Here is a 72089-nt window from a genome sequence, read left to right on the forward strand (position 1 = left end):
ACGTCAGGTTTTGATGTTGAATCAATGTTGAAACCTGACATTGAAACAATGTCAGATTCTGATATTGAAACACTGTTGAGCTATGGTGTTGATTTTCCACCTCTTTCGCACAGTTGCTTTTTATTAAAACAACAGTTAAATCATGACTGGAAATCTACCTTTCTTTATAGGTATTTTAACCAATACTAAACTACTGCATGTTTCCATCAATACTTAAACCACCTAAACACATAATTGTACTTATTCCTCAAATTGGACAACCTTTATAAAAAAAAACCCCAAATGTCTCACAATGTATCATGTCAATATTAATATCCTAAAATAAGAAAGCATTGCATGTGATGTAACAGAGAAAAAAAAGGTCAATAGGCATGTTTTGTTTGCTAAATACTTTATTAAAAGACAGTTTCCTATTTACATTTATATGTTTCACAGAAGTTTGTAATTTTTTACTCTGGGATGGGGATGCATGATGTGCGTCCTGCACCACCCAAACGATCTGGGGCGTATCGGAGCCATTTCTGCACTGCTTGCGCAAAGACAAACTCGGACATAGAGTTTGCCCCTAACTGCTGCATCAGGCCATCTAGGACAAAAATACACACACACACACACACACACACACACACACACACACACACACACACACACACACACACACACACACACACACACACAAACAAAAAAAGTGAATTAGAGCACATGAATAAGCTCTTGTTAACTGTCTTCAGCGGGGAGAAAGTATGTAAACTCCTGGGCTGATAAACATGAAAGTCACCAGGCGTAAATCTGCAAACTGCCGCATTTGATTCCCAAAGAGCTATGAGCGGAAAAAGTGATAAGTCTTAGCATGGTGTGCCGTGTATCCTTTAAAACAAAATAAACATGGGGTCCTCGGGCTGTACAAACTACAACCCGAGGACTAAACAAGCCAAAGACCAAAGACTCCATCTCCAGATTAACCGGACATGAAAGTCTTGTTATTAAGAAAGACAAAGTAATATAGCAAAAAAAACAGTAAAACTTACCAAATATGCATTTGCAGAGCGCTGTATCTTTAAATGCCATTTTTTGCTTTGTCTGGTCCTTGGTTTTTTCCCTGCCCAGTTTAGTACCGAGGCCAGCTCGTTTGTAATGGCATAAGCCATTACACGGCGGACTCGCACCTCCAGTGTGGTCCTTCCAATCAAGGCAAAGCGTCTCACCTATAGACACATTTTAAGAGATGGAATTAGCATGTCTCATGTCTTAAATGTGTATGCAAGTGCTTGTGTGTTTAATCAACAAGCCGTTGTTATGTATTTAAATCACATCTGACAGCTATTACACTTTATAGTTACAAAGTGTACATAACCTTTATATACTTACCATTGCCTTATTTGCCTCTTGTGATTGAAGAGCTGGCTCTGCATTGTTTAGCTCCTCAATGTTGTGCAAGGGCAAATCCAGAGGCAGTACCCCAGCATCTACCGATTCATTGCAGCCGGTATTGCGGATGGCTCTGACCTCCTCACGGAGTTCGTTAACAGCTCTCGTCAGGTCTGACAGAAAAAGATAATTTTTTTTAAGTATTTAAGAATACAGACAACTTGTCAAAAGTTTCCTTGTGTCACACACAGATATGTACAAAGACACTAGACAGTATTTTATTACCTGGTATTTTCACTCGAGGGGCCTGGGGAAACCATTTTTTTGTGGGCTGCTCATCCTCTGAGTCACTATATGTGTACAGGGGATTTGGTCTAAAGAAAAAAAGTTGAAAACGGTCATAAGTAATTACAAATGTGCTTTTGGAATATTTTTTCCTAAAGTTACAGTTTAATTTATAACAACACACACAGGAAACGGAGATGTGCAAGAAGGTACAGTATACAAGGGATTTTTGAAGTGCACAAGTGTACACGGCTTTGCATTTATAAAAAAGTTTACAAGCTTCCACTTTTTGGACTATATTATGTGGTGATATTGCAGATAAACAGGAAACAGATAATTACAATATATTTCATAGTCACTACAAAACTTGATCTATTGATTGAACTAAATAATAAATAATAGCTTAAAATGTATATAGGCAACAATTACAAGCAAACCCGTATATGTAAGCATTTAAACACTGAAGATAATAACATTAACAGTATTTTGTCTAAGTCTGCCATTGTAGGAATTCATGGCACCGAGACAAAAACTTGGCGCACAGTGTGGCGTCAAAATAGGCGCACACCTTTGACGCTGTGTTTTCTCCGTCTTCCTCGTCCACACGTAAATGCTAAACGCAGTTTACGTGTGGACAAGATACACATACACACAACTGAACTGAACCTTTCAACTGTCTTTGGGCTGTCGGTGCCTTTTAGAGTGTTTTTTAATTACCTGATAATTTGCTGACTTCTTTTTTGGGCTGTAAGCTACACATCAGTGTTCCAATTTTGGTTTGTGTTATTTTAGTCTGCTACTTGGCACTTATTAGCAGGTATTAGTGTCTGTGTGATCCAGTTATACGGTCTTTGGATGCCGCTTATTAACCAAGTGTTAATAAGTTAGCACTCCATCTTCATTTCTAAAATTGTCACATCCGTCTCCTAAGGACAACAGAATGCATCATGTCAGAGGGGCTGCTTCCATCTGTAGTTGGCACATTGGTTTTATTGTTTGTTGGCTGTTTTCATTTTTCTTTTTACGTAATCTTTGGGAACGCTGACACTTTTCTCGAGACACCTCACCTCATGTTGCTATTGATTATAAAGTGGCAGGTTGCAGTAGGAGGATTATGACTTTATTTATTGGTTAACAGAAATATATAACATAGAATACGCTGTATCAGTACGACCATTAATAGTAGTAAAACTTTAACGCCTTAAACTTACTGCATCTACATCCATGCTGTTCGTGATGAACACTATATTGCTACTGTACTGTTGAGTCAGGCTGATAACTTTTCGTCTCTTAGCTCTGAAACAAAAAAGCTGCTGTTTGAAGTTTTGCTGCTCGTGGAAAAGCAGCAGCAAGCACCCTCAGGCCTCCTGCTTCAACTCTTAATTTGATTCCTTTTTTTTTTTTTTTCTTTTCTTTTTTTAAATGACATCAGAAACAGCAGTATGCGACATTACGTGATGGCAGAGCTTCAGTTCATCCTTTGTCATTTTTTTTTTTTTTTTTTTAATAAATAGGACAGGGGGAATGAATGAGAGAAAGAGGGGGAGAGAAAGAAAGAAAACCAAAGGGGAGAAGAGACGGTGAGAAGGGGGGGGAAGAGAGAGAAAAAAAAAACGAAAAAAAAAAAAACTCCTGGGTCACCTGTATGGAGAAAAAAAAACAAACAAAAAAAACAAACAGAGGAGACAGCAAACAACAAAGAGCAGCCTCGGGGCTTGGGTCCTGGTTGGTGTGTTGCCGGGGTTGTGGGCGGGTGGGTGCATGGGGGCCCGGCCCTGGAGCAGGGTGCCGCCGGTGCGTCGAGCCGCCTGGGGGGCTCTTCAACTGGTGGGGGGGATGGTCACATCTTGCAGGAGCTTTCTTCTCTTCAGGAACTCTCTGCAGGAGGGGGAGATACAGGAGAGGTGGAGGAAGATCTCAGCCTGGGCGTTTACCGTCTTATGTAGTCTGGAAGATGAGTGGATGGTGGGGTGGGTGCAGTTTTCTCTGTGGTGGGGTTGGGTGGACTGTCCAGGGCTCTGTGGAGCCGGGGGGCGCTACTGCACTGGGCCCCGGTCTGATGGGCCTGGGCCCCCTTTCCCTGGCGGGTCGCGAAGGGTGGGAGTGCCTACTGGGGTCAGCGGGGGAGCTGGCCCCAGGGAGGGGTTACCTACCCCTCCCTTCCTTCCCTCCCCATCTCCAGCTGCCTCCCTCTTCCCGCTCCTCCACAACCACCCACACATGCAGGGCCTTGGAGTAGGGGTATGTCACCAGGGTGCAGAGGAGGCTACCCCCCCCTCTGTCCCCTTCTGGCTGCCTCTGCCTCAATTTTATCCCACAACTTAGACATTCACATTATTCACACTCTCATTATACATACATATAGGATCTTGGGGGTGGGCTCAATCGCGGAGTCCAAATTACCATCAGGGTGTATACCTCACCCCTGACGTCGTTGCCCACCTCTCAATTTTAAATACACTTAGTCATTGAGGGCTAGCAGGAGGGACTATGCGCTTACCTGCTGCTCCTTGGCAGGTAGCTCCATGCCCTCCTGGGTTTTAATTGCACCTTAGAACACATATGCATCAACACTACAATGAGCGGGTGGAGGGAGGTTTGGAGTCTTCTCCCACCCCCATTCTCTGCGGCCTGCTGGAGCGGGAGGGCTAGTAGGAGGAGTTGGCCGTCCGACTGCGGTCTGGGGTGTGGGGCCTCCCTGCTGCTGCGGAGTCGGGGTGGTCTGCCTCTCCCCACCGCAGGGAAAAGGGTAACACCACCTGGGTCTGGGTGCAATTCCCCCCTCCAGGGGCAAGGGTACCTAGACCCGGTTTGTAGAGTACGCTTGGGGAGTGTGATCGTGTGTACAACGTCTCTTTATGTCTGTCTCCACGTTGGTTGAGTGTGGAGTGAGTGCATATGAGAGCATGAGGGTGGGAATGGATGTTTGTGTCTGTGTGTGCCTGTATGTCTGTGTCTATATGTCAGGTTGGGTATCAGACGCCACCTCTCTGGGGACACCTCAGGCCCTCCAAGGTTTGGAGGCCTATCTCCCCCCACCACCACTTCCCCTGCCAATGGCGTCCGGGTACACACCGGCTCACTCCTTGGCGGCCGCTTGTCGGGGCCTGGGGCCTGGGGCTCGCTCGGGCCCCTTTGGAGGTGGGGTGCCCCCGGCCTCTCGGCCTGGGGCTCGGTCACTCAGGCACAGCTGGGGGCCGGCGGAGCTCACGGGCGCGTCACTGCAACTCCCCCTGGCTTCTGCTCCGCGGCTGCTGAGTGAGCCCTCATCTGGGACTCTCCTCAGCTCTTACTGGGACAGTGGCGCGGCTGCCCCTCTGTTGGTCTTCCATGGTCTCTTGTGTTCTGGGGGCCTCTGGATGTCTGGAGTTTTGATCTCCTCCATACCCGCTTCACACCCTGGAGGACGGGGCTGTGGCCCCCCCACACTCCCTAGCAGATCATTACATGGAGAAACCTTTGGAATGCAAGCATGCTGATCCACACAGGTATGCACACAGGTGTACACATGGGTATTCACAGACGCGGACTAAAGCTTTCTTGGCTGCTGCCTCAAAGCACACTGTGCGCTGTCTATCTTGCGTGCGGAACAATATCGTTTATTATTTAGTAACTATTGATATCTATGACTAGCTAGTTTATTGTGATGGTGCTTTGTTTTCTCTATTATTATGTTGCTCTTTGTTGTTTGCTGTCTCTTAATTTGATTCCTGCCTCTGCCTGCTCCCTTCATCATTTGGAGCCTCGTGGTTTTTTTTTTTTTGTGTACACTATGACATTTTTGTTCCTTTTCCTTCATCCTAACTCACGCTTCTTATGTTCCATGTAGCTTTAATTGCATGTGAGTCAGCTTGGCTCCTTCAGTGATTCACTGCATTACAGCTCTTTCTCATCCACGATGCAGCTCTGAGAAGTGTCAGCACCACATCACTGTATTTTCTGCACAATTGCTTGACTTAAAATATGCACAAAATTGCATGTGCGCGCACACACACACACACACACACACACACACACACACACACACACACACACACACACACACACACACACCGTGGAGGAGCATTTGTGTTATTGAGTGTCCAGAATTTTAATAATGTGTCTGCCAATCAGAATAAATTTCTTTGACTACATTACACTGACACTGATTTACTTGAGGCGATCTTATTCATTTTTATCTACCAAGCAATCACAGCGTATAGCCCTATTTAGATATATATGGAGAAAATCATTTGTCAGCTAAATGTAATCAAAAAGACATAGGTCTGTTTCCCACTATTCATCATTTCACAGCGCTGTACTTTTATCCTCCGAGCTGCACTTCAAAGTCCCATCAGGCCTGCAGACAGCAAGGATGAAGAGTGAATATGGATGTATAGGACTTCAAAAGATTTGCACCCCATTCACAAAACCTTCGTTATTTATTTATTTATTTACACAAAATAGTCAGAGTTCAGGCGTTTTTACTAGCCAAACTCACAATACTGCATGAATTAACATTTCCCCTTGACTTTTAAGTACAGGCTTGGTGATGCAGTCCTTGACATACTGAAAAAGAACATCTTATGTGACATTTCTTTGAAGATGATTTTAATTTCTGCAACACAAATAAGCAGGTGGGTAGACAGATCTCTCAGCTTCCCCCTGCATCTACAATGACGTTGAATGTTTTCTTTGGGGAATTATTACATTGGTGCTTCTCCAACTTTTTCCATGTTACAGACTAAAAAAACAAAATAATTTTTTGTGACAATCTGCAAAATTTTCATTTTGCAGTACCTTATAAACTGTATAAACTGAACTTAAATTGAAGGTTTCGATGGAAGTTAGAGTTGCCTATGTTGCACTAGCCGATATAAGAAAACTTCTCTGTTTGGATCGAGCTTTAATTAGATTATTCTACCACTTTAAGATGAGAAATACAATATATAACCAGTCGTCCTTTAGCAGGGGTCCTGCTACACCGTGGGTTTAATTAAACCATGTTTTAATCTGTACTATCAGCTATTGAACTGCAATTCAATGCCAACACCTCCAAGTAAAATTGTGCTTACGATTTATTTGGTTGTTTACATTTCTTCCTCATCTTTGTGTGTCTCTCGCTGTACTTCATTCTCATATCTTTTATCTCTCTTCCCTGCTGTCTCCTCTGTTGTTCATTCTTCTACAGTAAAAGGTAATGAATTACATGAGGCACACCACATAGATCCACTGAAAGCCAATAATGAGGGCAGTGACCCTCAGGCTGCTCCTGTAGTCTGCTCCAGTACAGGGGTTAATGGGAGTAATCTCACCTTGATTAATCATACTAACAGTAATTGGCTATTGGTAGCTTTCTAAGTGGCCTTAGGCATTTTCCCTTCTTCCTGTATTTTCCTCAAACTGTCTGTGAAATAAACTGTCTAAAGTCTGCTGTCCTGATCCAAGTATCATGCCAGGATTTGCAGACTTTAAGTGCCTAATATGAACATTTATCTGCAACTGTTCAATCAGATATTACTGCTTGTATATGAAAAAGCTGTAAAAATTCTTAGGATGAGTTTTTTTTGTTTTTGTTTTTTAATCTAGTGTGTGTTGGTCGTGGGGCTATAATGAAATGTGCACTGGAGCGTAGAGGTTACAGACCTCAAGACAGAAGTAACTCTTTTTGTGGCCCATAAGAGTCTCACTGCAAGTCATTTTCGTCAGTTTCATCATGTGGCCAATGTTTATGTAAATTCAAAACACTACATGACTGGTTCCAGAAATGAGCTACAATTCATTTTCCCGCCTGTTGTTACCCTCGTGGCACGTGTTATGTTTTATTTTGCTCAATTAATCTTCTGGCCTTTGACGGCTTGGTGACGCAGCGGTAATGGAGACATAAATTTCTCCTGAAGGCTTTGGTCCTTTTAACGGAAACAGATAGGCTGCAGAGATCGATAAAAACGCTGAGCATTCATTTTAACAGGGAAGAGAATGTGTGCATGTTAGACCTGGGTGTTGAGCAGAGGAGGGCATAAATAATTGACTAAACTGAATTGCCTTACAGGTTGCATACTTAGTGTTAGTGAAGATTTCTATTCTCTTTACTTTACACTTCCAAACTGCACCATCCCACACTGCAACAAGTGTACCTGTGTGTAGTCACAATGACGATTGTTGAAGGGTCTCTTAATAAGGAGCAGGGTAGAAATACAGCAACCAGCTTTTGGATGCCGTCACTTTTCTCCAGTGGAACTCACAAATAACATCTGCAGTAATTTATATACTGCTGTCAGACTGATGTGTTAAGATCAGGGGCTGAACTTGCTTGAAAACACAGCTAGTTATTTACAGTGTCAGTCAGACAATAAATCCAACATTTACGAAATGCTTCCACTTCTAATCCTCCTTTTCTTCTTTTTGGTTTCCTCATCATTAGCATTTATATTAATAAATTGAAGCGCTAATCAAAAACGTCTATAAAGTCATATGATTTAGTCTTCACTGAAATAATTACACAGAAATCACACCTGTAAGTTTGTGGAGTTTCATCTGTATTTAACATAAAACAGATGTGCACCATCACAAGTTTTGGTTGTTAAGGATGTAACTGTGCAGACTAGTTGGATCAGCACTTAATTCACAACCAGTGTGAAAGTGTGTAGGGGCTGGACTGGAACTCAGTCTTTCTTTGCTTTTTCTTCTTCTCCCTCTATCTCACTTCCCTTACCTTTGATTTTGTTGTCACTCTACGGCTCTTGTTTGTTTGTTCTTTCTTTATCACTCCCGGTCATCCCGATTACACCGAATCGCTCCTCATTTAACAAGAGAACTGCCTTTTTCTCACACTCTGACCTTTATTAGTTTCAGTCTTCAGCTCTGCTTTTGTTTTCTTTCAGGAGTCAGTTTTTTTTTCCATTTGTGTTCTGTAACTGTAATTTACTTTAGAAAAAACATTTAATTTTAAAGGTCTGTAATTTCAATGCTTTCTTTATTCCCTTTATTCTAATTAGATGCATGTTTTGACGGTAAGCCTTTTTTTCTGAACATCCTAATTAGGACAAGTATTTTAATTTTCAGATTTAGAAAATTTATATTTTTAAGCAGACATGATATCGTGAAAATACTGAGATTTGGATATATGAGTAATGGATGTGTGTTTTTTGTTTTGTTTTGATTTTGCAGACAGTGCAGCACAGCCCTACAGTGTGTAGGGAACAGCTGGGAACACCATACGTGCACAGCTGTTTGCGTATAAACCTCCTTTCAGTATTGCAGGTGTGTGTGATCTTGCACTATAGAGGCCATGCCAGGTGTCTTAATCAACTGTAAGTTTTTGTTACTTACAACCATTTCGTCGGACTTGGAAATCACATTACATATTTGACATATTTGAAGCCTTGTCTCTCAAGCTTCTGTAAAATTCTCCCCCAAAGTCCAGAACTCTCCTTTCTCCAGCTTGACAACAGCATCCACAGATTACATGATCAGTTTCTGTTACTGTCATGTTGCCCTGCAAAAAAACAAACCAAAACAACAAAAACCCTGGTGCAGTCAGATCCCTGGAAAACCACCACCTCACACTTTCTTATAATCAGCCTCTGACAATACACTGAAATGAAAAAAATGAAATATCTCTTATTTCTATAGATAGTGTTTACATTAAAACAAGCATAGAGCATGTTCTTCTGCATTCAAATCAAACAGGGTTCAAGGATGTGCCTCCTCAGCTGCAGCACGTTTTAAATGGATTAATATTTCTACCATCTGGAAAAAATAGGACTTGCAAGTTCATTGCATTAGATTTACATTAGCAAATGCATATAATTGGATTCGTCAGTGTGTGGAGAATGTTATCTGTAGCTCTATAATTTGGCTGTACTGCAAAGGGCTGAACTCAGCAGATGGATGGATGCTGGCTCTTGGCACCTTCTCACCGCCTGTGTGTGTGAGCAGCTGAGTACGCCTCATTTATGGGTGTAAAGATGAACATGGCTTTCTCCACAATCCCAAATCCACTTTGCGGTGTGACCAGGAGATATTTTATTTTGTATTCTTATGATCACAGTTATAATCAGAAGTATCAATCATTAATCATTTACCATTGTTGAACCAGTTGACAGAATAATCTTTGAACCACATCTATGTTAACATTAATCTACACAGATTGTCAGTACTTTAATCAGTCTATTGTTGTTCTGTACTATTCATGTTATTTGCTTAAAGCTGTTTCACAGTTCTGTAACCAGGGCGAAAACAAGAATGTTTAAATTTATGCAGGAGGAGTATATGCAACAGGAGAAGTGCTCGGCCTATTTTTTTGCTCAAATGAAAAAGAAAGAGGAAAAAGGGGCAATTATGGAACTGGAAAGGGAAGGGAAATCGGTTACTGGACGGGATAATATTTTGAAGATGGTAGAGGAGTACTACAGTTCATTGTTTGGTGTGGAAGAAGTAGATAGAGGGGCTCAAGAAATGGTTTTAGGTTTTCTGAAAGAGAGGTTACCAGAGGACGCAAGGAAGCTTTTGGAAAGGAGCATAACAAACCACGAACTATACGAGGCGATAAAGACAATGAAGAATAACAAGGTACCTGGGATAGATGGACTCACAAAGGAGTTTTACATCACCTTTTGGGATCTCATCGGAGACCACTTGTTGGAGGTATTTGAAGAAATGTGTGAAACGGGTAGAATGCCAAAGAGTATGAGGACGGGTGTGATAAGTTTTCTACATAAGAAAGGCTCACCTGCTGTGCTTTCAAATTATAGGCCTCTTTCAATGGTCTGCGTGGACTACAAAATTTTGAGTCGAACTCTAGCAAGACGCCTGGCCCGAGTCTTGCCTGCTATTATTAATGCAGACCAGACATGCGGGGTAAAGGGCAGGCAGATTGGTTGGAACTTACAATTACATAGAGATGTGCTTACACTTGATCAGGAAAAAGCTTTTGATAGGGTCAATCATGATTTCTTATGGAGGGTGATGAGAAATTTTGATATAGGAGGTAAATTTTTGAATTGGATAAGTATGATGTATACTGACATAATCTGCAAGATAAAGATAAATGGACACTTAACAGAGGAAGTACAACAAACGAGAGGGCTACGGCAGGGTTGCCCCCTGTCCGCCCTACTCTATGTTATATATGTAGAACCTTTAGCATGTGCAATAAGAGGAAACGAGAAAATTAGAGGAGTGCCCTTGCCAGGGGGGAGGTGTTGAAGATCTCCCAGTACGCTGACGACACAGTTCTTTACTTGGAAGATGATGGAAGTGTGAGGGAGATGATACGAACAATACAGACCTTTGAGAGCGCTGCGGGGTCAAAGGTCAATGAGGAGAAATCAAAATATAAATTTTTGGGACGATGGGCAGGTAGGAGACAGACGCTTTGCGGGCTTTCTTTGTGTGAAGGGTCCATGCAGGTCCTGGGCATTGATTTTGGAAATCCAGCAAATTACAACTGGGATTTGAAGATAGCGAAGATCTAAAAGAAATTGGGGATGTGGTCAAAAAGAAAGCTCACTATAACTGGCAAAGTTTTGGCCGTAAAAGCTGACATCTTACCTGCCCTACTCCATTTGGCATATGTCTTTCCAATGCCACAGACTCATAGGAAGGTGCTAACACGGGGAATTTTTAAATTAATATGGGGGGGGGGGGGGTATGAATATGTAAAAGAACAACTATGTATCAGACAATATCAAAAGGTGGGAGGGATGTCCCATACATCCCTTTGAAATTGGATGTGATGTATTACAGTAACATATGTGATCCTCTCCAGTCACCCCTTTCCTGTCAAAGTGGAACTCTGGAGCAGAGCAGGCGGGGCCTGAGATCTGCCCCTTCAGCCAAGCAAACAGGGCCTACCGTGACGCCGGAAGCCGGGACGAGGAGTCACTGCGGCTTCCTGCGAGGCCAAAGAAACACACACTCTGGCTTCTCTTCAAAACGTACAAGTCTTTCGCCTTTTACTAAAGACTTCCGTGGAGAGTGAGGCTAAGGAGTTGCACCTATTTTTGGCAGGGTCTGCCGTCTGGCTGGCCCCTCTCCTCGTTGTTCAAAAGAAGAAATAGAAGAAAGCGCGTCTAGCAGATTTCAAATGGTTGACTGCGTTGTGACGACAGACACAGACTGGCTGGAAACTGGATTTATTTCTAAAAGACAAAGTGCAGCAGCAAAATCAGTGTCACACAGCAACAGCAGGCCTCTCCTCATCCCAGTGTGGAGTCCATGCAGCTCTGCTTACAATATATAAAAGAAAATACAATCTATCAAAACAACGATTCTCCCAACAGCCACTTTAAAGTCAAATGTTATAGTGGGGTAAAACAGAGACAAATATGAAGCCACTAATAATAACTTGTAATATTTAAATCCCCACTAAGATGGATCAATTACACAATACATATTCAAACAACTTTAACTTTTCTCAACATGGCTGAAAATACTATGCAGTGTGCAGCCTCAGGTGATGAACTCATTATACACATAAAACATAACCTATACATTTACACATACCTAGAAGACAAAGTGCAGCAGCAAAATCAGTGTCACACAGCAACAGCAGGCCTCTCCTCATCCCTGTTTAGCACAAGTAAGGACCACATAAACGGATGGTGTAACAGATAAAACGCAGTTCCAATTACTATTTTTCTCGTTCAAAGCAATCAAAAACACTTTGGGAGCTTTTAGCCATGAGAACTAATAGTTAGCAAAGAAAAATACACCAAATTTAAATGTATAATTTAGTACAGGGAGAGGAGCTACAGAAAGTGTGCCTCACCAGTGTGGAGTCCATGCAGCTCTGGCTGGGAAACCCCACACACGCAACATGTTTACAAGTGGCGTCACACTGATTAATGCCCCACTTCAACAGTGACACGTGGAACCTTAGTTTTACATAAATTAAATTTACACAATAAAAAATAAATAAACTATATACAATACAGTTTTGAGAATGTTCACACTCAGTATATTATATCTCAGCTACACGCACAGTTCCAGGAAGCTCCGCAGGCCTCTGAGGTACTGTAGGTGGGCGGAGATTTGAAGCGGCTCCCTCCCTGTGAGCCAAGTGAAAGAGCGCACCGTCACAAGCGAGAAGTGTCCCGAGAAGGCGGCTCAGCCAGGAACCTGGCTAAGTATCTGTTCTTATCAGTTTAATATCTGATACGCCCCCGATTTGGGGGCAACGTATTAAACGCATTTTTAGAACAGGGAGCCGAATAAGGGGCTCGCTCCGTTCGCTCCACGCATCGCCCCGGTATTGCAGCGCCTCTGGGAACGGTGCCCCCTTTGCTGACTTTGTGCAAAAGCAAGAAAGCCAAACAAAGTAAGGTCGGCCAAACCAAGAGCCAGAAAGCAGCCGCAAGCGGCGAAAGTGCAGGGATAGAAGCTCAGAGAAATAAGGAAAAAAACTGGGAAGATAGCGAGGAACTGAATATATTATTAAAGGAACAGGAGGTTTTGTTTCAGGAGAGGGCGAAAACAAGAATGTTTAAATTTATGCAGGAGGAGTATATGCAACAGGAGAAGTGCTCGGCCTATTTTTTTGCTCAAATGAAAAAGAAAGAGGAAAAAGGGGCAATTATGGAACTGGAAAGGGAAGGGAAATCGGTTACTGGACGGGATAATATTTTGAAGATGGTAGAGGAGTACTACAGTTCATTGTTTGGTGTGGAAGAAGTAGATAGAGGGGCTCAAGAAATGGTTTTAGGTTTTCTGAAAGAGAGGTTACCAGAGGACGCAAGGAAGCTTTTGGAAAGGAGCATAACAAACCACGAACTATACGAGGCGATAAAGACAATGAAGAATAACAAGGTACCTGGGATAGATGGACTCACAAAGGAGTTTTACATCACCTTTTGGGATCTCATCGGAGACCACTTGTTGGAGGTATTTGAAGAAATGTGTGAAACGGGTAGAATGCCAAAGAGTATGAGGACGGGTGTGATAAGTCTTCTACATAAGAAAGGCTCACCTGCTGTGCTTTCAAATTATAGGCCTCTTTCAATGGTCTGCGTGGACTACAAAATTTTGAGTCGAACTCTAGCAAGACGCCTGGCCCGAGTCTTGCCTGCTATTATTAATGCAGACCAGACATGCGGGGTAAAGGGCAGGCAGATTGGTTGGAACTTACAATTACATAGAGATGTGCTTACACTTGATCAGGAAAAAGCTTTTGATAGGGTCAATCATGATTTCTTATGGAGGGTGATGAGAAATTTTGATATAGGAGGTAAATTTTTGAATTGGATAAGTATGATGTATACTGACATAATCTGCAAGATAAAGATAAATGGACACTTAACAGAGGAAGTACAACAAACGAGAGGGCTACGGCAGGGTTGCCCCCTGTCCGCCCTACTCTATGTTATATATGTAGAACCTTTAGCATGTGCAATAAGAGGAAACGAGAAAATTAGAGGAGTGCCCTTGCCAGGGGGGAGGTGTTGAAGATCTCCCAGTACGCTGACGACACAGTTCTTTACTTGGAAGATGATGGAAGTGTGAGGGAGATGATACGAACAATACAGACCTTTGAGAGCGCTGCGGGGTCAAAGGTCAATGAGGAGAAATCAAAATATAAATTTTTGGGACGATGGGCAGGTAGGAGACAGACGCTTTGCGGGCTTTCTTTGTGTGAAGGGTCCATGCAGGTCCTGGGCATTGATTTTGGAAATCCAGCAAATTACAACTGGGATTTGAAGATAGCGAAGATCTTAAAGAAATTGGGGATGTGGTCAAAAAGAAAGCTCACTATAACTGGCAAAGTTTTGGCCGTAAAAGCTGACATCTTACCTGCCCTACTCCATTTGGCATATGTCTTTCCAATGCCACAGACTCATAGGAAGGTGCTAACACGGGGAATTTTTAAATTAATATGGGGGGGGGGGGGGTATGAATATGTAAAAGAACAACTATGTATCAGACAATATCAAAAGGTGGGAGGGATGTCCCATACATCCCTTTGAAATTGGATGTGATGTATTACAGTAACATATGTGATCCTCTCCAGTCACCCCTTTCCTGTCAAAGTGGAACTCTGGAGCAGAGCAGGCGGGGCCTGAGATCTGCCCCTTCAGCCAAGCAAACAGGGCCTACCGTGACGCCGGAAGCCGGGACGAGGAGTCACTGCGGCTTCCTGCGAGGCCAAAGAAACACACACTCTGGCTTCTCTTCAAAACGTACAAGTCTTTCGCCTTTTACTAAAGACTTCCGTGGAGAGTGAGGCTAAGGAGTTGCACCTATTTTTGGCAGGGTCTGCCGTCTGGCTGGCCCCTCTCCTCGTTGTTCAAAAGAAGAAATAGAAGAAAGCGCGTCTAGCAGATTTCAAATGGTTGACTGCGTTGTGACGACAGACACAGACTGGCTGGAAACTGGATTTATTTCTAAAAGACAAAGTGCAGCAGCAAAATCAGTGTCACACAGCAACAGCAGGCCTCTCCTCATCCCAGTGTGGAGTCCATGCAGCTCTGCTTACAATATATAAAAGAAAATACAATCTATCAAAACAACGATTCTCCCAACAGCCACTTTAAAGTCAAATGTTATAGTGGGGTAAAACAGAGACAAATATGAAGCCACTAATAATAACTTGTAATATTTAAATCCCCACTAAGATGGATCAATTACACAATACATATTCAAACAACTTTAACTTTTCTCAACATGGCTGAAAATACTATGCAGTGTGCAGCCTCAGGTGATGAACTCATTATACACATAAAACATAACCTATACATTTACACATACCTAGAAGACAAAGTGCAGCAGCAAAATCAGTGTCACACAGCAACAGCAGGCCTCTCCTCATCCCTGTTTAGCACAAGTAAGGACCACATAAACGGATGGTGTAACAGATAAAACGCAGTTCCAATTACTATTTTTCTCGTTCAAAGCAATCAAAAACACTTTGGGAGCTTTTAGCCATGAGAACTAATAGTTAGCAAAGAAAAATACACCAAATTTAAATGTATAATTTAGTACAGGGAGAGGAGCTACAGAAAGTGTGCCTCACCAGTGTGGAGTCCATGCAGCTCTGGCTGGGAAACCCCACACACGCAACATGTTTACAAGTGGCGTCACACTGATTAATGCCCCACTTCAACAGTGACACGTGGAACCTTAGTTTTACATAAATTAAATTTACACAATAAAAAATAAATAAACTATATACAATACAGTTTTGAGAATGTTCACACTCAGTATATTATATCTCAGCTACACGCACAGTTCCAGGAAGCTCCGCAGGCCTCTGAGGTACTGTAGGTGGGCGGAGATTTGAAGCGGCTCCCTCCCTGTGAGCCAAGTGAAAGAGCGCACCGTCACAAGCGAGAAGTGTCCCGAGAAGGCGGCTCAGCCAGGAACCTGCGGGAGGCCATCGCTTCTCGGCCTTTTGGCTAAGTATCTGTTCTTATCAGTTTAATATCTGATACGCCCCCGATTTGGGGGCAACGTATTAAACGTATTTTTAGAACAGGGAGCCGAATAAGGGGCTCGCTCCGTTCGCTCCACGCATCGACCCGGTATTGCAGCGCCTCCGGGAACGGTGCCCCCTTTGCTGACTTTGTGCAAAAGCAAGAAAGCCAAACAAAGTAAGGTCGGCCAAACCAAGAGCCAGAAAGCAGCCGCAAGCGGCGAAAGTGCAGGGATAGAAGCTCAGAGAAATAAGGAAAAAAACTGGGAAGATAGCGAGGAACTGAATATATTATTAAAGGAACAGGAGGTTTTGTTTCAGGAGAGGGCGAAAACAAGAATGTTTAAATTTATGCAGGAGGAGTATATGCAACAGGAGAAGTGCTCGGCCTATTTTTTTGCTCAAATGAAAAAGAAAGAGGAAAAAGGGGCAATTATGGAACTGGAAAGGGAAGGGAAATCGGTTACTGGACGGGATAATATTTTGAAGATGGTAGAGGAGTACTACAGTTCATTGTTTGGTGTGGAAGAAGTAGATAGAGGGGCTCAAGAAATGGTTTTAGGTTTTCTGAAAGAGAGGTTACCAGAGGACGCAAGGAAGCTTTTGGAAAGGAGCATAACAAACCACGAACTATACGAGGCGATAAAGACAATGAAGAATAACAAGGTACCTGGGATAGATGGACTCACAAAGGAGTTTTACATCACCTTTTGGGATCTCATCGGAGACCACTTGTTGGAGGTATTTGAAGAAATGTGTGAAACGGGTAGAATGCCAAAGAGTATGAGGACGGGTGTGATAAGTTTTCTACATAAGAAAGGCTCACCTGCTGTGCTTTCAAATTATAGGCCTCTTTCAATGGTCTGCGTGGACTACAAAATTTTGAGTCGAACTCTAGCAAGACGCCTGGCCCGAGTCTTGCCTGCTATTATTAATGCAGACCAGACATGCGGGGTAAAGGGCAGGCAGATTGGTTGGAACTTACAATTACATAGAGATGTGCTTACACTTGATCAGGAAAAAGCTTTTGATAGGGTCAATCATGATTTCTTATGGAGGGTGATGAGAAATTTTGATATAGGAGGTAAATTTTTGAATTGGATAAGTATGATGTATACTGACATAATCTGCAAGATAAAGATAAATGGACACTTAACAGAGGAAGTACAACAAACGAGAGGGCTACGGCAGGGTTGCCCCCTGTCCGCCCTACTCTATGTTATATATGTAGAACCTTTAGCATGTGCAATAAGAGGAAACGAGAAAATTAGAGGAGTGCCCTTGCCAGAGGGGAGGTGTTGAAGATCTCCCAGTACGCTGACGACACAGTTCTTTACTTGGAAGATGATGGAAGTGTGAGGGAGATGATACGAACAATACAGACCTTTGAGAGCGCTGCGGGGTCAAAGGTCAATGAGGAGAAATCAAAATATAAATTTTTGGGACGATGGGCAGGTAGGAGACAGACACTTTGCGGGCTTTCTTTGTGTGAAGGGTCCATGCAGGTCCTGGGCATTGATTTTGGAAATCCAGCAAATTACAACTGGGATTTGAAGATAGCGAAGATCTAAAAGAAATTGGGGATGTGGTCAAAAAGAAAGCTCACTATAACTGGCAAAGTTTTGGCCGTAAAAGCTGACATCTTACCTGCCCTACTCCATTTGGCATATGTCTTTCCAATGCCACAGACTCATAGGAAGGTGCTAACACGGGGAATTTTTAAATTAATATGGGGGGGGGGGGGGGGGGGGTATGAATATGTAAAAGAACAACTATGTATCAGACAATATCAAAAGGTGGGAGGGATGTCCCATACATCCCTTTGAAATTGGATGTGATGTATTACAGTAACATATGTGATCCTCTCCAGTCACCCCTTTCCTGTCAAAGTGGAACTCTGGAGCAGAGCAGGCGGGGCCTGAGATCTGCCCCTTCAGCCAAGCAAACAGGGCCTACCGTGACGCCGGAAGCCGGGACGAGGAGTCACTGCGGCTTCCTGCGAGGCCAAAGAAACACACACTCTGGCTTCTCTTCAAAACGTACAAGTCTTTCGCCTTTTACTAAAGACTTCCGTGGAGAGTGAGGCTAAGGAGTTGCACCTATTTTTGGCAGGGTCTGCCGTCTGGCTGGCCCCTCTCCTCGTTGTTCAAAAGAAGAAATAGAAGAACGCGCGTGTAGCAGATTTCAAATGGTTGACTGCGTTGTGACGACAGACACAGACTGGCTGGAAACTGGATTTATTTCTAAAAGACAAAGTGCAGCAGCAAAATCAGTGTCACACAGCAACAGCAGGCCTCTCCTCATCCCAGTGTGGAGTCCATGCAGCTCTGCTTACAATATATAAAAGAAAATACAATCTATCAAAACAACGATTCTCCCAACAGCCACTTTAAAGTCAAATGTTATAGTGGGGTAAAACAGAGACAAATATGAAGCCACTAATAATAACTTGTAATATTTAAATCCCCACTAAGATGGATCAATTACACAATACATATTCAAACAACTTTAACTTTTCTCAACATGGCTGAAAATACTATGCAGTGTGCAGCCTCAGGTGATGAACTCATTATACACATAAAACATAACCTATACATTTACACATACCTAGAAGACAAAGTGCAGCAGCAAAATCAGTGTCACACAGCAACAGCAGGCCTCTCCTCATCCCTGTTTAGCACAAGTAAGGACCACATAAACGGATGGTGTAACAGATAAAACGCAGTTCCAATTACTATTTTTCTCGTTCAAAGCAATCAAAAACACTTTGGGAGCTTTTAGCCATGAGAACTAATAGTTAGCAAAGAAAAATACACCAAATTTAAATGTATAATTTAGTACAGGGAGAGGAGCTACAGAAAGTGTGCCTCACCAGTGTGGAGTCCATGCAGCTCTGGCTGGGAAACCCCACACACGCAACATGTTTACAAGTGGCGTCACACTGATTAATGCCCCACTTCAACAGTGACACGTGGAACCTTAGTTTTACATAAATTAAATTTACACAATAAAAAATAAATAAACTATATACAATACAGTTTTGAGAATGTTCACACTCAGTATATTATATCTCAGCTACACGCACAGTTCCAGGAAGCTCCGCAGGCCTCTGAGGTACTGTAGGTGGGCGGAGATTTGAAGCGGCTCCCTCCCTGTGAGCCAAGTGAAAGAGCGCACCGTCACAAGCGAGAAGTGTCCCGAGAAGGCGGCTCAGCCAGGAACCTGCGGGAGGCCATCGCTTCTCGGCCTTTTGGCTAAGTATCTGTTCTTATCAGTTTAATATCTGATACGCCCCCGATTTGGGGGCAACGTATTAAACGCATTTTTAGAACAGGGAGCCGAATAAGGGGCTCGCTCCACGCATCGACCCGGTATTGCAGCGCCTCCGGGAACGGTGCCCCCTTTGCTGACTTTGTGCAAAAGCAAGAAAGCCAAACAAAGTAAGGTCGGCCAAACCAAGAGCCAGAAAGCAGCCGCAAGCGGCGAAAGTGCAGGGATAGAAGCTCAGAGAAATAAGGAAAAAAACTGGGAAGATAGCGAGGAACTGAATATATTATTAAAGGAACAGGAGGTTTTGTTTCAGGAGAGGGCGAAAACAAGAATGTTTAAATTTATGCAGGAGGAGTATATGCAACAGGAGAAGTGCTCGGCCTATTTTTTTGCTCAAATGAAAAAGAAAGAGGAAAAAGGGGCAATTATGGAACTGGAAAGGGAAGGGAAATCGGTTACTGGACGGGATAATATTTTGAAGATGGTAGAGGAGTACTACAGTTCATTGTTTGGTGTGGAAGAAGTAGATAGAGGGGCTCAAGAAATGGTTTTAGGTTTTCTGAAAGAGAGGTTACCAGAGGACGCAAGGAAGCTTTTGGAAAGGAGCATAACAAACCACGAACTATACGAGGCGATAAAGACAATGAAGAATAACAAGGTACCTGGGATAGATGGACTCACAAAGGAGTTTTACATCACCTTTTGGGATCTCATCGGAGACCACTTGTTGGAGGTATTTGAAGAAATGTGTGAAACGGGTAGAATGCCAAAGAGTATGAGGACGGGTGTGATAAGTTTTCTACATAAGAAAGGCTCACCTGCTGTGCTTTCAAATTATAGGCCTCTTTCAATGGTCTGCGTGGACTACAAAATTTTGAGTCGAACTCTAGCAAGACGCCTGGCCCGAGTCTTGCCTGCTATTATTAATGCAGACCAGACATGCGGGGTAAAGGGCAGGCAGATTGGTTGGAACTTACAATTACATAGAGATGTGCTTACACTTGATCAGGAAAAAGCTTTTGATAGGGTCAATCATGATTTCTTATGGAGGGTGATGAGAAATTTTGATATAGGAGGTAAATTTTTGAATTGGATAAGTATGATGTATACTGACATAATCTGCAAGATAAAGATAAATGGACACTTAACAGAGGAAGTACAACAAACGAGAGGGCTACGGCAGGGTTGCCCCCTGTCCGCCCTACTCTATGTTATATATGTAGAACCTTTAGCATGTGCAATAAGAGGAAACGAGAAAATTAGAGGAGTGCCCTTGCCAGGGGGGAGGTGTTGAAGATCTCCCAGTACGCTGACGACACAGTTCTTTACTTGGAAGATGATGGAAGTGTGAGGGAGATGATACGAACAATACAGACCTTTGAGAGCGCTGCGGGGTCAAAGGTCAATGAGGAGAAATCAAAATATAAATTTTTGGGACGATGGGCAGGTAGGAGACAGACGCTTTGCGGGCTTTCTTTGTGTGAAGGGTCCATGCAGGTCCTGGGCATTGATTTTGGAAATCCAGCAAATTACAACTGGGATTTGAAGATAGCGAAGATCTTAAAGAAATTGGGGATGTGGTCAAAAAGAAAGCTCACTATAACTGGCAAAGTTTTGGCCGTAAAAGCTGACATCTTACCTGCCCTACTCCATTTGGCATATGTCTTTCCAATGCCACAGACTCATAGGAAGGTGCTAACACGGGGAATTTTTAAATTAATATGGGGGAGGGGGGGGGGGGGTATGAATATGTAAAAGAACAACTATGTATCAGACAATATCAAAAGGTGGGAGGGATGTCCCATACATCCCTTTGAAATTGGATGTGATGTATTACAGTAACATATGTGATCCTCTCCAGTCACCCCTTTCCTGTCAAAGTGGAACTCTGGAGCAGAGCAGGCGGGGCCTGAGATCTGCCCCTTCAGCCAAGCAAACAGGGCCTACCGTGACGCCGGAAGCCGGGACGAGGAGTCACTGCGGCTTCCTGCGAGGCCAAAGAAACACACACTCTGGCTTCTCTTCAAAACGTACAAGTCTTTCGCCTTTTACTAAAGACTTCCGTGGAGAGTGAGGCTAAGGAGTTGCACCTATTTTTGGCAGGGTCTGCCGTCTGGCTGGCCCCTCTCCTCGTTGTTCAAAAGAAGAAATAGAAGAAAGCGCGTCTAGCAGATTTCAAATGGTTGACTGCGTTGTGACGACAGACACAGACTGGCTGGAAACTGGATTTATTTCTAAAAGACAAAGTGCAGCAGCAAAATCAGTGTCACACAGCAACAGCAGGCCTCTCCTCATCCCAGTGTGGAGTCCATGCAGCTCTGCTTACAATATATAAAAGAAAATACAATCTATCAAAACAACGATTCTCCCAACAGCCACTTTAAAGTCAAATGTTATAGTGGGGTAAAACAGAGACAAATATGAAGCCACTAATAATAACTTGTAATATTTAAATCCCCACTAAGATGGATCAATTACACAATACATATTCAAACAACTTTAACTTTTCTCAACATGGCTGAAAATACTATGCAGTGTGCAGCCTCAGGTGATGAACTCATTATACACATAAAACATAACCTATACATTTACACATACCTAGAAGACAAAGTGCAGCAGCAAAATCAGTGTCACACAGCAACAGCAGGCCTCTCCTCATCCCTGTTTAGCACAAGTAAGGACCACATAAACGGATGGTGTAACAGATAAAACGCAGTTCCAATTACTATTTTTCTCGTTCAAAGCAATCAAAAACACTTTGGGAGCTTTTAGCCATGAGAACTAATAGTTAGCAAAGAAAAATACACCAAATTTAAATGTATAATTTAGTACAGGGAGAGGAGCTACAGAAAGTGTGCCTCACCAGTGTGGAGTCCATGCAGCTCTGGCTGGGAAACCCCACACACGCAACATGTTTACAAGTGGCGTCACACTGATTAATGCCCCACTTCAACAGTGACACGTGGAACCTTAGTTTTACATAAATTAAATTTACACAATAAAAAATAAATAAACTATATACAATACAGTTTTGAGAATGTTCACACTCAGTATATTATATCTCAGCTACACGCACAGTTCCAGGAAGCTCCGCAGGCCTCTGAGGTACTGTAGGTGGGCGGAGATTTGAAGCGGCTCCCTCCCTGTGAGCCAAGTGAAAGAGCGCACCGTCACAAGCGAGAAGTGTCCCGAGAAGGCGGCTCAGCCAGGAACCTGCGGGAGGCCATCGCTTCTCGGCCTTTTGGCTAAGTATCTGTTCTTATCAGTTTAATATCTGATACGCCCCCGATTTGGGGGCAACGTATTAAACGCATTTTTAGAACAGGGAGCCGAATAAGGGGCTCGCTCCACGCATCGACCCGGTATTGCAGCGCCTCCGGGAACGGTGCCCCCTTTGCTGACTTTGTGCAAAAGCAAGAAAGCCAAACAAAGTAAGGTCGGCCAAACCAAGAGCCAGAAAGCAGCCGCAAGCGGCGAAAGTGCAGGGATAGAAGCTCAGAGAAATAAGGAAAAAAACTGGGAAGATAGCGAGGAACTGAATATATTATTAAAGGAACAGGAGGTTTTGTTTCAGGAGAGGGCGAAAACAAGAATGTTTAAATTTATGCAGGAGGAGTATATGCAACAGGAGAAGTGCTCGGCCTATTTTTTTGCTCAAATGAAAAAGAAAGAGGAAAAAGGGGCAATTATGGAACTGGAAAGGGAAGGGAAATCGGTTACTGGACGGGATAATATTTTGAAGATGGTAGAGGAGTACTACAGTTCATTGTTTGGTGTGGAAGAAGTAGATAGAGGGGCTCAAGAAATGGTTTTAGGTTTTCTGAAAGAGAGGTTACCAGAGGACGCAAGGAAGCTTTTGGAAAGGAGCATAACACACCACGAACTATACGAGGCGATAAAGACAATGAAGAATAACAAGGTACCTGGGATAGATGGACTCACAAAGGAGTTTTACATCACCTTTTGGGATCTCATCGGAGACCACTTGTTGGAGGTATTTGAAGAAATGTGTGAAACGGGTAGAATGCCAAAGAGTATGAGGACGGGTGTGATAAGTTTTCTACATAAGAAAGGCTCACCTGCTGTGCTTTCAAATTATAGGCCTCTTTCAATGGTCTGCGTGGACTACAAAATTTTGAGTCGAACTCTAGCAAGACGCCTGGCCCGAGTCTTGCCTGCTATTATTAATGCAGACCAGACATGCGGGGTAAAGGGCAGGCAGATTGGTTGGAACTTACAATTACATAGAGATGTGCTTACACTTGATCAGGAAAAAGCTTTTGATAGGGTCAATCATGATTTCTTATGGAGGGTGATGAGAAATTTTGATATAGGAGGTAAATTTTTGAATTGGATAAGTATGATGTATACTGACATAATCTGCAAGATAAAGATAAATGGACACTTAACAGAGGAAGTACAACAAACGAGAGGGCTACGGCAGGGTTGCCCCCTGTCCGCCCTACTCTATGTTATATATGTAGAACCTTTAGCATGTGCAATAAGAGGAAACGAGAAAATTAGAGGAGTGCCCTTGCCAGGGGGGAGGTGTTGAAGATCTCCCAGTACGCTGACGACACAGTTCTTTACTTGGAAGATGATGGAAGTGTGAGGGAGATGATACGAACAATACAGACCTTTGAGAGCGCTGCGGGGTCAAAGGTCAATGAGGAGAAATCAAAATATAAATTTTTGGGACGATGGGCAGGTAGGAGACAGACGCTTTGCGGGCTTTCTTTGTGTGAAGGGTCCATGCAGGTCCTGGGCATTGATTTTGGAAATCCAGCAAATTACAACTGGGATTTGAAGATAGCGAAGATCTTAAAGAAATTGGGGATGTGGTCAAAAAGAAAGCTCACTATAACTGGCAAAGTTTTGGCCGTAAAAGCTGACATCTTACCTGCCCTACTCCATTTGGCATATGTCTTTCCAATGCCACAGACTCATAGGAAGGTGCTAACACGGGGAATTTTTAAATTAATATGGGGGGGGGGGGGTATGAATATGTAAAAGAACAACTATGTATCAGACAATATCAAAAGGTGGGAGGGATGTCCCATACATCCCTTTGAAATTGGATGTGATGTATTACAGTAACATATGTGATCCTCTCCAGTCACCCCTTTCCTGTCAAAGTGGAACTCTGGAGCAGAGCAGGCGGGGCCTGAGATCTGCCCCTTCAGCCAAGCAAACAGGGCCTACCGTGACGCCGGAAGCCGGGACGAGGAGTCACTGCGGCTTCCTGCGAGGCCAAAGAAACACACACTCTGGCTTCTCTTCAAAACGTACAAGTCTTTCGCCTTTTACTAAAGACTTCCGTGGAGAGTGAGGCTAAGGAGTTGCACCTATTTTTGGCAGGGTCTGCCGTCTGGCTGGCCCCTCTCCTCGTTGTTCAAAAGAAGAAATAGAAGAAAGCGCGTCTAGCAGATTTCAAATGGTTGACTGCGTTGTGACGACAGACACAGACTGGCTGGAAACTGGATTTATTTCTAAAAGACAAAGTGCAGCAGCAAAATCAGTGTCACACAGCAACAGCAGGCCTCTCCTCATCCCAGTGTGGAGTCCATGCAGCTCTGCTTACAATATATAAAAGAAAATACAATCTATCAAAACAACGATTCTCCCAACAGCCACTTTAAAGTCAAATGTTATAGTGGGGTAAAACAGAGACAAATATGAAGCCACTAATAATAACTTGTAATATTTAAATCCCCACTAAGATGGATCAATTACACAATACATATTCAAACAACTTTAACTTTTCTCAACATGGCTGAAAATACTATGCAGTGTGCAGCCTCAGGTGATGAACTCATTATACACATAAAACATAACCTATACATTTACACATACCTAGAAGACAAAGTGCAGCAGCAAAATCAGTGTCACACAGCAACAGCAGGCCTCTCCTCATCCCTGTTTAGCACAAGTAAGGACCACATAAACGGATGGTGTAACAGATAAAACGCAGTTCCAATTACTATTTTTCTCGTTCAAAGCAATCAAAAACACTTTGGGAGCTTTTAGCCATGAGAACTAATAGTTAGCAAAGAAAAATACACCAAATTTAAATGTATAATTTAGTACAGGGAGAGGAGCTACAGAAAGTGTGCCTCACCAGTGTGGAGTCCATGCAGCTCTGGCTGGGAAACCCCACACACGCAACATGTTTACAAGTGGCGTCACACTGATTAATGCCCCACTTCAACAGTGACACGTGGAACCTTAGTTTTACATAAATTAAATTTACACAATAAAAAATAAATAAACTATATACAATACAGTTTTGAGAATGTTCACACTCAGTATATTATATCTCAGCTACACGCACAGTTCCAGGAAGCTCCGCAGGCCTCTGAGGTACTGTAGGTGGGCGGAGATTTGAAGCGGCTCCCTCCCTGTGAGCCAAGTGAAAGAGCGCACCGTCACAAGCGAGAAGTGTCCCGAGAAGGCGGCTCAGCCAGGAACCTGCGGGAGGCCATCGCTTCTCGGCCTTTTGGCTAAGTATCTGTTCTTATCAGTTTAATATCTGATACGCCCCCGATTTGGGGGCAACGTATTAAACGCATTTTTAGAACAGGGAGCCGAATAAGGGGCTCGCTCCGTTCGCTCCACGCATCGACCCGGTATTGCAGCGCCTCCGGGAACGGTGCCCCCTTTGCTGACTTTGTGCAAAAGCAAGAAAGCCAAACAAAGTAAGGTCGGCCAAACCAAGAGCCAGAAAGCAGCCGCAAGCGGCGAAAGTGCAGGGATAGAAGCTCAGAGAAATAAGGAAAAAAACTGGGAAGATAGCGAGGAACTGAATATATTATTAAAGGAACAGGAGGTTTTGTTTCAGGAGAGGGCGAAAACAAGAATGTTTAAATTTATGCAGGAGGAGTATATGCAACAGGAGAAGTGCTCGGCCTATTTTTTTGCTCAAATGAAAAAGAAAGAGGAAAAAGGGGCAATTATGGAACTGGAAAGGGAAGGGAAATCGGTTACTGGACGGGATAATATTTTGAAGATGGTAGAGGAGTACTACAGTTCATTGTTTGGTGTGGAAGAAGTAGATAGAGGGGCTCAAGAAATGGTTTTAGGTTTTCTGAAAGAGAGGTTACCAGAGGACGCAAGGAAGCTTTTGGAAAGGAGCATAACAAACCACGAACTATACGAGGCGATAAAGACAATGAAGAATAACAAGGTACCTGGGATAGATGGACTCACAAAGGAGTTTTACATCACCTTTTGGGATCTCATCGGAGACCACTTGTTGGAGGTATTTGAAGAAATGTGTGAAACGGGTAGAATGCCAAAGAGTATGAGGACGGGTGTGATAAGTTTTCTACATAAGAAAGGCTCACCTGCTGTGCTTTCAAATTATAGGCCTCTTTCAATGGTCTGCGTGGACTACAAAATTTTGAGTCGAACTCTAGCAAGACGCCTGGCCCGAGTCTTGCCTGCTATTATTAATGCAGACCAGACATGCGGGGTAAAGGGCAGGCAGATTGGTTGGAACTTACAATTACATAGAGATGTGCTTACACTTGATCAGGAAAAAGCTTTTGATAGGGTCAATCATGATTTCTTATGGAGGGTGATGAGAAATTTTGATATAGGAGGTAAATTTTTGAATTGGATAAGTATGATGTATACTGACATAATCTGCAAGATAAAGATAAATGGACACTTAACAGAGGAAGTACAACAAACGAGAGGGCTACGGCAGGGTTGCCCCCTGTCCGCCCTACTCTATGTTATATATGTAGAACCTTTAGCATGTGCAATAAGAGGAAACGAGAAAATTAGAGGAGTGCCCTTGCCAGGGGGGAGGTGTTGAAGATCTCCCAGTACGCTGACGACACAGTTCTTTACTTGGAAGATGATGGAAGTGTGAGGGAGATGATACGAACAATACAGACCTTTGAGAGCGCTGCGGGGTCAAAGGTCAATGAGGAGAAATCAAAATATAAATTTTTGGGACGATGGGCAGGTAGGAGACAGACGCTTTGCGGGCTTTCTTTGTGTGAAGGGTCCATGCAGGTCCTGGGCATTGATTTTGGAAATCCAGCAAATTACAACTGGGATTTGAAGATAGCGAAGATCTTAAAGAAATTGGGGATGTGGTCAAAAAGAAAGCTCACTATAACTGGCAAAGTTTTGGCCGTAAAAGCTGACATCTTACCTGCCCTACTCCATTTGGCATATGTCTTTCCAATGCCACAGACTCATAGGAAGGTGCTAACACGGGGAATTTTTAAATTAATATGGGGGGGGGGGGGTATGAATATGTAAAAGAACAACTATGTATCAGACAATATCAAAAGGTGGGAGGGATGTCCCATACATCCCTTTGAAATTGGATGTGATGTATTACAGTAACATATGTGATCCTCTCCAGTCACCCCTTTCCTGTCAAAGTGGAACTCTGGAGCAGAGCAGGCGGGGCCTGAGATCTGCCCCTTCAGCCAAGCAAACAGGGCCTACCGTGACGCCGGAAGCCGGGACGAGGAGTCACTGCGGCTTCCTGCGAGGCCAAAGAAACACACACTCTGGCTTCTCTTCAAAACGTACAAGTCTTTCGCCTTTTACTAAAGACTTCCGTGGAGAGTGAGGCTAAGGAGTTGCACCTATTTTTGGCAGGGTCTGCCGTCTGGCTGGCCCCTCTCCTCGTTGTTCAAAAGAAGAAATAGAAGAAAGCGCGTCTAGCAGATTTCAAATGGTTGACTGCGTTGTGACGACAGACACAGACTGGCTGGAAACTGGATTTATTTCTAAAAGACAAAGTGCAGCAGCAAAATCAGTGTCACACAGCAACAGCAGGCCTCTCCTCATCCCAGTGTGGAGTCCATGCAGCTCTGCTTACAATATATAAAAGAAAATACAATCTATCAAAACAACGATTCTCCCAACAGCCACTTTAAAGTCAAATGTTATAGTGGGGTAAAACAGAGACAAATATGAAGCCACTAATAATAACTTGTAATATTTAAATCCCCACTAAGATGGATCAATTACACAATACATATTCAAACAACTTTAACTTTTCTCAACATGGCTGAAAATACTATGCAGTGTGCAGCCTCAGGTGATGAACTCATTATACACATAAAACATAACCTATACATTTACACATACCTAGAAGACAAAGTGCAGCAGCAAAATCAGTGTCACACAGCAACAGCAGGCCTCTCCTCATCCCTGTTTAGCACAAGTAAGGACCACATAAACGGATGGTGTAACAGATAAAACGCAGTTCCAATTACTATTTTTCTCGTTCAAAGCAATCAAAAACACTTTGGGAGCTTTTAGCCATGAGAACTAATAGTTAGCAAAGAAAAATACACCAAATTTAAATGTATAATTTAGTACAGGGAGAGGAGCTACAGAAAGTGTGCCTCACCAGTGTGGAGTCCATGCAGCTCTGGCTGGGAAACCCCACACACGCAACATGTTTACAAGTGGCGTCACACTGATTAATGCCCCACTTCAACAGTGACACGTGGAACCTTAGTTTTACATAAATTAAATTTACACAATAAAAAATAAATAAACTATATACAATACAGTTTTGAGAATGTTCACACTCAGTATATTATATCTCAGCTACACGCACAGTTCCAGGAAGCTCCGCAGGCCTCTGAGGTACTGTAGGTGGGCGGAGATTTGAAGCGGCTCCCTCCCTGTGAGCCAAGTGAAAGAGCGCACCGTCACAAGCGAGAAGTGTCCCGAGAAGGCGGCTCAGCCAGGAACCTGCGGGAGGCCATCGCTTCTCGGCCTTTTGGCTAAGTATCTGTTCTTATCAGTTTAATATCTGATACGCCCCCGATTTGGGGGCAACGTATTAAACGCATTTTTAGAACAGGGAGCCGAATAAGGGGCTCGCTCCACGCATCGACCCGGTATTGCAGCGCCTCCGGGAACGGTGCCCCCTTTGCTGACTTTGTGCAAAAGCAAGAAAGCCAAACAAAGTAAGGTCGGCCAAACCAAGAGCCAGAAAGCAGCCGCAAGCGGCGAAAGTGCAGGGATAGAAGCTCAGAGAAATAAGGAAAAAAACTGGGAAGATAGCGAGGAACTGAATATATTATTAAAGGAACAGGAGGTTTTGTTTCAGGAGAGGGCGAAAACAAGAATGTTTAAATTTATGCAGGAGGAGTATATGCAACAGGAGAAGTGCTCGGCCTATTTTTTTGCTCAAATGAAAAAGAAAGAGGAAAAAGGGGCAATTATGGAACTGGAAAGGGAAGGGAAATCGGTTACTGGACGGGATAATATTTTGAAGATGGTAGAGGAGTACTACAGTTCATTGTTTGGTGTGGAAGAAGTAGATAGAGGGGCTCAAGAAATGGTTTTAGGTTTTCTGAAAGAGAGGTTACCAGAGGACGCAAGGAAGCTTTTGGAAAGGAGCATAACAAACCACGAACTATACGAGGCGATAAAGACAATGAAGAATAACAAGGTACCTGGGATAGATGGACTCACAAAGGAGTTTTACATCACCTTTTGGGATCTCATCGGAGACCACTTGTTGGAGGTATTTGAAGAAATGTGTGAAACGGGTAGAATGCCAAAGAGTATGAGGACGGGTGTGATAAGTTTTCTACATAAGAAAGGCTCACCTGCTGTGCTTTCAAATTATAGGCCTCTTTCAATGGTCTGCGTGGACTACAAAATTTTGAGTCGAACTCTAGCAAGACGCCTGGCCCGAGTCTTGCCTGCTATTATTAATGCAGACCAGACATGCGGGGTAAAGGGCAGGCAGATTGGTTGGAACTTACAATTACATAGAGATGTGCTTACACTTGATCAGGAAAAAGCTTTTGATAGGGTCAATCATGATTTCTTATGGAGGGTGATGAGAAATTTTGATATAGGAGGTAAATTTTTGAATTGGATAAGTATGATGTATACTGACATAATCTGCAAGATAAAGATAAATGGACACTTAACAGAGGAAGTACAACAAACGAGAGGGCTACGGCAGGGTTGCCCCCTGTCCGCCCTACTCTATGTTATATATGTAGAACCTTTAGCATGTGCAATAAGAGGAAACGAGAAAATTAGAGGAGTGCCCTTGCCAGGGGGGAGGTGTTGAAGATCTCCCAGTACGCTGACGACACAGTTCTTTACTTGGAAGATGATGGAAGTGTGAGGGAGATGATACGAACAATACAGACCTTTGAGAGCGCTGCGGGGTCAAAGGTCAATGAGGAGAAATCAAAATATAAATTTTTGGGACGATGGGCAGGTAGGAGACAGACGCTTTGCGGGCTTTCTTTGTGTGAAGGGTCCATGCAGGTCCTGGGCATTGATTTTGGAAATCCAGCAAATTACAACTGGGATTTGAAGATAGCGAAGATCTTAAAGAAATTGGGGATGTGGTCAAAAAGAAAGCTCACTATAACTGGCAAAGTTTTGGCCGTAAAAGCTGACATCTTACCTGCCCTACTCCATTTGGCATATGTCTTTCCAATGCCACAGACATAGGAAGGTGCTAACACGGGGAATTTTTAAATTAATATGGGGGGGGGGGGGGGGTATGAATATGTAAAAGAACAACTATGTATCAGACAATATCAAAAGGTGGGAGGGATGTCCCATACATCCCTTTGAAATTGGATGTGATGTATTACAGTAACATATGTGATCCTCTCCAGTCACCCCTTTCCTGTCAAAGTGGAACTCTGGAGCAGAGCAGGCGGGGCCTGAGATCTGCCCCTTCAGCCAAGCAAACAGGGCCTACCGTGACGCCGGAAGCCGGGACGAGGAGTCACTGCGGCTTCCTGCGAGGCCAAAGAAACACACACTCTGGCTTCTCTTCAAAACGTACAAGTCTTTCGCCTTTTACTAAAGACTTCCGTGGAGAGTGAGGCTAAGGAGTTGCACCTATTTTTGGCAGGGTCTGCCGTCTGGCTGGCCCCTCTCCTCGTTGTTCAAAAGAAGAAATAGAAGAACGCGCGTGTAGCAGATTTCAAATGGTTGACTGCGTTGTGACGACAGACACAGACTGGCTGGAAACTGGATTTATTTCTAAAAGACAAAGTGCAGCAGCAAAATCAGTGTCACACAGCAACAGCAGGCCTCTCCTCATCCCAGTGTGGAGTCCATGCAGCTCTGCTTACAATATATAAAAGAAAATACAATCTATCAAAACAACGATTCTCCCAACAGCCACTTTAAAGTCAAATGTTATAGTGGGGTAAAACAGAGACAAATATGAAGCCACTAATAATAACTTGTAATATTTAAATCCCCACTAAGATGGATCAATTACACAATACATATTCAAACAACTTTAACTTTTCTCAACATGGCTGAAAATACTATGCAGTGTGCAGCCTCAGGTGATGAACTCATTATACACATAAAACATAACCTATACATTTACACATACCTAGAAGACAAAGTGCAGCAGCAAAATCAGTGTCACACAGCAACAGCAGGCCTCTCCTCATCCCTGTTTAGCACAAGTAAGGACCACATAAACGGATGGTGTAACAGATAAAACGCAGTTCCAATTACTATTTTTCTCGTTCAAAGCAATCAAAAACACTTTGGGAGCTTTTAGCCATGAGAACTAATAGTTAGCAAAGAAAAATACACCAAATTTAAATGTATAATTTAGTACAGGGAGAGGAGCTACAGAAAGTGTGCCTCACCAGTGTGGAGTCCATGCAGCTCTGGCTGGGAAACCCCACACACGCAACATGTTTACAAGTGGCGTCACACTGATTAATGCCCCACTTCAACAGTGACACGTGGAACCTTAGTTTTACATAAATTAAATTTACACAATAAAAAATAAATAAACTATATACAATACAGTTTTGAGAATGTTCACACTCAGTATATTATATCTCAGCTACACGCACAGTTCCAGGAAGCTCCGCAGGCCTCTGAGGTACTGTAGGTGGGCGGAGATTTGAAGCGGCTCCCTCCCTGTGAGCCAAGTGAAAGAGCGCACCGTCACAAGCGAGAAGTGTCCCGAGAAGGCGGCTCAGCCAGGAACCTGCGGGAGGCCATCGCTTCTCGGCCTTTTGGCTAAGTATCTGTTCTTATCAGTTTAATATCTGATACGCCCCCGATTTGGGGGCAACGTATTAAACGCATTTTTAGAACAGGGAGCCGAATAAGGGGCTCGCTCCACGCATCGACCCGGTATTGCAGCGCCTCCGGGAACGGTGCCCCCTTTGCTGACTTTGTGCAAAAGCAAGAAAGCCAAACAAAGTAAGGTCGGCCAAACCAAGAGCCAGAAAGCAGCCGCAAGCGGCGAAAGTGCAGGGATAGAAGCTCAGAGAAATAAGGAAAAAAACTGGGAAGATAGCGAGGAACTGAATATATTATTAAAGGAACAGGAGGTTTTGTTTCAGGAGAGGGCGAAAACAAGAATGTTTAAATTTATGCAGGAGGAGTATATGCAACAGGAGAAGTGCTCGGCCTATTTTTTTGCTCAAATGAAAAAGAAAGAGGAAAAAGGGGCAATTATGGAACTGGAAAGGGAAGGGAAATCGGTTACTGGACGGGATAATATTTTGAAGATGGTAGAGGAGTACTACAGTTCATTGTTTGGTGTGGAAGAAGTAGATAGAGGGGCTCAAGAAATGGTTTTAGGTTTTCTGAAAGAGAGGTTACCAGAGGACGCAAGGAAGCTTTTGGAAAGGAGCATAACAAACCACGAACTATACGAGGCGATAAAGACAATGAAGAATAACAAGGTACCTGGGATAGATGGACTCACAAAGGAGTTTTACATCACCTTTTGGGATCTCATCGGAGACCACTTGTTGGAGGTATTTGAAGAAATGTGTGAAACGGGTAGAATGCCAAAGAGTATGAGGACGGGTGTGATAAGTTTTCTACATAAGAAAGGCTCACCTGCTGTGCTTTCAAATTATAGGCCTCTTTCAATGGTCTGCGTGGACTACAAAATTTTGAGTCGAACTCTAGCAAGACGCCTGGCCCGAGTCTTGCCTGCTATTATTAATGCAGACCAGACATGCGGGGTAAAGGGCAGGCAGATTGGTTGGAACTTACAATTACATAGAGATGTGCTTACACTTGATCAGGAAAAAGCTTTTGATAGGGTCAATCATGATTTCTTATGGAGGGTGATGAGAAATTTTGATATAGGAGGTAAATTTTTGAATTGGATAAGTATGATGTATACTGACATAATCTGCAAGATAAAGATAAATGGACACTTAACAGAGGAAGTACAACAAACGAGAGGGCTACGGCAGGGTTGCCCCCTGTCCGCCCTACTCTATGTTATATATGTAGAACCTTTAGCATGTGCAATAAGAGGAAACGAGAAAATTAGAGGAGTGCCCTTGCCAGGGGGGAGGTGTTGAAGATCTCCCAGTACGCTGACGACACAGTTCTTTACTTGGAAGATGATGGAAGTGTGAGGGAGATGATACGAACAATACAGACCTTTGAGAGCGCTGCGGGGTCAAAGGTCAATGAGGAGAAATCAAAATATAAATTTTTGGGACGATGGGCAGGTAGGAGACAGACGCTTTGCGGGCTTTCTTTGTGTGAAGGGTCCATGCAGGTCCTGGGCATTGATTTTGGAAATCCAGCAAATTACAACTGGGATTTGAAGATAGCGAAGATCTTAAAGAAATTGGGGATGTGGTCAAAAAGAAAGCTCACTATAACTGGCAAAGTTTTGGCCGTAAAAGCTGACATCTTACCTGCCCTACTCCATTTGGCATATGTCTTTCCAATGCCACAGACTCATAGGAAGGTGCTAACACGGGGAATTTTTAAATTAATATGGGGGGGGGGGGGTATGAATATGTAAAAGAACAACTATGTATCAGACAATATCAAAAGGTGGGAGGGATGTCCCATACATCCCTTTGAAATTGGATGTGATGTATTACAGTAACATATGTGATCCTCTCCAGTCACCCCTTTCCTGTCAAAGTGGAACTCTGGAGCAGAGCAGGCGGGGCCTGAGATCTGCCCCTTCAGCCAAGCAAACAGGGCCTACCGTGACGCCGGAAGCCGGGACGAGGAGTCACTGCGGCTTCCTGCGAGGCCAAAGAAACACACACTCTGGCTTCTCTTCAAAACGTACAAGTCTTTCGCCTTTTACTAAAGACTTCCGTGGAGAGTGAGGCTAAGGAGTTGCACCTATTTTTGGCAGGGTCTGCCGTCTGGCTGGCCCCTCTCCTCGTTGTTCAAAAGAAGAAATAGAAGAAAGCGCGTCTAGCAGATTTCAAATGGTTGACTGCGTTGTGACGACAGACACAGACTGGCTGGAAACTGGATTTATTTCTAAAAGACAAAGTGCAGCAGCAAAATCAGTGTCACACAGCAACAGCAGGCCTCTCCTCATCCCAGTGTGGAGTCCATGCAGCTCTGCTTACAATATATAAAAGAAAATACAATCTATCAAAACAACGATTCTCCCAACAGCCACTTTAAAGTCAAATGTTATAGTGGGGTAAAACAGAGACAAATATGAAGCCACTAATAATAACTTGTAATATTTAAATCCCCACTAAGATGGATCAATTACACAATACATATTCAAACAACTTTAACTTTTCTCAACATGGCTGAAAATACTATGCAGTGTGCAGCCTCAGGTGATGAACTCATTATACACATAAAACATAACCTATACATTTACACATACCTAGAAGACAAAGTGCAGCAGCAAAATCAGTGTCACACAGCAACAGCAGGCCTCTCCTCATCCCTGTTTAGCACAAGTAAGGACCACATAAACGGATGGTGTAACAGATAAAACGCAGTTCCAATTACTATTTTTCTCGTTCAAAGCAATCAAAAACACTTTGGGAGCTTTTAGCCATGAGAACTAATACTTAGCAAAGAAAAATACACCAAATTTAAATGTATAATTATACATTTAAATTTGGTGTATTTTTCTTTGCTAAGTATTAGCAGCTAAAAGCTCCCAAAGTGTTTTTGATTGCTTTGAACGAGAAAAATAGTAATTGGAACTGCGTTTTCTCTGTTACACCATCCGTTTATGTGGTCCTTACTTGTGCTAAACAGGGATGAGGAGAGGCCTGCTGTTGCTGTGTGACACTGATTTTGCTGCTGCACTTTGTCTTTTAGAAATAAATCCAGTTTCCAGCCAGTCTGTGTCTGTCGTCACAACGCAGTCAACCATTTGAAATCTGCTAGACGCGCTTTCTTCTATTTTTTCTTTTGAACAACGAGGAGAGGGGCCAGCCAGACGGCAGACCCTGCCAAAAATAGGTGCAACTCCTTAGCCTCACTCTCCACGGAAGTCTTTAGTAAAAGGCGAAAGACTTGTACGTTTTGAAGAGAAGCCAGAGTGTGTGTTTCTTTGGCCTCGCAGGAAGCCGCAGTGACTCCTCGTCCCGGCTTCCGGCGTCACGGTAGGCCCTGTTTGCTTGGCTGAAGGGGCAGATCTCAGGCCCCGCCTGCTCTGCTCCAGAGTTCCACTTTGACAGGAAAGGGGTGACTGGAGAGGATCACATATGTTACTGTAATACATCACATCCAATTTCAAAGGGATGTATGGGACATCCCTCCCACCTTTTGATATTGTCTGATACATAGTTGTTCTTTTACATATTCATACCCCCCCCCCCCCATATTAATTTAAAAATTCCCCGTGTTAGCACCTTCCTATGAGTCTGTGGCATTGGAAAGACATATGCCAAATGGAGTAGGGCAGGTAAGATGTCAGCTTTTACGGCCAAAACTTTGCCAGTTATAGTGAGCTTTCTTTTTGACCACATCCCCAATTTCTTTAAGATCTTCGCTATCTTCAAATCCCAGTTGTAATTTGCTGGATTTCCAAAATCAATGCCCAGGACCTGCATGGACCCTTCACACAAAGAAAGCCCGCAAAGCGTCTGTCTCCTACCTGCCCATCGTCCCAAAAATTTATATTTTGATTTCTCCTCATTGACCTTTGACCCCGCAGCGCTCTCAAAGGTCTGTATTGTTCGTATCATCTCCCTCACACTTCCATCATCTTCCAAGTAAAGAACTGTGTCGTCAGCGTACTGGGAGATCTTCAACACCTCCCCCCTGGCAAGGGCACTCCTCTAATTTTCTCGTTTCCTCTTATTGCACATGCTAAAGGTTCTACATATATAACATAGAGTAGGGCGGACAGGGGGCAACCCTGCCGTAGCCCTCTCGTTTGTTGTACTTCCTCTGTTAAGTGTCCATTTATCTTTATCTTGCAGATTATGTCAGTATACATCATACTTATCCAATTCAAAAATTTACCTCCTATATCAAAATTTCTCATCACCCTCCATAAGAAATCATGATTGACCCTATCAAAAGCTTTTTCCTGATCAAGTGTAAGCACATCTCTATGTAATTGTAAGTTCCAACCAATCTGCCTGCCCTTTACCCCGCATGTCTGGTCTGCATTAATAATAGCAGGCAAGACTCGGGCCAGGCGTCTTGCTAGAGTTCGACTCAAAATTTTGTAGTCCACGCAGACCATTGAAAGAGGCCTATAATTTGAAAGCACAGCAGGTGAGCCTTTCTTATGTAGAAAACTTATCACACCCGTCCTCATACTCTTTGGCATTCTACCCGTTTCACACATTTCTTCAAATACCTCCAACAAGTGGTCTCCGATGAGATCCCAAAAGGTGATGTAAAACTCCTTTGTGAGTCCATCTATCCCAGGTACCTTGTTATTCTTCATTGTCTTTATCGCCTCGTATAGTTCGTGGTTTGTTATGCTCCTTTCCAAAAGCTTCCTTGCGTCCTCTGGTAACCTCTCTTTCAGAAAACCTAAAACCATTTCTTGAGCCCCTCTATCTACTTCTTCCACACCAAACAATGAACTGTAGTACTCCTCTACCATCTTCAAAATATTATCCCGTCCAGTAACCGATTTCCCTTCCCTTTCCAGTTCCATAATTGCCCCTTTTTCCTCTTTCTTTTTCATTTGAGCAAAAATGAGCAAAGACGTCAAGACCAAGATCCTGTGCCGCGAGTGCCGAGTGCACGTGTGTACAAACTGCACCGTCACGTACTGTCCCAACTGCGCCGCTTCTTCCCGCGCCGCCGCTCCCCAGACGCCACCGACGCCGTGATAACACAAGCGCCCCACGGTGGTCCTAGCGACCCCCCCCCACCCTATCATCATCATCATCATCATCATCATAACACACATATGCCCCGAGGGGGGTCCTAGCGACCCCCACCCTAATCACCATAACACACATATGCCCCGAGGGGGTCCTAGCGACCCCCCCCCACCCTATCATCATCATCATCATCATCATAACACATATATGCCCCGAGGGGGTCCTAGCGACCCCCACCCTATCATCATCATCATCATCATCATATTTTTTGTAATTTTGAATTCCAGTTCTTAATTCTCATATTTTCTCCTATTTCCACCCCTAAAATTTTCAACGTTTCTGATTTTTCTTGCAATCCCCATTTGTCTTTAATCTTCCGCCACTTAAAATAAATCACCTCACTCTTCTCTTTATTCATTTTCATCCCTGAGGCTGCTGAAAAAGCTTCACAAACTGCCAAACTTACTTCAATCGACTTATTGTCCGTAAGCAGCAGAGTTATATCGTCCATATACATGGAAAATTTAATTTCCAACCCTCCGCTACCCGGTGGGGTCAACCCTTTAATTAGCTCATTAGCTCGTAATGCACACGCTAATGGCTCCATCACCAATATAAATAAGGTGGGAGACAACGGGCATCCCTGCCTTACTCCAGCTTTCACTGCAACTGTAGTAGTCTGTACACCATTCACATTCACAACACTACTACAACCAGAATACAACACCTCAATTCATCTCTGAAAGACTTCTCCAAATCCTAATTTATCTAGGACTTTCATCAGAAAGGCATGACTGACATTGTCAAAGGCTTTTTCTAAATCCAAGCTTAACCCACAAAGGGGGATATTCCGCTCATGGCTATAAAGGTAGCTATCCCTTATAATCACTAAACTATCTGTCATCTTACGTCCTTGTATCCCACATGTTTGTTCCACTCCAACTAATTTAGGTACTACTGTCTGTAAACGAAAAAAAAGGGCTTTTGCTAAAATCTTAATATCTACCCCTAACAATGTCAGGGGTCTCCAATTTCTCAAATCTTTTTTAGAACCCCTTTTCCATAACAGGGAAATCACTCCTGTATTCATGGACGTTGACCATACACCTTTATCCCATGCTTCTTTATAAACCTTGCACAACGACGGGCTAAGTTGTTCCCAAAAGGCCTGATAGTATTTCTTAGGTAAGCCATCCATACCTGGTGACTTGATATCTTGCATACTTTCCATGGCTCTTGTGATTTTCTCTAGTGTTATACCTTCATCTAAATTTATACCATCTTCTGGATCCAATTTTTGTGTTAACTTTGAGATAAAGGATTCTACAATCGCCTCATCAATACTTTGTTCTTTGTACAAGTTGATATAAAAGGAATATACTACCTTTAAAATTTCTTGGGTACTTTTCACTTCTTTCCCTTCTTCATTAATCAGGCTGTCAATAGCAGGTTTAGATTTATACAATTTTTAAAAAAAATATCTCGTACATTTTTCATTTTCTTCCACATGTTTTACCCTACTCCATATTAATACTCCCTTGCTTTTGTCATTTAAAACTACCATCATTTCTTTTTTCAGATTTGTAATCTCTTCACTAACATCAAAGCCCAAATTCAGGAGGTTGTAAAACCTTTGTAATTTTTCTTGCTTTCTCAATAACCTCCTCTTTGCCCGCCTTTTCCCTTCAAGACTAAAAAATACTTGGGTCCTAATCTTTATACTCTCCCACCATTCCCCTACAGATTCATATAGTGGTTGTAGAGAGACCCATTGTTGTAATTTAAGTTTATACCTTCCCGTAACCTTTCCGTCCTTCAATAGATTCAGGTTTAGTTTCCATGGCCCTGGGGCCGACTGAAAAGAAGATTGAATACTAAATCCACACATGACCTTATGGCGATCAGAAAAAGGTACTGGTTCCACTTTACATGACAGGGGTATTAAGCCTTCACTGGCAAACAAAAAATCAATCCGTGAAGAGGACTTATTATTAGACCAGGTATATCCAGGGTCTGACGGGTTAAGAAATCTAAACACGTCTTTCAAATTACCGTCTTTAATCAAATTATCTAATGCACAAGTACTTGAATCTTTCTTCACTGTTGAAGCCGCCCCCTGGATTCCACTTGTTTCTGGTGTACAGTTAAAATCCCCACCCATTATTATCGGTCTTCTATTACAAAGAAATGGTTGTAATATTTGAAATAATGCCGTCCGTTCTTTCAACTCTGTATGTCCATAGACATTAATAATCCTGAGTTTACTCCCATTTTTTTCTACATCTATACATAAAGCTCTTCCGTCCACCACTACCTCCACTTTTTCTATATTAAGTTTTATTGTTAATCAAAAAACCTACACCAGACATCCGATTTTGGTTATCCCCTGACCAAAAGGATTGGCCATATGTCCATCGTTTTGCAAACTTCGTGTAGTTGTTGTTACGAGTTCAAAATTGGGGATGGATACAAGAGGAAAAACCACAATAACAACACTGGTCCGGCCGGGTTAAGTCAAACGATGATTTTAATAGTCACACGCGTGGGAGATGGACACTGTATGCAGACAGCCTCAGATCTCAAAATGGTGGAGCATTGATCAAACTCTTATAGCCTCTGGTGTCCCCACCTTATCATAAAAGCCTAAACATTCACATGCTTTCTCTCACACGGCGCCTAAGCTACGACCTTGGCTCCCTGTTTATCTGCTCCTGCTGAGATGGGGCAGAAAACTCCAGCATGTTCCGTTCTCTTCTAATCAGACAAATAAGGCGATGACTTTCTGCAAACAGTATTTCTTATAACATCATAAAACAACATCATTCATCCACAATAAATCAGCAGTCTAATGTAATGCAAATCAGTTTAACAAATGCAATAGTTATCAGCTTCTTCTAATTCAGGAGAATAATGCAAACTAAAACTACATAATAATTCACAACCTTTAATTAGGGGTCTAACATGGCATAAAATAATATTATAATCTAACACTTCCCCTGATGAGCTCGTTAGAATAATGAGCTCACCTACACCCTGTACTCCAGTGTGGCCGGGTTCATTTCTTCTTACTCCTGAGGTCCTTTGTCCCCCTGATGGGCGAACCACATGTGAGATGACCTCTGAGTTTGCGCAGTTCAGATGTAAGAAAAACTATTATTACAACAGTAGCCGGTACAGATGACACTCCCCAGTTCTCCCACAGCTTTATTTGGTGCTACCTTATACCCTTCAGACGTACTCAGACTAGAACCTCTGTCCAAGGAGCTTTTAGCCTTTATTTTATTGCTGCAGCTACCAGTGTCGTCCAGTTGGGTGATCCTCTGCTCTTCTTTCTTCAACCTCAGGGGTTAGACAACCCTTCAGTCGTGGCACAGATCAGGGGATTATTCTGCCTCGATTTCAAACGACGATCTGTGTATCCTCGGGTCCTGTGTGTCCTGTGTATCCTCCAGAAAAAGAACAGGAACGCGTCCCCCTTTTGCCCAAGAGCCTCTCGAACCTCGTTGGTCTGGTGTTCCCGGATTTCCGCCAACCCCTTCATGGTTATTGCTGTGTTTATGGGATCCATCCTTTTGAGGTGACTAGCTGGAGCCCAAACGCCATGACACTTGCACCCAGCTGGCGTCTCGGCAGTCACTGTGTCCGTCTCTGCTGCGAAGGATCCTCGCCTATCTGTGACCTCGTCTGGTGTCTGTTCCTTTCTCTGTAAGAGACAGAAAACCAAAACACCTCTCTTCCTAACCCTAATAACCTAATGTTGTTATCTACTGACCTTCTAGTGATTCAGAATTGGTTTAGAATATTCAGAATGTCCCAGGGACTTATTCTAATCATATCCTATGTGTGTGTAAGCGTGTTTGCATTTAGCCCTCTGCACTCAAGGCATTTCCTACACTTTATCAGTCCGGACCATCACGCCGAACGAAGCTTATGACCTTCAAAAGACTGAGTGCCAACTCATTATAAGCACATTTGCAAAGTGTGTCTGAAAATTACTAAAGCCACTCATATTAAGAAAAGACATCAAAAACAAATTAGCCATTTTTAATCCTAACATTTGCCCCCCAAAAATCATGTGTTTGCTTCTGCCTACTGTCCCTTATGGAGACACAATATTGCAGCTACAAGGTCTCCCAGGTTGTCAAGTTGATCTGCATGTGATTCTCTGACTCAGGTATATAATATTAAATGAATCTCGTGTAATTAACTGCCACTACTTAAAACTTAACTTAAAGATATAATTGAATAAAAGATCACAGAGAATAACATGATATCAGTGTTATGTAAGCGCGTGCGGCCTTCCATGCTCGAAGCCTTTCCCCTCCATAGATCAGCCAGACATCGTGCTGACTGTAGCTTTTAACCCTTATTAACTTGAGCACAACTCTATAATGAGCAACAAACTGCAATATGTATAAAAATGTTTTGATTAGCGCCAGTTATAGTTTTAGTAGTGTTTTGCAAAAATTAAGTGTCACCAAATCCCAGCTCCATCATATCAGTCATGCTCTTCTGCTTATCCTTGGGTATTGAGACTATTAACTCTTGCAGCACCGGGTGCTCCTAATTTTGGTTCAAGTGAATTGATAAACTTTTTGAAGGCGATTGACTCACACAGTTATATAGGTGTCCCCGTCCTGTTGTCTCGGGATGCATCACGCTGCCTTATCTGGGGTTAGCTGTTTTCTGGGGATGCGGGTTGAGTGGGGGAGCTCTTCAAGGAGGGGGAGTGTGCTCCCCCTGATGAGCTCTTCAAGGTAAGCTAGGTTAGCCTTCTTGTGTGAGCTTTTCAAGTGCCCTTCAAGGTTTGTGGGATTTTTAGTTTTATAAATGTCCCTCATAACCTCCTGATGACCCAGTACTTCATTTTTGCGCACTAGTACACATTTAGTTTTTGCTTGTAGCTCTCATACTCTACTTACCACTCATCTAAGTCCTGATGTTTCTTAGAGAGGACAACAGTACCTTTAAAATTATATCAAATGTGTGGGGGCGTGGCCTTGCCAATTGTTTTGTTTTTTCCCCCCACCTTTTCAAAATGGCTGGCATGCCCACAAGCACATTTTATGGAAGAAAGAAAGGTAAACTTGATACAATTAAAATGTTTTGTTAAACTCAGATCTTGATTAATTTTCAAAAATAAACATCTAGTAAATAATTTGAGGGGTTCTTAAGAATTATGCTTATTTAGTTTCACAGAGGAAATGACTAATTTATTAATGTGTACTCTAGTGCACGTCGGGACTTTGTACTTATATTTATTTCACTTTTTCCTAGTAGACAACTCTTTAACAAAGGCAGAGAAAATTCTCAACAGAATAATTGAGCGAGATTCAAACATAGATTTTTCAGAAGATGAGAGTCATGTGAGCCAGATAGGGGAGGGTGAGAACCCAGGAGGAGCCACACAAAGATTATCGAGATTCAGTGGCAGATGTAATAGAGAAAAACACAGGGCCACCTGAAATCTGTCGTCCTATCTGGTCCAAAACCAACATGTAGGAGAATCTGGAATTTTTGATTTTGAGTTAAAAATAAAATATGGGTAAAATGCAGAAATGTTTTCCAGTAAGGTAAAAAATAAGAGTCATTTAAATCCATGACACCTAATTATTTCTACAAGATCACGTCGTTGCTAAAAATTATCAATGATCTCAATGTGTGAAAAGAACTCACAGTATCTGGAGTTCAAGCTCCTCTTGGCTGAGAAACCAAGGACAAACATGTGAGCGAGACCTGAATAATACCAGTAATTAAGAGTTCTCTCCAAAAATCAAGAAAAGGAAGCCCCAATCAGATGAGAATGTAGCAAAATATGGTTCACTCCACTTGCCTGAAATGGTTAACAGTCCAAGGCATTTCAGTTGTAGAATGGTTGGGTGCAACAGTAAAACATATGTGAGATGTGGGAAGTGCCAAATGTTCCTTTGTGTCTCCGAATAAAAAAAATCACAGTACTTCCTCAGATATCATAAATGAATTGACTTTTGTGAAATAGAAAGCCCAGTGCAATCACTTGTTCCTGAACCAATGGCTTACAGCTAGTGAAATGTCAGTGTATTCTAAGTTGATCCCTGATCTACATTTTTATGATATTGTTATATAAATAAGTTTTAATATCCTGCTTACAAAAATTTCAGTGGAACATTTAATTTTCTTAAATAGCTCTTGAATTTTGTTAGTTTCACATTCATGATCAATGAACTCCCCTTGTGCACTGTAGTGCACATATTGTAAAATTTCAATAAAATTAGTTAAAAACAATTTTGTTTTTGTAATGTGTTTTTTTTTTTACCGTCCCAACACTTGATTTATCTTAAAGAAAAAAGAAAAAGAAAAAACGAAAATACTTTTTCCCTTTTTTTTCTTCTCTCCCTGGGTCTCAGGAGGACATTGTGTCTCTTTCCACTACAAGCCACTTGCTATATCTAAAAAACAGTCATATTCAAAGTAATCCTAAATTGGACTCTGGCGCTTTCTCCCGACTTTTCCTGACATGGTTCTACGCGTGGACGGAGCAGCAACACAGACGACTTGACCAACGTTCTGCCTTGACTTCACTATTGCAGGGCACGCACACATCAATGAAACTAAACACATTTTGCTATAAATCCAGTTAAGTTTAGTTAGTTTTGTGAACATTCATTACAGTTTTTAGTCAGTTTTCCTTTTTTGTTTTGATTTTATTTTCATTAACGCGAATGTTTTTCCACTTCTAGTTTTCGTTATTTCATTTGTTTTCTCTAATAATAATAATCTTGCTCTGCACACTGGAATAAACATAATCAACATGATCAACATTTTACTGCGTGTCAATTCACCATCTTATCGATTCAAGTGCTCCATCCTTATGTGGTTTGTGACATTATGTTTATCTAAACCTCCACTCTGTCTCTAAATGTTTGAAGAATTTTTCAAGTTCGGGGTCAAATTTTGAGAATTTGACCATAAGTGAAAGTTATGGCGTTATCACCCCCGTTGGGGCTTACCTTTCCCAGTTTTGATGATATTCCTCCCCATTCTCTATTCTTTGCAAGTACCCCTTTTCGGTGGCGAGAAACTGTTGGTGTGGTCAAGCGGGTGCTGTAAAAACAAAAGCTCAGGACAGAACAGTCACCAGTCATGTACTTCATACAAAATTAGCATATATCGAACTTCATATTGATCCTCTGAGTGTAATGGTACATTTTAATTTTAATTTCTCAAAGCTAAACACAATATTTTTCTTTATTTTGCTCTTGTTCTTGTGCAGCACCACCCCTCAGCACATGCCCCTGTCGGTTCTATCTTACTTTTAAATTGCTAATTATTTCAAGAAAGCACCCAAAAGTGTCTATCATTACATATCTCCATTTTGAGTGTGACAAATCTATCATTCCCCTGTTATTCATAGACCTCAGTGGAGGGTTTTTTTTTTTTACCTCTATAAAAGTTAATTGACTCTTTACAGTGACCCGCTATGGTTAATAATAACATGTTCAGTCATGAGTGAAATCAAACCTTTTCTTCACTTTAGCATTTAACATTCCCAACCATATAATATGATACATTAATCGAAACACAGCTACTAAAACACAATTTTCTTAATGTAAACATCAGTAACTCAAAATTAGCAACCAAAGGGTTAAGTCTGCAGTTCACACTCCTGTGAAGCTACAGCCTCCCTCTTTAGTCTCTGTCCTCCTTCTGTTCCTGCAAAAACAAAAACAAAGCAAGACAAAACATCCACCCTTCTTTTACAGGCTGGGTGAATTGTCTGTGGACATCTACTAATCCTAAAGTCAGTACCGTTTTTGTCTCAGTATTAAGTCAGTTAAAACTTTTAGTCGTCAGTCCGTCACAGTCCAGTCACATGCATACATCCACACACATTTATACCAGGTATTGCTGATAAGGGAGTCTCACGAAGAGTGTCACGCGCAACCTATTCGAGCCTCCATCACCAGCAAGATGACGTCATTATTTTAAAGGAAACAGTTCCTTGTTTGTTTTTTCCTTCTTTGGACTGGATTGACTCACTGCAATCCTTTTAGGCTCAGGACTTCTCATTCGATCAGTGTCCCATATAAGTGAATTTCTCCCAAGCCCATTATAATCATGGAGAAAAATACTTCGCGACTGTTTTCAGTAAGAACATTTTATAGCACTTTAAAGTTCAATCTCTCAGGCCTGGATTAAAGAGCCGATTTGTTAAATCGGGAACTCACAAAATACCAAAATATCACCACCGGTGGATCACACCTCTCAGATGTCCTTATTTCAGTGCACTGTAACAAAAGCAAAAACAAACGTAAACAATAAAATACTCAAATAATAACAAATACTGGGGCCCATTGCAAACATGTCCAAGCCTAAAACCATCCTTCTCTCTCTTAGAGAAGGAAAACAATCCAAACCTCACTGATAGAATCAACCTAGTGTCAAACAAAACCCAAAAATCAACCAAAACTTCACCAGAAAGTTTTTCTCCCTCCCGGGACAATATTGTGTAGGCATGCAGGTACTGTAACTCCTTTTTGCACTGACAAAAACATGTTGGACACTGGTTGCACACAAATGCTTTGCTTTGGCAGAAACTTAAACAACTGAGTTAAATCAACACAACCTTTTCATATTCTCTCCGAAATAAAACTCACACCGTTAATTCATCATTTTCACTCTGTACCACTGCTCCTTATGAGGCTGTGTGAAGCACAATAAACAATTCAGTGGAGGCCTTAAGCCATAAACAGACATCACGCACAGACATTGTTTTCACAACCCAACTGCTTTAGACCTTGTCCCCTAAATCTACACAAATGCCCTCTGGGTGACATGAAATGCATTTAACCAATAAACAATCAATGGGTTCTTGTTGTTGTAACCGACTCCATATTTGGATGTTTGTGTGCAGCATTTGTTAGTAAAGCATTCTTCATTGCATCAGCGTGTGTGTGTGTATCACTCTTCAGTGAATTGAATCAGCATTTCGATTTTTTGCACGTGTGTGTGTGTCATTTCTCACTCAATCAACGAGTGCATATGTGCATATGTGTGTTTCTCTTCATTCTGAGTCAGTGCATGTGGATGTGTGTGTTTGTGTGGGTGTTTGTATTCATCACTTTCCTGTTCTGGTGTTCTGGGTAAACCACGGCCTGAAGCGTGCCCTGGGGTCCTGCCCTCCTCCTTTTCAGTCCGTTTGCATCCGTTGGTGCTGCTGCTGCTCAAAGTTCTGTCCATACTGGTTCTGGCCCCAATTGAGGCAGTGCTTTTCTCCAGTGTCCTGCATCTTCTCCTTGTTCCGCTCCTCCTTAACTTGACCCTTTTGCTTCTGTAGCTCCTTCAGGGCTTGCTCCTGCTGTTGGAGCTTTTTCGTCAGGTTTGGCGACCTCCTGCTCCAGCAAGGTCCGGCCTGATTTCAAGTCCTGTGTCTGGGACTCCAAGCCTGATGGGTTCGATTATCAGCCAGCTCCTCCTGAGCCATGCTCAGTTTCTGCTCTGATGCCTTGAGAAACCTCAGAGTCTTTTCCGTACAAGTCAGATTGAAGTCCATTGATGTTTCCCTTGCTTTGCTCCACGGCCTTCTACAGCTCTGCTGTTCGGCTCTTCTCAGAGGTCAGCTCCTGGCCGAGCCCCGACACCTGTGCCTTCAGCTTATTTTCTCCTGGTGCCTTTGTTCATTCCGAGGTGCCTCCTGACCTCAGTTACTCCTCCTGTTTCTGGCACGCCCTTTTTGCTGCCCGATCATCCGTGTTGGTCCGTCACTGTCCTGCACAGTTTTAATGCAGAGTTGTTAAGGTCAGCATTGTCTTGCTCGGCCTCACTTTTCCTCCGGGCTTAATGGGCGTCTCGTCACAGCTCTGTCAGCTGAAGCTGTCTGGAAATCTCCCCCGTGTAGTGAAACGGGCCTTGGATTTAACGCTCTCCGTCTCCGTTGCATGAGATCGTTTTCCTGCAGCACTGTTGACATTTTCAGGTTGTTGTTGTGGGTCCAGCTGCTGTAGCATTTGGTCAGGGTCACATCAAAGATAGTAGAGGAGAGAGCAAAGATGGTAGGGGGGGAGAGCAGGAGTCCAGGTCAGCCTCGGCTTTCCGGGCCGACAAGGCAGCCTGTAATCAAACATACAGAGAAAAAACAAAACAAACACAAAACAAAAACAAACGAACAGGAAAATGATGTTATTTTGGCTACGTTATTCAGAGAGGGGAGAAACAACGGGACCAGGCCCTGTGTCAGCCTTCTCTCCCCCTTTTTTTGTTTTTTCTCACTATATAATCCACTCATGACCCGCCAAGTTGACAGGACAACACAGGTACATGTTAAAATTCTTAAGATCATGTTTAAAAGCCCAAAAATGGGATTTTCCTTCATTCAGTAATCACTTGTATTAATCAATCAGCAGAAAACATGTCACAATTTGAATCTTTTTACCACTAAATTTGTTGTGTCTTCCCTGGTTGGTCAGACCAGTGTCTTTTTTTTTTTTAAGTTAAGTTGTTGTCCTGCAACCCAGAGAGTTTATTTGTTATTAGTGGATAAATTCAATTCAATTCAATTTTATTTATATAGCGCCAAATCACAACATAAGTCGCCTCAAGGCGCTTCATAGATACAGAGAAAAAAACCCAACAATCATATGACCCCCTATGAGCAAGCACTTTGGCAACAGTGGGAAGGAAAAACTCCCTTTTAACAGGAAGAAACCTCCGGCAGAACCAGGCTCAGGGAGGGGCGGCCATCTGCTGCGACCGGTTGGGGTGAGAGAAGGAAGACAGGATAAAAGACATGCTGTGGAAGAGAGACAGAGGTTAATAACAGATATGATTCAATGCAGAGAGGTCTGTTAATACATAGTGAGTGAGAAAGGTGACTGGAAAGGAAAAACTCAATGCATCATGGGAATCCCCCGGCAGCCTATGTCTATTGCAGCATAACTAAGGGAGGATTCAGGGTCACCTGGTCCAGCCCTAACTATATGCTTTAGCAAAAAGGAAAGTTTTAAGCCTAATCTTGAAAGTAGAGATAGTGTCTGTCTCCCGAATCCAAACTGGAAGCTGGTTCCACAGAAGAGGGGCCTGAAAACTGAAGGCTCTCCCTCCCATTCTACTTTTAAATACTCTAGGAACAACAAGTAGGCCTGCAGAGCAAGAGCGAAGTGCTCTAATAGGGTGATATGGTACTACAAGGTAATTAAGATAAGATGGGGCCTGATTATTTAAGACCATGTATGTGAGGAGCAGGATTTTGAATTCAATTCTGGATTTAACAGGAAGCCAATGAAGGGAAGCCAAAACAGGAGAAATATGCTCTCTCTTTCTAGTCCCTGTCAGTACTCTTGCTGCAGCATTTTGGATTAGCTGAAGGCTTTTCAGTGAGTTTTTTGGACATCCTGATAATAATGAATTACAGTAGTCCAGCCTGGAAGTAATAAATGCATGAACTAGGTTTTCAGCGTCACTCTGAGACAGGATATTTCTAATTTTAGAGATGTTGCGCAAATGGAAGAACGCAGTCTTACATATTTGTTTGATATGTGCATTGAAGGACATGTCCTGGTCAAAAATGACTCCAAGGTTCCTCACAGTGTTACTGGAGGCCAAGGTAATGCCATCCAGAGTAAGAATCTGGTTAGATACCATATTTCTAGGCTTTTCAGGGCCGAGTACAATAACCTCAGTTTTATCTGAATTAAGAAGCAGAAAGTTAGCGGCCATCCAGGTCTTTATGTCTTTAAGACATTCCTGCAGTTTAACTAATTGGTGTGTGTTATCTGGCTTCATGGACAGATAGAGCTGGGTGTCATCTGCATAGCAGTGAATATGTATGCTATGTCTTCTAATGATACTGCCTAAGGGAAGCATGTATAATGTAAACAGAATTGGTCCTAGCACTGAACCCTGTGGAACTCCATAATTAACCTCAGTGTGTGAAGAGGACTCTCCATTTACATTTACATGAACAAACTGGAGTCTATTAGATAGATATGATACAAACCACTGCAGCGCAGTACCTGTAATACCTACAGCATGTTCTAATCGCTCTAATAGGATATTATGATCGACAGTATCTAATGCTGCACTAAGGTCTAGCAGGACAAGCACAGAGATGAGTCCACTGTCAGAGGCCATAAGAAGATCATTTGTAACCTTCACTAAAGCTGTTTCTGTGCTGTGATGAGCTCTGAAACCTGACTGAAACTCTTCAAATAAACCATTCCTCTGCAGATGATCTGTTAGCTGTTTGACAACTACTCTTTCAAGGATTTTTGATATGAAAGGAAGGTTGGAGATTGGCCTATAATTAGCTAAGACTGCTGGGTCTAGAGATGGCTTTTTGAGTAAAGGTTTAACTACAGCTAGCTTGAAGGCCTGTGGTACATAGCCGATCATTAGAGATAGGTTGATCATATTTAAGATCGAAGAATTAATTAATGGCAGGACTTCTTTGAGCAGTTTTGTAGGAATGGGGTCTAAAAGACACGTTGATGGCTTGGAGGAAGTAATTATTGAAGTTAACTCAGAAAGATCAATTAGAGAAAAAGAGTCTAACTTAACATCAATGGTACTAAGAGTAGCTGTAGATAATATTACATCTGTGGGATGATTACTGGTAATTTTTTCTCTAATGATAAAAATTTTATTTGTGAAGAAGTTCATGAAGTCATTACTAGTTAACGTTAAAGGGATTGTTGGCTCAAAAGAGCTCTGACTTTTTGTCAGCCTGGCTACAGTGCTGAAGAGAAACCTGGGGTTGTTCTTATTTACTTCAATCAGTGATGAATAGTAAGATGTTCTGGCTTTGCGGAGGGCTTTCTTATAAAGCAGCAAACTATTTCTCCAGGCTAAATGATGATCCTCTAAATTTGTGACACGCCATTTCCTCTCCAGATTACTAGTCATCTGCTTTAGGGTACGTGTTTGAGAATTATACCACGGAGTCAGGTACTTCTGATTAGAGACCTTAGTTTTCACAGGAGCTACAGTATCCAGAGTCGTACAAGATAATCGACCTCTGTTGGGGTAGCGTTCAGATAGCTGCTCTGCTCTATGTTGGTACAGGGCATTGAAGATGATAACAGTGGGTGGATTATATTCTTAAACTCAGTTACAGCGCTTTCAGAAAGACATCTACTGTGATAACGTCTACTCTCCACCGCTGTGTAATCAATTATTGTAAATGTAAATGTTATCAGGAAATGATCAGACAGGAGAGGGTTTTCAGGAAACACTGTTAAATGTTCAGTTTCTATGCCATATGTTAAAACAAGATCTAGAGTGTGATTAAAGTGGTGGGTGGGTTCTTTTACATTTTGAGAGAAACCAATTGAGTCTAATAACAGATTAAATGCCATGTTGAGGCTGTCATTTTTAGCATCTACATGGATGTTAAAATCACCCACAATAATTATTTTATCTGAGCTGAGAACTAAATCAGATAAAAAGTCTGAGAAATCAGACAGAAACTCTGTGTAAGGCCCAGGTGGACGATAGATGATAACAAGTAAGACTGGTTTCTGAGTTTTACAGCTGGGGTGGACGAGGCTAAGCATCAGGCTTTCAAATGAATTAAAAGTCTGTCTTGGTCTTTCATTAATTAATAGGCTGGTGTGAAAAATTGCTGCCACACCGCCCCCCCGGCCTGTGCTTCGAGATTTCTGGTAGTTAGAATGACTCGGGGGTGTTGATTCATTTAAACTAACATAATCATCCTGCTGCAACCAGGTTTCTGTAAGGCAGAGTAAATCGATTTGTTGATCAATTATTAAGTCATGTACTAACAGAGACTTGGAGGAGAGAGACCTAATATTTAATAATCCACATTTCACTGTTTTACTCTTTGGTTCAGATGTGGATACTGTATTGTTCTTTCTTTGTAATTGTTTATGTTTAAGTTGTTTGTTGCTGGTTTTTAGTTTGTTTTTTGTCTTTTTGGAAGCTGACACAGTCTCTATGGAGATGGGTTTTTGGGGGGGGTAGCAGGAGGAGAGAAGCTGCAGAGAGGCGTGTAAGACTGCAACTCTGCTTCCTGGTCCCAACTCTGGATAGTCATATTTTGGGGGGTTTAATAAATTTGTCCATATTTCTAGAAATGAGAGCTGCTCCATCCAAAGTGGGATGGATGCCGTCTCTCCTAACAAGACCAGGTTTCCTCCAGAAGGTTTGCCAATTATCTATGAAGCCCACATCGTTTCTGGGACACCACTCAGAGAGCCAGCAATTTAAGGAGAACATGCAGCTAAACATGTCACTCCTGGTCTGATTGGGGAGGGGACCAGAGAAAACTTTATTATTCAACAACAGGTGTGTGTTAAGTTTCGCTACTTTAACCTTGTTGGAAAATCTTCACGTGTTCATGAATGTAAGCTGTTTCTTCATTGCGTGTATGTGCGTTTGTAGGTGGGTTAATTTAACTTTTTTTTTCTCAAACAAGGCATTCCTCTAGCACGTGCCTCTCTCTCACATTACTCTGCTTGTGTGTGTTTTGTGTTTCACCTTTTTGTTGTGATGCTCCGGACGCCTTCCCAACCTCCACAAGTCTGTTGGCCCCAATTTTATGTGTTAAAAACTTCTCTTAATTTCTTCTCTAATTCTTTCCTAGCTGCTGTCTTTTCCACAGCTGCTGATTCTTGCTGAGTGTGGTTTCCATTACTATAATTTTGCTTCGGCCGCTGTGCTTGTGGGGGCAGTTGGTCCAGGCCCGTAGCCACCTGTATCAACACACTAAGAGATTTATTTAATATCATTTTCATCACAATCTTACTCTGCCGACTGAAGTGCCGGTCTAAATCATGCACGATTTGTCTCTTCTATATCAAAACCCAGCCAAACATCAAACATTCAGCGTAGTCATTCAAAACCTTATTTGTAGTATTATAATCAGCAAAATCAGCGTTTTAATTACAGGCATGTATCATTGTTTGCAAATCATAATTATAAAACTCAATAACACGCTAAACAGGAAGCAAAAGTCCTCTGTGCGCTTCACAGCAGCCACCTCATTTGCATGTTCACACACCGTCTAAAAATAGCTCGCAGCGCTACAGTGCGCTGTCGTCACACACAGTCTCACACAAAGCTCTGTTATTTTATATTACAAAGACGTCTTATATTTACAACCACTGACAGGCCTGGCAGGTTTAGCGCCTGTTAAGGAAAATGTTCTAAAACACTTCTTCAGTAAAGACTCAGAGAAGAGAGACACACAGAACGTCTTGCTAGCAAGGGCAACCTCCAGACAGAGAGACTCGCGCTGAGCACTGCCCCCTGTCTTTATTTTATACTTCAGTGTGTGTGTGTGTGTGTGTGTGTGTGTGTGTGTGTGTCCTGTTGATCAAAGGGTCATATAACATGAAGGCACAAAAGGTACATCCTTGGTCACAAAGAGGGCAGTCTCCCCCTCACCCTAAATAACATGGTGAGGAAGTCCAGCAGTTCATCTATATGTAAAGAAGCACTTAAACTAAAACAGACATAGCTACGTTAATCCTACCGTAAAACAATAAAACAAGGTACGAACTCTCATGCTCCCAGGACGTGGGGGTGCATTCCTGGAGTGCACACCAAGCCTGCAGCCTGTTAGAGATCACACACAATTGATTATATGCCTCTAAGTATACATGGTTGAATATTTCCTAATACAAATAACTACATGCAGTATTCTATCATATGCAAACTTATATCCAGTGTTGGGAAGGTTACTTTTAAAATGTATTCCATTACAGAATACAGAATACATGCCCCAAAATGTATTCTGTAACGTATTCCATTACCTTACTCAATGACAGTAACGTATTCTGAATACTTTGGATTACTTAATATATTATGCTATATCATGCTTTTTACAACAACGTGAATGTACTATTGCTGTGTGATTTATTACTATTACTGAAGGTCCGCGACTCCGAACTGTAGTAAAGGGACCTCTGACTAATACGGCGGGGTCCCTGTCGGCTCGTAGCCAAAAAATAGCTTTACTTTGTTGTGTGGGTCAACTTTTCTTGCGAGAGACAGAGAGAGGCGTTGAAAGGCTGCTCCAACGGAACTTATTGTTTTCGGAGGAAAACACGAACACGGTGTACAGTCGAGTCTTAATAGCTTACTTACAACTGGGCTCGTCAGGCACTCTTCTTGGCTGAAGTGGTTATTATTACATTTACATGCTTCCAGCTCCCGTTTTTCCTCGATGACAACTCGTACCTTTCCACTCCCCTTTTTCTCCCTCCTCGCACTCACAGACCCATAACGGGTATGGCAGTGCATTCTCCCTGCAACACGGACTACACTGCCCATGATGCTACATTCTTTAGAGCTATGCTTGTAGCATTCTGCCTGTTAGCTTAGCACAACAACAACAACAACAACGAAAAGGCGCTCTCTCACCCAGGAAACACACAGTCGCAGAGAGAGAGAGAGAGAGAGCGTCGCCCTGTAACCATGGCAACCGTAACACTGCCACCTGGAACAACAGAACGTGGCTGTCAAACAAAACCCAAACAGTCCTGACCTGCGACAAAATGAAACAGGAAAGTACCGCAGTGTAATCCATTTATTTCAACAAAGTAACTGTATTCTGAATACCACCTTTTTAAACGGTAACTGTAACGGAATACAGTTACTCATATTTTGTATTTTAAATACGTAACGGTGGTACATGTATTCCGTTACTCCCCAACACTGCTTATATCACTAAAAGATTATACTGACTACTAAATACAATTTTCCATTGACAGCGCCTATACAATTTCGACAAATCTAAGTTAACGGGTCTCACCGAAGAAAGTCTAACTTTTTTGTAATCAATTAACCAGTATCAGACTCTAACTGTATCTGGCCTCATTTCTAAAGTCCCTAACTCAATTTAACTGTATCCAAAAAAGCACATAACACCGTTTCTGACGGTAAAGTGGTAAAACCACTTAGTTGTTCTGGAGTGCCCCAGGCTCCACAGTGACCAACTGACTATCCCTCAAAGAGGACAAGCATTGGGCGTCCCCAACCCTGGCAAGCGTTACCTCTGAGCAATGCGCTTCTTAGCAGTTTCCGACTGCCGTCCTATAATAATTTATAACACTTTGAAACAACAGTCAACACCCTAAAACAAGAGTCTGACTAAGGCAAGTGCAACCTAGAGGTCAATGGAGCCTTTCCCTCACTTATAATCACACAGGTCCACACTTATAACCAATTTGGACTTTAACCAACGACATGAGCAATTCCCTACCAAAGTACTTGAGACTCTAACTCAATTGCTTGGGACTCTAACCCAGCATTTCTTTCATACTTTTTCAACTTCATTAAACACTCTTAACCGACTTTAACTGCATTAGACACACGCGGATCCTCATCAAAATTAAAACAGACCCTCTACCAGTAGAGGCAGCACGGTGGCACGGTGGTTAGCACTGTTGCCGCACAGCAAGAAGGTCCTGAGTTCAATTCCACCATCAGGCCGGGGTCTTTCTGTGTGGAGTTTGCATGTTCTCCCCGTGTTTGCGTGGGTTCTCTCCGGGTACTCCGGCTTCCTCCCACCGTCCAAAGACATGCAGCTTGTGGGGGTAGGTTAATTGGATAATCCAAATTGCCACTAGGTGTGAATGTGCGAGTGAATGTGAGTGTGAATGGTTGTCTGTCCCTATGTGTTAGCCCTGCGACAAACTGGCGACCTGTCCAGGGTGTACCCTGCCTCTCGCCCTATGACAGCTGGGATAGGCTCCAGTGCCCCCCGCGACCCTGAAAAGGATAAGCGGAAGCGAATGGATGGATGGATGGACCTCTACCAGTAATTTCAGTGAGTAGACTTTTAATTTAATCATGTCCAATTTGGCACACTTTGGAAATAATTCAACAGGTAGTGCCTTACCTTTGGATAAGCCGGCTTATGCCCACTCACGTCAGACCACTGGCTTGTGCCTGTCCGCTCGACAACCTCGGACCGTCCAAACCTCTAACTTCCACCCCAATACCACAGGACGAGCCCCCAAGCTGTTACGAGTTCAAAATTGGGGATGGAGACAAGAGGAAAAACCACAATAACAACACTGGTCTGGCCGGGTTAAGTCAAACGATGATTTTAATAGTCACACGCGTGGGAGATGGACACTGTATGCAGACAGCCTCAGATCTCAAAATGGTGGAGCATTGATCAAACTCTTATAGCCTCTGGTGTCCCCACCTTATCATAAAAGCCTAAACATTCACATGCTTTCTCTCACACGGCGCCTAAGCTACGACCTTGGCTCCCTGTTTATCTGCTCCTGCTGAGATGGGGCAGAAAACTCCAGCATGTTCCGTTCTCTTCTAATCAGACAAATAAGGCGATGACTTTCTGCAAACAGTATTTCTTATAACATCATAAAACAATATCATTCATCCACAATAAATCAGCAGTCTAATGTAATGCAAATCAGTTTAACAAATGCAATAGTTATCAGCTTCTTCTAATTCAGGAGAATAATGCAAACTAAAACTACATAATAATTCACAACCTTTAATTAGGGGTCTAACATGGCATAAAATAATATTATAATCTAACATTGTCCATAAAGGGAAGGGCACATTCTTGAAGAAGACAAATGTCCCCACCCGTTTCATGTAATACATTAAAGACAGATTGACACTTCACTGCATCATTCAACCGTCTTGTATTGATTGTCGATACATGAAAAGAGTTTATGTTATTACTAAATAGGGGGAATCTTTACACTCTGGCTTTTATTAATAAAGTCTCTTGCTATGGTTTTACCTTCTTCTTTTTCTTTTTCCGTGGGAGCCATACTGTAAACGGAGCACTCACATCATTACTTTCCTGCTGACTTTCCTGAACAACTCCCTGGGTAGATATCAGTCTTTGTTCTTCAAGTACGGGTATTGACGAGGAGTCTATTTGGTCCTGACTTTCTGAATCCAAATTCCCTGTAGACGACTCGGTTGAAGTGTTTATCTGTCGTTTTTGTGATGTCAGCGCTACACTTACGTTTACTTGTGGTGACAATTCGGGAAGAATTGTCATGTTATCTTCAATGTCGCAAGTTGGTTGTTATGGAATTTTTACTGTTTTATTTGATTATGCTTCAAATGTTATGTTATACTTATGTTCACATATTTCACCAGACACAGCTTTCTGTAAAAACAGGAAGCTGACCCTGTGACACTGTAACATTTACCGCAAGAGATCAGTACAGAAATACACATCCGCAGAAGTTGACTTGCATTATCTTATTCTTAGAAATTGACTTGTAGCACACACACACACTTTGTGACACACACACACAGCTTACACACAGACAGCATCAGGACCTGCGTAACAGGAAATGTGATTATATTTGCATATTGACGATGTAACCTATAAAAATAAACGAATACTGCAGTACGATGTGTCTCTCTGTCTGAGATTCACCCGTGCCGCACGTTATCAGTAACAAGTGTCTCAGTGTTGTTTACTCACCTGACTGTTTGTTAACTGTAAATCTCTGACATTTAATTGGTCCTTCGAAGCCGTTAATGGACTGGTATTAATAATAATATTATGCTCCATTTCACAGTGGTATCCTTCCTCAAGTCCCGACGCCGTGACAAATCTGCGTTGAAGCCTCTGCAGAGCGCCCTCCAGGAAGGGTTGAAAGTCCAGGGACGTTAAAATTCGGGTCCTGGCCAACGTCTTATACAGGCCCACGGCGGTGGGGCTTGAAGGAGGACGCCCGACAGACCGGCAACAGCGAAGCCAGGTGATTATTCCACATTTGACACACCTCGCGTAAAACGATCGGCTGGGACAGTCTGTCTGGTCTAAGTATATTAAAATAGGAACTATTCGCTAACAAGAGTCTATGGAAAGACTGATTTTGTCCGCTTGCCTGAAATAGCGGCTCAAAGCCCGACAAGTTATCCGCTCGCCTGAAATAGGGCTAGAAGCAGTATAACGGTTAGCAGCTCGCCTGAAAGACGGCTGGTAGCAGATACTAAAGAGACACCCAGACTGTCCAGCATAAATTTTACGCGCATAAACTGTTTTTACTGTTTTGTTGGTGGAGTAAGTTGATTTAACAGCACATTAAGGTGGCTGAACTACTCCACTGAATTGTTTACCGTTGATAGCTCACGTACTGGCTGAATGAGAAAAAAAGTTGTGCGTCATCACGTAAAATCGACAACCGCTTTCAAGAATAGCTTGAAAGTAGAAGCCTGTTGTTGATAACTTATCTCGTTCTTCGTGCCAGTGACAGCTTCACGGGTCAGACTGTATATTTAACTCAATAAAATACCTTGTAAACAAACCTTCTACAAAACGAAACCAAATGGGTAATAACGAAACTAAACTCACGGCAGATGAACAGTGGTTAGACAAAAAATATCTCGGCGCCGGCCGAATAAGTGCAGGTAGGTGGAGAAATCCAAAGAAACTAAATTGTCCTGCGTGGGAGGGGAAATGCAGTCCGTCTGCAGTAACTATTTTAAGAGGAACCTTACAAACAGAACTAAACAATGAAATATAGTTGGCATGACGATCATGCCCAGATTGTATAAAATAAACAAAAGGAAATCATTCACATGAAAACCTTTTCTATAAAAAAAGAGAGATGCATAAGGTAGATTAAGACTGTGTCATTGTTCAGCCAAGGAAAGTGTGTGAAAAGGTAAATGTCTCCAGCATCGCTACCTTATCGTGGTGGAGGGGTTTGTGTGTCCCAGGGATCCCAGGGGCTATGTTGTCTGGGGGCTTTTGCCCCCTGGTAGGGTCTCCCATGGCAAATTGGCCCTGGGTGAGGGACCAGACAAAGAGCGATTCAGAAGACCCTTATGAAAAGGATACCGAGGGAACAGTTTACCCTGCCCGGGATAGGGTTACCGGGGCCCCGCCCTGGAGCCAGGCCCGGGGAGGGTGCCCGAGGGCAAGCGTCTGGTGGCCGGGCCTTAGTCCATGGGGCCCGGCCGGGCACAGCCCGAAGAGGAGACATGGGCCCATCCTCCCGCAGGCCCACCACCCGCAGGATGCGCCATAGGGGTCGGGTGCATTGTGTGCCGGGTGGCGGCCAGGAGCGGAGGCCCTGGCGGACTGACCCCCGGCTGCCAAGACTGGCAATAGGGACATGGAATGTCACCTCTCTGGTGGGGAAGGAGCCTGAGTTAGTGCGTGAGGTTGAGAGGTACCGGCTAGATATAGTCGGGCTCACCTATACACATGGCTTGGGCTCTGGAACCAGTCTCCTGGAGAGGGGCTGGACTCTGTCTCAGTCTGGAGTTGCCCCTGGTGAGAGGCGGCGGGCTGGGGTGGGTATTCTAATATCCCCTCGGCTTGCTGCCGGTACGTTGGGGTTTTTCCCGGTGGACGAGAGGGTTTGTTCCCTGCGCCTTAGGGTCGGGGAACGGGTCCTGGCTGTCATCTGCGCTTATGCGCCGAGTGGCAGTTCAGAGTACCCAGCCTTCTTAGAGTCCCTGGGGGGGGGGTGCTGGAGGGTGCTCCACCTGGAGACTCTGTTGTCCTGCTGGTAGACTTCAATGCTCATGTGGGTAACGACAGCGAGACCTGGAGGGGCGTGATTGGGAGGAACGGCCTCCCTGATCTGAACCCGAGCGGTGCTTTGTTATTGGACTTTTGTGCTAATCACAGTTTGGCCATAACGAACACCCTGTTCGAACATAAGAGTGTCCATAAGTGCACGTGGCACCAGGACGCTCTAGGCCGTAGGTCGATGATCGATTTTGTAATCGTATCAGCAGACCTGCGACCATATGTTCTGGACACTCGGGTAAAGAGAGGGGCTGAGCTGTAAACTGATCACCACCTGGTGGTGAGTTGGATCAGGTGGTGGGGGAGGACGCTGGACAGACCTGGTGCACCTAAACGCGTAGTGAGGGTGTGCTGGGAACGTCTAGCAGAGGCCCCAGTCCGCGAGATCTTCAACGCACACCTCCGGCAGAGCTTCAACAGCATTCCAAGGGAGACTGGGGACATTGAGTCCGAATGGACCATGTTCAGCGTCTCCATTGCCGAAGCTGCTGCATTGAGCTGCGGCCGCAAGGTGGTTGGTGCCTGCCGTGGTGGTAATCCCCGAACCAAATGGTGGACACCAGAGGTGAAGGGAGCCACCAGGCTGAAGAAGGAGTCCTATCGGGCTTGGTTAGCCTGTGGGACTCCGGAGGCAGCCGACAGGTATCGACAGGCCAAGCGGAATGCGGCTCAGGCAGTGGCTGAAGCAAAAACGAGGGTGTGGGAGGAGTTCGGAGAGGGCATGGAAAAAGACTTTCGGACTGCCTCGAAGAGATTCTGGCAAACCGTCAGGCGTCTCAGGAGGGGAAAGCGGTGCTCTACCTGCACTGTGTATAGTGCTGGCGGAGCGCTGCTGACGTCGACTGAGAAAATTGTCGGGCGGTGGAAGGAATACTTCGAGGACCTCCTTAATCCCACTGACACGTCTTCCGAGGAGGAAGCAGAGTCTGGGGATGAGGGGAATGACCCGCCAATTTCCGGGGGCGAGGTCACTGAGGCAGTTAAACAACTCCTTGGTGGCAGAGCCCCTGGTGTTGATGAGGTCCGCCCCGAGTTCCTGAAGGCTCTGGACGTTGTAGGGCTGTCCTGGTTGACACGCCTCTGCAATGTTGCGTGGAGATCAGGGGCAGTACCTGTGGACTGGCAGACCGGGGTGGTGGTCCCCATCTTTAAGAAGGGGGACCGGAGGGTGTGTTCCAACTACAGGGGGATCACACTCCTCAGCCTCCCTGGGAAAGTCTATGCCAGGGTGCTGGAAAGGAGAGTTCGTCCGCTAGTCGAACCTCGGATACAGGAGGAACAATGCGGTTTTCGTCCTGGTCGCGGAACACTGGACCAGCTCTTTATCCTCTCCAGGATACTTGAGGGTGCATGGGAGTTTGCCCAACCAGTCTACATGTGTTTTGTGGACTTGGAGAAGGCATTCGACCGTGTCCCTCGGGGTGTCCTGTGGGAGGTGTTGCGGGAGTATGGGGTGTCTGGCCCATTGCTACGGGCCATTCGATCCCTATACAACCGTTGCAAGAGCTTGATTCGCATTGCCGGCAATAAGTCGGACTCGTTCCCGGTGGGTGATGGGCTCCGCCAGGGCTGCCCTTTGTCTCCGGTTCTGTTCATAAATTTTATGGACAGGATTTCTAGGCGCAGCCAAGTGGCGGAGGGCTTTCGCTTTGGTGGCCTCAGAATCTCATCTCTGATTTTTGCAGATGATGTGGTTCTGTTGGCTTCTTCGGGTGAGGGCCTCCAGCTCGCACTGGAACGGTTCGCAGCCGAGTGTGAAGCAGCGGGAATGAGGATCAGCACCTCCAAATCTGAGGCCATGGTTCTCAGCCGGAAAAGGGTGGAGGGCCCACTCCGGGTCGGGGATGAGTTCCTGCCGCAAGTGGAGGAGTTCAAGTATCTCGGGGTCTTGTTCGCGAGTGATGGGAGAAGGGAGCCGGAGATCGACAGACGGATTGGGGCTGCAGCTGCAGTAATGCAGACGCTACACCGGTCCGTCGTGGTGAAGAGGGAGCTGAGTGTAAAAGCGAAGCTCTCAATTTACCGGTCGATCTACGTCCTGTTGAAATCTCCCAATTCTTTGAATCTTTGGGCTGAAGGAAGGACAATACTCGGTGTATAAATGCTCAATCAACAATCATTTATTTCCATACAATTCAACACTTAAGAGCATAAGAACCATCATGATGGGGAGACCTGCCTGCAGAGGGTCACAGCAAGTCTCAAAATGGTGACGGGTTGCTCAGCTTTTTATAGTCTCTAGTGGCCCCCACCTAGTCGTAAAAGACCAAACATTAACATTCTTTCTCTCTTACGGCGCCTAAGTTATGACCTCGGCAGTTGTTTCTCTGCTTTCTGTAAGGTGGGGGTGTGGAATGTGGTCTGTCTATCTCCCCTGTCTTAGACACAGAGTCTCCTGCTTACAACCTTCTTTTCATGATTCAACAATTAAGCATGTAATACATTCACAGCAGATCAAGGATACAGAGTGATGCACACTTATCTAATAAACTAATCAGTGAATATGTTCTTTTAACTCAAAAGTATAATGAGAACTAAACTACATACAGATCACACACTCTATATTAAAGGGTATAATATGATCTACAGCAGTATTCTAATTCAACTACTTTGATTACATATATAAGGTAACATATAATAACAGAATAATCTAATAATTCCCCCTTTTGATCTCTTAAAAGAGATCACTTATAAACTACACTCCAGGGTCGCAAGGTCCAGTTCTTCTTGGTCCTGAGGCCCTCTGTCCCCCTTTAACGGGTGGACCATATGTGGGATGACCTCTGTGTTCACGCAGTTCAGATGCAAGCAAAGTTAGACTTACGACCATAACAGCAGTTACAGATGACACTCCCATCACTCCCCAATTCTCCCACAGCTTTATTTTGGTGCTCCAGTTTTCCACCCCCTTTTTAATGTCACCTTATACCTTTCAAATGTACTTAGACTAGAACCTCTGTCTAAGGAGCTTTTAACCTTTATTTTTATTGCTGCAGCTACCAGTGTCTTCCAGTTGGGTGATTCTCAGCTTCTTTCTTCGACCTCCGGGGTTAGACCACCCTTTAGTCATTGCACAGTTCTGGGGATTATTCTGCCCCGATTTCAAACAAGGATCTGTGTGTTTTGGGGTCACCTCCGTGTCCCCCTTTTTGCCAAGAGCCTCTTGAACCTCGTTGGTCTGGTGTTCCTGGTTTTCGCCAGCCCCTTCATGGTTATTGCTGTGTTTGTGGGATCCATCTTCTCCAGGAGCCCAAACGCCATGACACTTGACCCCAGTTGCTGTCTCGGCAGTCCCTACATCTGTCTCTGCTGTGAAGGGTCCTCACATCTCCGTGTCCCTGTCTGGTGTCTGTTCCTTTCTCTGCAAGAGACAGAAAACCAAAACACCTCTCTCCCTAGCCTTGATAATCTAATATTGTTATCCATTGTTCTTCTAATGATTCAAATTTGGTTTAAAATATTATGTTCAGGACCTATTCTAATCATAATCTATGTGTGTGTAAAAGAAATCAAAAATTAGTGAACCCTTCCTAAGTCTAACACATTATAAGCTTAAGTGTCTGTGAAGGTTCTCAGTCATCCAGGTCATCGTAGTCAAAGGAGCTTGGAAAGAAAAGCGTCTGGACTTCTTTAAGTTGCTTGAAGACGTTTCACCTCTCATCCGAGAAGCTTCTTCAGTTCTAAGGTCAAATGGTGGAGAGTCCCAGATATAAACCTAGTGGTAGTGACCCCCCACAGAGGGACAAAAGGACCCCCTGATGATCCTCTAATCGCCTGAGCCAAGGTGTGAAACTGGGCGTGGGTCCCAATCAGCCAGAGTTTCGGGTGTGTTCATTGTGAAACCTGGCCCCACCTTGTCATGCGAATTCCTGAGGTCAGATGGCCCAGGATGTGAGTGGGCGTTAAGGCGTCTGGGAAGGGATCTCAAAACTGGATTATAGATGGCAGAGAGTTGGTGTCATAAACCCCCGCCTCTGTTCAAAGATGGTCGCTCACAGTGGACATAGATGGCTTCTTTCACTCCTCTTTCAAACCATCTGTCCTCTCTGTCCAAAATGTGAACATTGGCATCCTCGAAAGAGTGACCTTTATCCTTTAGATGCAGATGGACAGCTGAGTCTTGTCCTGTGGAGGTGGCTCTTCTGTGTTGTGCCATGCGCTTATGAAGTGGCTGTTTGGTCTCTCCAATGTAGAGGTCTGAGCATTCCTCGCTGCACTGTACAGCATACACCACATTGTTAAGTCTGTGTTTTGGCGTTTTGTCTTTCGGGTGAACCAGTTTCTGTCTGAGTGTGTTGCTGGGTCTGAAATACACTGGGATGTCATGCTTGGAGAAAACTCTCCTGAGTTTCTCTGATACACCGGCTACATAGGGGATGACAATGTTGTTGCGTCTGTCCTCCCTCGCTGGTGTCTGGTCTTCTTTTCTGTGCCTCTTTGCTGACTTTAAGAACGCCCATTTAGGATAGCCGCACGTTTTGAGTGCTTCCTTTACATGTGTGTGTTCCTTCTTTTTCCCTTCAGGCTTAGAGGGAACATGTTCTGCCCGGTGGTGTAGGGTCCTAATTACTCCAAGTTTGTGTTCCAAAGGGTGATGGGAGTCAAAGAGTCAAAGAGCCAGATCAAGATCAGCCAGACCCTGCAAGAACTGGAAATCCTTCTACCCTCTCCAATCTTAGAAGAGGTTTACAAGTTTGTGGACAAGGCTCAGCGGGCCCAACACTCTAAAGGAAAAGAAAGACAACGCAGGAAATTCCACACCTTGCTTTCAAAAACACACACTCCTCATCCTGAATCTACACAACCCAGAGAAGAAAACACACCTGAAGTCAGTCAGGAGAAATGGGTGAAGAACTTTTCAGACAGGATTCTCACTGAACCTGAAAAGAGAGTATTAGCCAAAGGACTCAATTTTGCCATTTCTCCACAACAGTTGCCCATAGTGGACCTCATCACAGCCACAGAATCTGCCATACGGATTAATAAATTATCACAGACAGAAGCAGAGCAAATCAGGATGAAAGTCTCAGCCACGCTCTCCAGTGCCAAAGTCCCTCCATCCAACCTCACAATACAGGAAAAGAAGGCCGTCGCTTCCCTGAGCAAAGACCACAACATCACTGTTTTACCAGCTGATAAGGGAAGATGCACCGTGGTCCTAAACACTACAGATTACCATACAAAGATCACTACTCTCCTCAGTGACGACAATACCTACGAAGCCCTAAAGCGAGACCCCACAAGCAGCTACAAAAAGAAAGTTATAGCTTGCCTTCAAGACTTTGAAAAGGACAAAATTATTGACCGCCTTACATATCACCGCCTTTACCCAGGAGATGCCATACCCTGCATCTATGGACTTCCAAAGATCCACAAGGAAGCTGTCCCACTCAGACCCATAGTCAGTAGCATAAACTCAGCCACTTACAACATTGCTAAACACCTTGCTACCATCCTTGCGCCTCTCGTGGGGAACACCCCACACCACATCAAGAACTCCACCGACTTCACCGACAAGGTCCAGAAACTTACCCTGGATCCAGATGAAACCATGGTGTCCTTTGATGTAGTCTCTCTCTTCACCTGCATACCCACCACGGAGGCCGTGGAGACTGTCAGAAAACGACTACAAGAAGACAGCTCCTTGGAGGACAGGACCAACTTCACACCCGATCAGATCTGCACACTGTTAGACCTCTGCCTCACCACTACATATTTCAAGTACAACGAAGGCTTTTACAGACAAAAACATGGCTGTGCCATGGGCTCCCCCGTGTCACCTATTGTAGCCAACCTTTACATGGAGGAAGTGGAAAGGAAGGCTCTTGGCTCTTTCAAAGGAAGAGTACCCAGCCACTGGTACAGATATGTGGACGACACCTGGGTCAAAATCAAGACACAAGAAGTGGAATCCTTCACTGCGCACATTAACGCTGTGGATAAGAACATCAAGTTCACCAGGGAAGACACAAAGGACAACTGTCTGCCTTTCCTGGACTGCGCCGTGCACATTGAAGAGAACGGCAAACTCAACATCGAAGTTTACCGGAAGCCCACACACACGGACCAGTACCTCCTCTTTGACTCCCATCACCCTTTGGAACACAAACTTGGAGTAATTAGGACCCTACACCACCGGGCAGAACATGTTCCCTCTAAGCCTGAAGGGAAAAAGAAGGAACACACACATGTAAAGGAAGCACTCAAAACGTGCGGCTATCCTAAATGGGCGTTCTTAAAGTCAGCAAAGAGGCACAGAAAAGAAGACCAGACACCAGCGAGGGAGGACAGACGCAACAACATTGTCATCCCCTATGTAGCCGGTGTATCAGAGAAACTCAGGAGAGTTTTCTCCAAGCATGACATCCCAGTGTATTTCAGACCCAGCAACACACTCAGACAGAAACTGGTTCACCCGAAAGACAAAACGCCAAAACACAGACTTAACAATGTGGTGTATGCTGTACAGTGCAGCGAGGAATGCTCAGACCTCTACATTGGAGAGACCAAACAGCCACTTCATAAGCGCATGGCACAACACAGAAGAGCCACCTCCACAGGACAAGACTCAGCTGTCCATCTGCATCTAAAGGATAAAGGTCACTCTTTCGAGGATGCCAATGTTCACATTTTGGACAGAGAGGACAGATGGTTTGAAAGAGGAGTGAAAGAAGCCATCTATGTCCACTGTGAGCGACCATCTTTGAACAGAGGCGGGGGTTTACGACACCAACTCTCTGCCATCTATAATCCAGTTTTGAGATCCCTTCCCAGACGCCTTAACGCCCACTCACATCCTGGGCCATCTGACCTCAGGAATTCGCATGACAAGGTGGGGCCAGGTTTCACAATGAACACACCCAAAACTCTGGCTGATTGGGACCCACGCCCAGTTTCACACCTTGGCTCGGGCGATTAGAGGATCATCAGGGGGTCCTTTTGTCCCTCTGTGGGGGGTCACTACCACTAGGTTTATATCTGGGACTCTCCACCATTTGACCTTAGAACTGAAGAAGCTTCTCGGATGAGAGGTGAAACGTCTTCAAGCAACTTAAAGAAGTCCAGACGCTTTTCTTTCCAAGCTCCTTTGATTATAAGCTTAAGTTTTACCATAGCTAAATTATTAAACACAGAAATAACGTCATAAGATGTTCATAAAACCATTGTTTGATGTTCGGACTCAACTCCCCCCTTTTTGACACACTCCCATGTGTCAATTCATTGGAGCTAGACAATTAAAAGAGAAGGTTAGTGACATCATATCTCAGAAAGTATCAGAAATTCTTCTCTCGAGTACCGTTGCTCCAGCCTTGTCATCCCTGAGGATCTTCAATCCCGGAAATTTCCCTTCTCCTCATGTAATAAAGTCTATCATCCTTCCATGCCCTGGTAACTGGTCCATCCAGAGCTGTAACATTTTGAAATGTACATACAACAAGCCAAACAAAAAGCTTGGTCACACCAACCCTTTTCTGCCCTGAAGATGTCCAACGCCATCTTAGTCTGGACCAGGGTTGTAATAGTTTTGCAATTTTCATTAGTTTTTATTTTTATTTAGGTTCGACTTCAGATTTTCAATTTTATATCAGTTTTAATCAGTTTTTATCAATTGTTTGCTAGTTTAGTTTAGTTTTGATTAGTTTCAGTTATAGTTTTAGTCGTGTCTGCAATAATTAAGTGTAGCAAAATCCCAGTCCCATCATATCAGTCATGCTCTTGTGCTTATCCTTGGGTATTGTGACTATTAACTCTTGCAGCACCGGGTGCTCCTAATTTTGGTTCAAGTGAATTTATAAACTTTGTGAAGGGAATTGACTCCTCTGCACACTGGAATAAACATAATCAACATGATCTACATTTTACTGCGTGTTATTTCACCATCTTATTGATTCAAATGCTCCATCCTTCTGTGGTTTGCGACATTATGTTTATCCACTCTGTCTCTAAATGTTTGAAGAATCTTCAAGTTTGGGGTCAAATTTTAAGAATTTGACCATAAGTGAAAGTTATGGTGTTATCACCCCCTTCGGGGCTTACCTTTCCCAGTTTTGATGATATTCCTCCCTATTCTTTGCAAATACCCCCTGTTGGTGGCGAGAAACTGTTGGTGTGGTCAAGTGGGTGCTATAGAAACAAAAGCTCAGGACAGAACAGTTATCAGTAATGTACTTCATACAAATTTTGCATATGTTTTATTTCATATTGATCCTCTGAGTGTAATGGTACATTTTAATTTGAATTTATCCAAACTAAACACAATAGGTTTTTCTTTCTCTACTTTGCTCTTGTTCTTTTGCAGTACCACATCCTATCAAATGTCCCTGTCGATTATATTCTACTTTTAATAACTTACTATTTCAAGCGAGAACCTAAATCACGTGGCCCAATGTTTATTATTGCATATCTCTATTCTGAATGTGGCAAGTCATTCATAGGTATTGTTAAAGTTTTGGCGATTTTCCTCTATAAAATTTAATTGACTTTTTTACAGTGGCCTGCTGTGGTTAATAGTAACATATTCCAGTCATGAGTGATATCAATAGTTTTCTCCACTGTAGCATTTGGCATTCCCAATAATATAACATGATACCTTAATCAAAACACAGCTAATATAGCACAGTTTTCTTAATGCAAACATCAGTAACTCAGACTCAGCAACCAAAGTGTTAAGTCTGCAGTTCATACTTATGTGAAGCTACAGTCTCCTCCTCCAGTCTCTCTTATCCTCCTGCTCCTGAAAAAACAAAACAAAGCGAAGCATCCACCCTTCTCTTGTCCGCTGGGTGAATTGTTTATTGGCATTTACTAATCCTAAAGTGGGTGCAGTCATTGTCTCAGTATCAAGTCAGTCAAAACTTTTAGTCGTCAGTCCATCACAGTCCATTCACATGCATTCATCCACACACATTCATACCAGATTTTGCTGATAACGGAGTCTCCCTATTCGAGCCTCCATCACCAGCAAGATGACGTCATCATTTTAAAAGGAAAACAATTCTTTGTTCTTTTGTTCTGGATTGACTCGCTGCAATCCTTTTAGACTCAGGACTTCTCATATGATCAGTGTCCCCTATACGTGAATTCCTCCCAAGCCAATTACAATCATGGAGAAACACACTTTGCAACTGTTTTTGTAAGAATATTTCATAGCGCTTTAAATTTCAATCTTTCAGGCCTGGTTTAAAGAGCTGATTGTTAAATCATGAACTCACAAAATATCAACATATCACCACCGGTGGATCACACCTCTCAGATTTTCTTATCTCAGTGCACTGTAACAAAAACGAAAACAGACATAACCAACAAAATACTACTAAAATAACACAAACTAGGGCCCGTTGCAGACATGTCCAGCATAAAACTATCCCTCTCTCGCTTACGAGAAAGAACACAAGCCAAAGCTCACTGATAACATCAAGCTAGCGCTAAGCAAAGCCACAAAATCAACCAGAAATTCACAGGAACGTTTTGCTTCCTGCCGGGACAATATTGTGTGGGAATGAGAAGCTCAGGTGCCGTAACACCTTTTGTTCCTCCTTGAATTAGATCTCAATCACAGAAAATGCCGTACTCCAACCTAAACTTACACTGTTAATTCATCATTTTCACTCTGTGCCACTGTTCCTCATCAGGGCTGTGTGAAGCACAGCAAAGAATTCAGTCAAGGCCTTGAGCCATAAACATACATCACGCACAGACATTGTTTTCATAACCAAACCGTTTTAGACCTTATTCCTAAAATCTACATAAATGCCCTCTGAGTGACATATAACACATTCTAAGTAATCAATGGTAATCAATGGCTCCTCATAAAAATTATGCATTGGGATGTTTGTGTGCAGCATTTTGCATATCAGCATAAGCAAAGCATTCTTCATTGCACCAGCGTGTATGTGTATGTGTGCATCACTCTTCATTGCACAAGCGTGTGCATGTGTATGTGTGTGTGCATCACTTCTCAGTGGATCAGCATTCCAATGTGTGTGTGAGTGTGTGTATGTGTGTGTGTGTCATTTCTCACTCAATCAACGAGTGCACATGTATTCATGTGTGTATTTCACTTCATTCTGAATCTGTGTGTGTGTAGACGTGTGTGTGTGTGTTTGTTCATCACTTTCCTGTTCTGGTGTTCTGGGTAAACCACGGCCTGAAGCATGCCCTGGGGTCCTGCCCTCCTCCTTTTCAGTTTGTTTGCGACCATTGCTGCTGCTGCTGCTCAAAGTTCAGTCCGTCCTGGTTCTGAGCCCAATTGGGGCAGTCCTTTCTCCAGTGTCCATGCTCACCGCAGGTGAAACCTGCATCTTCTCCTGTGTTTTTTTGTCCATTCTGAGGTGCCTTCTGTCCTCAGTTACTCCTCCTGTCCCGGTCACGCCCTTTTTGCTGCCCGATCATCCGTGTTGGTCCATCACTGTCCTGCACAGTGTAAATGCAGCATTATCAAGGTCAGCATTCTTTTGCTCAGCCTTACTTTTCCTTCAGGCTTGGCGGGCTTCTCGTCACAGCTCTGTCAGCTGACGCAGTCTGGGAATTTTCCCCCGTGTAGTGAAACGGGCCTTAGGTCTAGTGCTCTCCGTCTCTGCTGCATGAGATCACATTCCTGCAGCACTGTTGACATTTTCAGGTCGTTGTTGTGGGTCCAGCTGTTGCAGCATTTGGTCAGGGTCACGTATGGAGGAGAGCAGGAGTCCAGTCAGCCTCGGCTTTCAGGGCCGGCAAAGCAGCCTGTAATTAAATATATATAGAGAAAAACAAAAAACAAAAACAGACAAAAAACAAAAGCAAACGAACAGGAAAATGATGTTGTGTTGGCTGTATTTCAACGAGAGGGGAGAAACACCGGGACCAGGCCCTGTGTCAGCCTTCTCTCCCCCTTTTTTTTTTTTTTTTTTTCTCACCCTATAATCAACTCATGACCCGCCAAGCTGACAGGACAACACAGGTACATATTAAAATTCTTAAGATCATGTTTAAAAGCCCAAAAATGGACTTTTCTTTCATTCAGTAATCACTTGTATTAATCAATCAGCAGAAAACATGTCACAATTTGAATCTTTTAACCCCTAAATTTGTCGTGTCTTCACTGGTTGGTCAGACCAGTGTCTTTTTCTTTGAAGTTAAATTGTTGTCCTGCAACCCAGAGAGTTTATTTGTCAGTAATGTATTTATCCTTTAACAACAGGTGTATGTTAAGTTTCGCTGCTTTAGCCTTGCTGGAAAATCTTCACGTGTTCATGAGTGTAAGCTGTTTCTTCATTGCGTGTGTATGCATTTGTAGGCAGGCAGGTTAATTTGATCTTTTTTTCAAACTAGGCGTTACCTTAAAAGGAGCCTTTCTCTCAGATTTCTCTGCTTGTGTATGTTTTTGTTTCACCTTTTTGTTGTGATGCTCCGGACGCCTTCCCAACCTCCACAAGTCCGTTGGCCCCAATTTTATGTGTTAAAACTTCTCTTAATTTCTCCTCTAATTCTCTCCTCGCTGCTGTCTTTTTCACAGCTGCTGATTCTTACTGGGTGTGGCTCCCATTACTTATAATTTTGCTTCGGCCGCTGTGCTTGTGGGGGCAGTTGGTCCAGGTCCGCAGCTTCCTGTATTAACACACTAAGAGATTTATTTAATTTCATTTTCATCACTGTTAAACAGATAAGCAGGCAACACGCCTACCTTGACAGCGTAAACTGCACGCCAGTCTCCCAACACATTCCTCTCTCTACTCCTCCATAATTCTCCACTACACACCTCTTACTATCTCTCTTTTTTATTTTTTTATTTTTTTATTACACCACAGAGTAATACACCCAATTATGCCCGTCTATCTCTATGTGGCTCCAAATTCCCTCTTTATTTAATTTCACACTCGTCAGGGGACAGGCACACAACAATTTCAACCACTGAAACGAGGAATTCAACCTTTTTATATTTCACCTATGATAGAACTCAACCTTAGATGTAAAAGCATTCTCTTGTTCTATTCCAGAATAAATGTGAACCCGTGATTACACGGTCGTTCCAGTGTTATTCTGTAGCTATGCGGGGGTCCTCACCTCCCCAAGTCACCACCTCGGCATCCGGACGCCGCCGGGCCTGCCCGCGCGTCCACGAACAGGAGGGTTGCCACTCCTAGGACAAAATTATTTTCCACAGGTACACTAGGCGTCAACCTTAGATCTTAAAGCATCCTCTTCGCACTAGTGTCCTCCTATTCAAACACATCAACCGTCACTGTCACTGTGTTTCACGCTTCCCCCACAGAAACACACTCAGAGCGCGCCTCACACACTCAAAACAGTGAGACCCACAGAGAGCGCTTTTCTTCAGCAGAAATTTGCACAGAAACCTCTGAGCTCAACTGTTAGAATTCTTTTGATGCACAACAACCATAGACCAAAATACCCCTTTCTCTGCGCTTATGGCCGCCACAACGGGGCAAAATCGCATCATAAAAGTGATGCCTGCGTCCCCTGAAGTTATACCAGACACCATAAACCAGGTTTTGCTCTATGTACTTCTTGGCAAGTAAAATTTTACTTTGTTTTATGACCGCAGCCCTTGAGACTCGACTGACGCCATAAACCACCGTCAAACCTCTCTTCAATGTACTAAAACCAGCACCAACCACTACTGCACTTCACGGCCGCACCACCGGAACACGGCCGTATCATAAACCAAACCTACGGATGTGTTTCGCTTTCGCGTTGCCAGTGTTTAACCGCACCGTGAGCCAGCATCTGCTTTTCCTTAAATCAACTTCTATTTCATAGCCGGCAAGAGCCAGGACTTAACCGACACCATAAACAAACTTCAAAACCTCGACTTCAATGTACTGAACTAATGGCCGCGTCTCCAGAAGAAATTCTAATGTATTATTGCTACAGAAGCCAGTCTTAGACAAAATTAAATGTGGAAGGTAAAGTGGCTGCAACTAGTCCAACGTAGTATGTTATTAGTATCTCGGTAGAAGCAGTTTACTGCAACTAGTCCAACGTAGTATGTTATTAGTATCTCGGTAGAAGCAGTTTACTGCAACTAGTCCAACGTAGTATGTTATTAGTATCTCGGTAGAAGCAGTTTATTTAACACACTGGAATTCAGCCTCAACTTATGTTGTTAGTATCTTGCGCCAAAAACCAGACACTGTATCTTCACAGTTACATGTGAAGATACATGTAACTCAGTGAACAGATTAATTTGGAAAGCCCAATATGCACATTTGGTATTCATAATACAACAGGCTGTGCTTACCTT

The 72089-nt window shown here is 43.4% G+C and overlaps 2 long non-coding RNA genes across 4 annotated transcripts; both read right to left on the bottom strand.

Annotated features, from left to right (window-relative positions):
* Positions 1-374: 374 nt before the first annotated feature.
* On the bottom strand, positions 375-1812 carry LOC308400646. The gene is made up of 4 exons (XR_013972397.1): positions 1654-1812; positions 1369-1541; positions 1029-1205; positions 375-586 (listed from the first exon to the last, which is right to left on the bottom strand). It is a non-coding gene; the product is annotated as an uncharacterized lncRNA (long non-coding RNA).
* Positions 1813-21053: 19241 nt separating this feature from the next.
* Positions 21054-30756, bottom strand: LOC308401858. Of its 3 annotated transcripts, none has more exons than XR_013972626.1 (3): positions 28430-30756; positions 24658-28149; positions 21054-21973 (listed from the first exon to the last, which is right to left on the bottom strand). It is a non-coding gene; the product is annotated as an uncharacterized lncRNA (long non-coding RNA). The 3 variants fall into 3 exon arrangements; XR_013972627.1 differs by having other exon boundaries at positions 24658-25228; positions 27922-30756; XR_013972628.1 differs by having other exon boundaries at positions 21054-21630; positions 21911-21973; positions 24658-30756.
* Between the last annotated feature and the right edge of the window lie 41333 nt (positions 30757-72089).

This window comes from Rhamphochromis sp. 'chilingali', assembly GCF_963969265.1.
Source record: "Rhamphochromis sp. 'chilingali' genome assembly, chromosome: 8".
NCBI lineage: Eukaryota > Metazoa > Chordata > Actinopteri > Cichliformes > Cichlidae > Rhamphochromis > Rhamphochromis sp. 'chilingali'.